General features: G+C 36.6%; 1 long non-coding RNA gene across 2 annotated transcripts; it reads left to right on the forward strand.

Moving 5' to 3' along the window:
• Positions 1-24,610: 24,610 nt before the first annotated feature.
• Positions 24,611-39,574, forward strand: LOC309612602. 2 transcript variants are annotated; one of them, XR_014235314.1, is made up of 3 exons: positions 24,611-25,407; positions 29,741-29,850; positions 33,554-39,574. It is a non-coding gene; the product is annotated as an uncharacterized lncRNA (long non-coding RNA). The 2 variants fall into 2 exon arrangements; XR_014235313.1 differs by having other exon boundaries at positions 24,611-29,850.
• Positions 39,575-72,089: the final 32,515 nt, after the last annotated feature.

The raw sequence follows: 72,089 nt of genomic DNA on the forward strand, positions 1-72,089 counted from the left end.
TAAATTATGATTTCAGCCAAGCAAGAAATAAAGGTATTTTAGCTGACGTTCAGGAAAGGTACAGTTTTCCTGTGTTGAAAATGAGATTTAATATAGGCCTTTGATCTGATAAGCATTCTGCCTTAATGGCTTCTTTTCCAACGCCTAATATGGCCATTTCCATTGTTCATTTTAGGTGCTTAAAGACAATGACAATTCATTCTCTGTGTCTTATTCAAAACATTGATGCTACAAACCTTCTAAAAGTCTGATTTTTTATTCTTTTAAAAATATTTTCATTTGCTGTGACATTTTTCTAATAACATTTACCTATTGATACCATTATCTGTATCTTGTCTTACATGAAAAGATCAGTCCTGGACAAGAAAGCAAGAGACTTAACTTTTAGTTGTGACTCTTCTAGTTTGTTGTCCATTGTCATATAGATGTGCTCCTCGCCATGCTGTTCCTCAATGTGCCCATCTGTTAAAGAGGGCTGTTTTATGACATACCTATCTCCTCGGACTGTTTCAAAGTTAACATGAGATAACATAGGTGAAAATACTTTAAATGTTACAAACGTCAGGGTTTATCAAATGAACATATTCAACTTTATTTGTGTGAGAAAAACAACTGTACTGCTTTTTATTTAAAGGTGCATGATGTAAATAATTTCGTGTACCTGAATTAACAGAAAGAAAAAGTGATTCAAACACATGTAACCTGACAGAATTTTTGGGGGACCAGTTTAGTCCATCTCTAAAAAGAGCTTTGCTAGGAGTTATCCATTACAGTTAAAGCTCTAGAGTGAATTATCTTAATTCCTAGTTTTGGTTTCTCATTGCTTCCAAGAAAAAACAAAAGAAGGTATAGACAGGTCAGCCTGAAAGACCAGAGAAAATTCTTTAAAAGTGGTAGTTTGATGTAAAAAAAAAGCTAAGAATATTTTTCCTACAATTGTTCCACCTGAATCTACAACGGAGGGAATAGTATACCCAGAAACAGAAAATACCCAGAGAAAAATATGCCCAGTTTTGACTTTGGTTGGAAGAGTCCAGATTCATATAGAAAATGAATATATACATTATATTTACAAGTTCACAAATACAAGCATGAACTTCACATATATTTGAGTTCAATATTGACCTCTCTAAGCCTCAATTTCCAGATTTCCTCATTCTTTCAAAGTAAGTGCATTCATTTCAAACTTACCATGTGCCAAGAACTGCCCTAAGAGCTAGAAATTCTTTGTTAAATCTTTATCAGATCAAGTCCTTGGACATGTGGAGATTGCATTTTAGTGGTGGACAACAGAAAATAGACCAATACATGGAAAAGGTAAATTTAGATAGTGCTTAGGACTGTGAACAAAACAAATGGAGGTGATGTAATCAACAGTGTCTGGCTAGAGGGTCTAGTTAAGATTGGGTGGCCATCAAGAAAGTCTAAGGAAGTGATATTTGACTCGAGATGTGCCTGAAAAGACAGAGCCAATCAAAGGAAGATTTGGAGGCAGAAGATTCCAGGCAGAGGATATGACCCCCTCCCCCTCCAAAAAGAGCATGAAAACCTGAAGGCAGGAGTAAACTTGGCACAGTTGGGGAAAGAAGACTAACGTGAATAAGGGGGAAGAGTATAGTACCGGAGATAAGAAAGGTAGGCAGGGGAAAGCCCATGGAAGGCCTTGTGAACCAAGGTAAGGGGTTAGCATATTATTATTATTTTTTTTTAACATCTTTATTGGAGTATAATTGCTTTACAATGGTGTGTTAGTTTCTGCTTTATAACAAAGTGAATCAGTTATACATATACATATGTCCCCATATCTCTTCCCTCTTGCATCTCCCTCCCTCCCACCCTCCCTATCCCATCCCTCTAGGTGGTCACAAACCACTGAGCTGATCTCCCTGTGCTATGCGGCTGCTTCCCATTAGCTATCTATTTTACATTTGGTAGTGCATATTATTTTAACTGCAAAGGTAAGCCGTTAAAATGTTTTAGGAGATAAATGGCATCCATTCATTTGTTAATTATATAGTGCCACTGGTATGCCAGGCATTGATCTAAGCTGAGGATTGTGCAGTTACCAACAAAAATTCCTGTGTCTGACCTATGGAGTGTCCCTCCAGTGGCCTTGGAGAGGATCATTTACATAGGAACAATGTCAAATTGTTGGGAGCCTAGAGTGGTAATTCAGGCAAAAGATACTTGGTTGTGGTTTGACTCAGGTAGGGATTGGAACAATAGTTTGCCTAAATCATACGGGCTTTTAGTCATTATATCATCTAACATTAAGTTGCCATGTCATAAGTGCTCAAAAATTATAAATATTAGTGTTACAGAGCAGCAGAGAGGATCATTCCAAATTCCACTGATTGTAGGAGTGAGAAACTATCAACCTTTGTTGGGTCAGGAAGAGAGGAACAGAAGCTGCAAATAACTGGCTACTTTTTAACAGTAACTGGCATGGCTAAGAAATGGGTAAGAATTGACAACAAGGAATATTTACACATGATCAGTGATCTCTGAGCACCATTTGTTATTCTCTGGATGAGGGAATATGATAGGATGGAGGAATGGAAAAAGATATAAATACTGGAGTGATGTGACTCATAATGGCATTCCAAAAGTGTATTATTTATTGTGGATACTGAAAAAAATTACTCAATCAATTCCAAGTTGTTTAGAAAAATGAAATAGCAGTTAGGAATTTTTTTGCTTTATATCTCTTTGACAGAGATATATATCTATGTATCATACACATACATACATACATAAATATATACACACACACGTATGTGTGTTGTGTGTGTGTTTATTTTACTGAACCATTTCAATTAAGTTGCAGATCCCACCCATCTATCCCCAAAATGCTTCAACTTGGGTATCCAAAGAATAAAGGCCATGCTCCCACATAACTACAATAACACCATTATCAAAACAAACATCACTAGTATCACTTACAGCCCATATTAAAATTTCTCCTATTACTCCAAAAGTTATTTTATAACGTTTTAAAAAAATACACGATCCAGTTAAATTTCCACATGGCATTTGGGGGTTAAATCTCTTTTAGCTTATGCTGATGATTATCTTTGAATAAATTATTACATTGAAGGTTACAAAATGCTGATTTTGAAAATATTTGTTTCTATGCTTGTTTTTGAAAATGACTTATTTTAAGCTATAGCAACATAGTAAAATATATTTTCAATGTCAAGAAAATATGAAGAAATGAATATGACTGATTTTTTTCATCAAGCAAGGAAGATCTGTGCTGAGCATCTGTTAGTTTTGTTTTCTTGGTATACCTTTTTTTTCCCCTTTTCCATTTCAGGTAGTAGAACCTAAGTTTTCTTTTATGGAAGCCACACAATGCTGTTCACGTAGTTTGGGGAGGAGGGGCATTCCCTCCCCTCAACCTAAGAATAGAAACATAGCCCATGCCTGAGGAATTAGAGAAGTCTAGTCCCTCAACCACAGAATAGGGATGGACAAGCCAGCATCAGTTCTGGGATCTTGCTGGAACTATTAGAAAGGAGATGTTTTCTTTCTCTGGCATTGTTATATGTAGGATAACTAAGGCAGGAAATTCATAATTACTTCATGTAAACAATTGGCCTAAAAAAGCAGCAAAGGAAAGCATTTACAAGGTAAGAGGACACAGAAAAATTGACTGTTGAGGTACTCATCAAGCCCTTGGACCCAACCACTGCTGGAAGTGGTCTACCTCCAGACCTTCCTCCAAGTTAACCCATAAATTAATTCCCTTTACAGTAAAAGCCACATTGAGTTGGGTTTTTATTTTTTGCAACTGAATCATCCTGGCTAATAATATACTTCTTAATCTTTATAAAGTTTAGACTAAAACAGGCCTCTGATGCAAGCTCCTCAGTCCATAGATCAAGAATCTAAGGTCCAAAGAAGTTTTGAAAATTGGGAGATGGTCCATCTAGTTATTTGCAGAACTACAGCTAAAAACCAGGTTTCTACACGTTTAGTCCTTTCTTCTACTTCTTGCAATTTGGCTCCAAGGTTTATTCTGTGTCAACCATAAAAGCTATACACTGATTAACTAGATTTTATTAAGCTTTGTGTGAGCAAATCAAAGAAACCAGGTAACAAAAGTTTTCTTCTGAAAATAGATCCAGTGTTTTATTTGAGCATAATACTTTCTATAATTATTAGAGCCTTTAATATCTTAGTAAAAACCAAGTTCAAAATCCTCCAACCAAGGAAAGCATAGACTACTACAACGCCATTCATGCAATTGGATTTTCTTAGAGATGAAATCACCTTATAATAGGTGACTATTCTACTACTATTTCCAGTGCTTGCTGTCTGCAAATATATTCTGTTCTACAGGGAACTGTAAATTCATGACACTTCATTTTATTAGCTATTAACTACATAGCTGATCCAGATATTTGCTGTTTTAAGGAGAAGAAAAAATAGAGTACATTTAAAAGTTTCATGTAATACTGTTTAAAAAAAAATCTGTGATGATTACAATTTTAATTCCCCAAATATACTGTATCTATCTCTTTCTTTCCCCTCAGGTCACTTATTTGAAACATAGATTTTGTACATCGTATAGTTATTTTTTGTTAATTTTCCTGAGAACATTGCGGAAAAACTGTAATAACCTGAAATACATGTATACAATCTAGCAATCTAGAAATCCAGCATTTACCTCAGACTCAAGAAATAACACTGTTCCGTTCCAGCTGCACTAGGGAGCAATATGAAAACAACCATTTGTTTTGTTTCATCGTTTTCTTGAGCAGGCTACCCACAGGGTACTTAAATAGCTGATTTTCTCTTTTGCCATCTCTCTAGGCTAATGACAAAAATATATTCAGCTACCAAGAAACTAAATAGGTTATTTATGTTTCACTTGTCAAATCTATATTTTTCAAATATCCCCTGAGCCAGATTTGAGAAAGCAGTAAAGCTAGGGTGGGGATATTTCACACATATTTAATTTGTAATTCTAAAGAGGTACAGTTCTTTTTTCTTTTTTTCTTTTTTCTCCTCTTAGTTCTGCTGGATCTCTATGATGTCAGCAATAATATCAGCACTGTTGTGCTTTGAATTGTTTCTGTGGAATCCCACAGGGTAAAATGGGCAAATTGAATGACTTTAATTTTCCAGTAGGAGACTGTGGCATGTTGGCTCATCCATATAATAAGAAGTCTCTGCCTTTCTGCCCGCTGCTCCCTCATTCCTAAATCACACTATGCATGCGGTGTCTACATGGATGACAGGTCCCTGGAAAAGGACTGACCAACTCTCCTTTTTCTTAGGTTTTTTGATTATTTCTTAAAGCTGACCACCAAGAACTTCTTTATCTAGCAGAAAAGTAATACCTTCAGGTATTCTATTATTAATAAATTCTAATATTAATACATTCAGCTTACTTGGATGCTTTTGTTATATGAGTACTCAATGAGCAGTAACTCCATGCCAGAGTTTATTTCCTCCTTACTTTCAATATAAACCAGCTTTTCTACCTGTTATCATAGTGCTGCCTTCTCTCACTTATTTCTAGTCTCAGTTTGATGTCACAGTATTCATCAACGACAGGAAAGGAGAGGGAGGTACCTGTTAAATTCTTTCTGATGAGTAAAATTTCAATCGTATGTTGATGCATTTAAGAAAATGGGAACTCTGACAATGCCAGCTCTACCAAAGCAAAAACCTCCATCAGCTACCACAGTTAAAAAGGCATGGGGTTCTACTGATGACAATATATTGGGCTAGGTACCCTGACAATGTTGCCACTGAGAACTTAAAATGTCTTGATTACAGTATTTTAAAACATCTTTTAAAGTGCATTTACTCATCTACAAGAATAAAAAGACTCCTCTGAGACCAAAATCTTGGTAAAAACAGAACCCAAAGAGGTAAACAGAGCACTGACGTTGGCTTTTGCTTTACAGTCTTTGCCAGCTCCAACTGATTTTTAGCTTTTATGTTCTATGAGTGCAGGTGGAGAGGTGGCAGTGGAAAGAGACATAGTTGAGGAATCTACTAAAGTGAAGCGTCTAACAGAAGACCCCCACAGTTAACTGGTACCCCACAACACCTATCAGTTTAGTAATGATGGCCAGAAATAAATCTCTGTCCCTTCTCAAGGGGAAAGCATGGAAAGCACCTGTCTCAAATCTTGGCACTGGGCTGGGAAAAAAGAAACCTCCCCTGAAAATGCATACCACAGCTGGTCCTCATGATGGTAGGTAGCAGTAACCCTTAATCCCAGAATTTAGTTCAAGCTGATCCCAGGAAGGTAATACTCTGAGGTACTTATCAAAGGCAGTAGAAAATACACTGTGAAGCACCATCTTTTAACCCAGATGTCGAAAGATCCCAATCAATAAACTTGCCAGGGATATACATACAGTCAATAATCACAAAACTCATAATGAAATGAGGTGGCATGAGAAAAGCCAGCAGAAACCACAGCCATTATAATCAAAACTGTAAAGGCACAGATGTTAGATTTATTGCAAAATTAAAAATTAATGTTTAATATGCTTCAAGAAATAAAATAGGGGCCTGAAAATAAGAATGAGCATGTAAGATTGCCAAAACAGTTTTGAAAAGGAACCAAAGAACATTTCATAATAAAAATTATAATAATTGAAATTAAAACTCAATGAGCATTTTATATAAGAGATGGGAGAAAAAGTATTAGAAAACTGGAAAACTCATCTAAAGAAACTATGCAGAAGTCAGCATAGAAAAACAAGACAGAAAATATGAACAAACATGGATGGAGGAAAGAGGCCTACCAAATACCTAAGTTTTAGAATGTAATAAGATAATGGCTGATAAAGTTCCTGGAACTAATTTTAAAGCCACAATTTATACTCAGTTTAGCAAAGAGGAATAAATTTGAAAACCACCCACATCTAGACATAATATAATGAAATTTCAAAGCAACAACCAAAAAAATTATCACAAATATCAACATTATATACAACATTATAACTGCAGTGAATTAAAAGGCTATTAACAACTTTACATCAATATAAAACTTAGCTGAAACAGAAAAATTGTAAGAAAAAAACATTAAAAAATTAACAAAAGAAATATAAAGCTCAAATGACCAATGTTCGTATCTATCATACCGTGACAAAGAACCCAAGGCAAAAACTGCCAAAAGGAACCCCTTATAAGCAGACTCAATTGTGCTTTTCTTCCACAAATACCCCACAATATGAACACGAATGTAATGTGTTTTTTGTAAAATGGCCCAGCCTCATCTCATTACACCCAAGACTAGACTTAGACTGTTCTTCACAAATTTAACTACTTACAGTTTGAAAACTCCAGGCCATCCTTTGTCTCTGGTCTTCGCCCGAGCTGTTACTCCTGTCTGAAACCTCCCCCTCCTCTTATCCACTTCCTGCTTCCTTCAGGGAACTTCTGCTCATCATTCATGATGTAACTCAGGTGTTGCCTACTCTAGGCGTCCTCTGTAGCTTCCCCCACCTGACCCGCATCTTGAATAATGGTCTCTCCAGTTGTATCCATAATTGAATGAATTACTACCTCTGCAAGCTTTTATCAGTTGTTTTATAGCCATCTATTTCTTTGTGTCTCTCCCAGCCGACTGAGAGCTGCTGAGGACAGTGATTTTGACTTTTGATCTTTTGATTCCGTGCTGTTCTTCAAGGTCTAACACAGTGTTTAAATATAATAGTTCATATCAATTTGTTCCGTAATTCTATAATAAATGAACGCAATTTATCTTGATATTATTAGCCATTTAATTCATCCATCTGCTAGCTCCTGTCAACAAGAACTTTCTGCTTGATTTCCCTGTAATTTTTTTGTGCGAGAAAAGAATGTATCTACATCAGAAGTGAACATCTCATCTGATTAATGGTCTGCCATAAATTTCACATTTGTCATTTTGGCTTTTACATCATGTCTCCTGAGTATGCTAAGAGTGAATCAGTTTTCTTGAGCCAGTTTCGAAGAGCCAGGACCATAGTATACTGACCAAGATAAATGCCACCTGTTGAGGGTTTGGGCAGGCAGCCAGTTAGCTTTTCTTTACACAAATCTCTGCAGCTGGAGTCCCCTGCCGTCCAGAAACTTCCTCACAGCATTCTTCAAACTATACTAGAAGGAATATAAGAAAAATTAGGTTTCTTCTTTTTATTGCAGATATTTACATTCTACTTGATTTGAGGCAGCTCACATTAGGGGATAAAGGCAGGTTTTGGTATCAAGTAGACTTCAGCTCATTTTGGCTCTGAAACTTAGTAACTGCATGTTCTGAGAAATTTTATAGCCTTTTAAAGCATGCTTTTCATTTCTAAATAGGACAATAATCTCTACTTCACTTGCTGTGGAAATTCCATGCGAACCTTTGGCCCATTGCCTTGTACCTGCTAGGCCCTCAGTTGGTTCACTTCCCTTCCCCACTGAGTTATGAGCATGCTATGGCTTCCTACAATAACTGAAGTGCATGATTTTTTTCCTGCTAGATTATAAGCTTCTTGTGGGCAAATGCTTCCTCATAACAATTTTGCATAGTATCATACCTTGCACACAATAAAAGCTCAATAAATTTGGTGAATTCCCATAGTTGTATCATCTTTCCAAGTAGATATATGCAGGAAACTGCTTTTTTTCTTCTTTTTTTGGCCGCGCTGTGCAGCATGCGGGGATCTTAGTTCCCCAAACAGGGATCAAACCCTCACCCTCTGCAGTGGAAGCTCAGAGTCCTAACCACTGAACCACCAGGGAAGTCCTGGAAACCGCTTTCTAACAACATGGATTTGGTTTCTACTTTAACAGTAAACATCTAAGAAGCATTTGATGGCCCGAAGCTGTGTTTCAGAACCAAGTTTACCTCACAGACTTCACACAGCTGTTGTTGGTTTTTGACTTTCTGGCATGTTCAGCCACATTCGTCCACCACTTCTGCCTATGCTTGTGTAGTGCAGAATTCCAGACCTCTCTTGCCTTCCTGGATATCTGCTAGTCAGCCTCATCTTCTTCCCTATCTTTCCCACAACCCATCTCTGCTTTATTTCTCCTTATAAATGAAATATTTAATGTTATCTAAACAAAATACTCTCTTCCACAATACAATTACAAAATATCTAACTATCTGAAGGTCTGTTCTGCCAATTTTTCCCAGAGCACAGAGGGCCTCATTCCTGATCTGCACTCTGAACTCCTTTCAGGATGTGCTGAAGGTCAGCGACTGCAGTGGCTAATGACTTAATCCTTGTAGAGGCAGATGGCAAGTGTCAATTTTTAGTTGTCAGCAGTATTAAACTGGATCCATTTTAGGTTAAAAAAAATCAAGTTGCAGAAGTCTTCAAAATATAGAAGCATCAAATTTGAAATATGGATAGTTGTTTCATGATTTTAAAACTCCATATTCTTGGAATTAATATTTTAGTTTTTCATGTTTTCCAAAATAATGAATAAAAAAGTAGTAATAACTGCTTGGGATCTAAAACAGATGATTAAAGAATTATCATAAAATCGTCTGACCCAAAATTAGAGAGACACTGTTAGGAAAAGTTACAATTATGTCCACTTTTAAGCACAGTTTGATCACTTTGATTTAATGGAAACTTTTGATATAAGCTGTTGTGACAATTATAACATTATTTATTATCTGCAGCTCAAGGTAGTTCATCCAACTGATTATCCTTTGTCTTGAGGACTGCAGGCTTCACATATCTTCTGCCCACTCCTTCCTTAAATTTTCACTGCCTACTATAAGTCATCATTGCCTCAGAGAACCCATTTTGTGTACTGTTACCGTATGTCATTGACTTACTCAAATCCATTGCTCGGAAATCTTCAATAACTATCTAAATATTACTTGAGAAAAACTCAAAACCAATAACCAAACCAACAAACAAAACCTCTTAGCTTTGGTTTCAAATCCAGTCAGGAAAAACAAACAAAAAACACCTCTATTACAGAGATCAATACAAATGACCTATTATAATGCTAATGAAGAGTTGTGTACTTAAAGGAATGCCCTAAAATGAGTCCTGGTAAGCCAATGAAGAGGCAGAAGAGCCAATTTACATTACAGTGCCAGCCATGCTAAATATTCATGAGGGTTCATTTTGAGAGGGCACTTCCATCAATAATACTAAAGATGACACCTAAATTAAAAGAAACTACTCAGCATGTGGAAAGAGTATACAGGGTTGAGCCCGAAAATAGGCAAATTTCTGAAAACTTGTAGAGATTTCAAGTAGAAAGTAAGTCAACAAGCTTTTCCAATTCAACCTCCGGTGTTAAGAGTGTACCCTTATATTTCTAAAAACAAAACTTAGGTTGTAATATATTATCCTTCATCTACAGAGATTAGAGTTTGGACACATCCTTAGGAATATAGACACTTTAGTAGGGCTCAAACAAACTGATTTAAAAATATTTTCAAGCATAACATGTTTTATTACAGAGAGGAAAAAAGGAATGACCAATCATGGAGGAAAACAAGCAGTGGGAGTTATTCTGCTGAGCTTACTTGTGTATGCAAATGCCATCAGGTAGCAGGGTCATCTTGAATTTACATGATCAATTCTCTCTCTTATGATCTGAGAGGAGAATTAGGTAAGTACCTCCACTGGCAGTGAGAGGGCAAACTTAGGCTATTTCTTGAAAATAGAAAGACAGCTGAGAAAACAGTGCTCATATCAAAAAAAAAAAAAAAAAAAAAAGACAAATAGACATGTTCCCAGATTTCATTTAGATTAAATATTGTAAAGATGTAAACTGCATCCAAATTAACCCATTTTTAATGAATTTCAATAAATAAATAGGGATTTTTGTTATGTCAGGTTTTTAAAAAGTATGTAATAGAATGATAATTCAACCACAAAATGATGAGAAAATATTACTCACCATTGGTGAGGATGAAGAGAATATGGAAATCTTTTATAATATTGTTCTTAACTTTCTGGAATTAAATTTGACAACTGGTATCAATAGGTTCAAAATCATGACTATCCTTTCTTCTAGTAATTACACTTCTAAAACATTATTCTAAGAAAAATAATCGGAGATGCTCATGAAGATTAAATACAAGATAGAGCTTCACACCAATAATGATAAAAAAAGAAATTGGAAACAAAGCTCCCACAGGAGTTTGGCTAATCTCTAAAATTCATCTATATAATACAATACTAAGAATTGCTAAGAGTTATGTTTTAGTGTTTAGAGGAATATAAGGAAAATGTTAAATATAAGGTTAAAAAAATAAGTCATAAGACAGCATCTATAGTATGATTTATCAATATGATTTCTCTCTCATTGTGTGTGTATATATATATGAGACGAGAGAGGGAGAGAGAGGAAAGAGACTAAATTGAAAGAATGTTATCATTGGCAATTACAGGTTGTAGATTTTGATTTTATCAGACAAGAATGAGTACAGAAACCTACATTTTGTGGAAAATGACATGTATCACCTAGAAATGCTCTCAGCTACAGGTAACAGAGGTTTAAACAGAATAAATATGACTTAAAGAGACGTCTGCTTAAAGAAAAAATCTGAATGTTGTCAGTTGTTTCTGGCATTGATTTAGCTACTGAACAATGCTATCGGGGCCCCTGATTCTATTTTTCTGCTTTGCTAAGCTTAGATTGTCAGTTTTTATCCTTGTGCTTGTCTCATCACAGTAGCCAGATGGCTACAACAGCTTCAGCCATTACATCTGCATTTAAGGCAGAAGAAAGAGACAAAGGAACAATGCCAACCATGTCTGGTATCCTCAAAGAGAGAAGTAAAAGCTTTCCCATAATCATTCTCTTAAAAAAATTGACTTTATGTCTCATTGACCAGAAATGGATCATGTGGTCAACTCTAGATTCAAAGCTATTTGATAAAAGGAGGAACTTGAGTACCACAAATGACTTAGACCAATGGTTCTTAAACTTGGCTGCACACTTAGGTCAGTGGTTATCAACCAGAATTTTAAAATATGAAAAGTATGTGTCTGTCTTCTGCGTAGGTAAGAAATGGGAAACAGTCATTGACAAAATCATAAATTCTTTTAGTGGTTCCAGATGAAAAAATAGTCTTTCTCACCTTATTCTAACCCTTTCATATTAGTTGCTGGCAAGGCATTTAATTGCTTAACCCAACTACTTCCTTCATAAAATACACTGAAGGAGAACATTCATTTCATTTATCATCATGCTAGTCTAGGAAAATGAGAAAAGATGTTTATATACGAGAAAATTGTGAAACAATTTGAAACAGGCCAAAATTATTAGTTTTCTTCTATGAAAATTCAGTGTTGTCTAGGAACACTCTTCCAGGTTATCTGATTTTACAAATCTCTATGCCTTTCATTATCTTTGAGCAATTTTACAACTCCATAAGTTGCAAATAACTGATATGAATACAAACAATTCTTGTTGATAGACATATAAATAAATTTTGTTTGGTGGAATTATAATTAACACGTCTCCTTCTACTATGTAATATATCAGTTTACCATCTATTTTAGATTCATTCTTATCTGCTAATATATTGTGGTACTTTGAATTCATCTTTGAATCAGTTGTAACATTTTATTGGTTCACTCCTTAATTAATGAGGTAAATAAACTATTTGATGTTGTATGAGAATCATGATTATACTCTAAGTTGTTCTTTAACAGTTGAAAAATGCAGAGGTTGATAGGGAAAATGGAAATTTTGACTTGACTGTGTGTCTGAATTGGTCTCACAAAAGTCTGCTTTATTATTATAAATAAAATCAATGGTTGATTCTACTGTTATGAGTAGGAGATATTTCACTGACAGTTTGAAATCTGGATTTAAACAAATAGAAACAATAACAACAACTCAACACAAACCTGCAGAAAAAAGTAGTTACAGAAAAATAATATCAAATTTATCAAAAGTTCATTTACATTTTGTGCTTTGCAGTCCTAAATTCAGATGAACATCATCTTCTTTCTGTCACTGTTTCCTTCACTCTGTCTCTCTTTCCTAGGTTAATAAGAACAACAACAAAGATAGTATAATACTTAAGGATTCTCAATGTGACTCAAATTTCGGCATACTTGTTTTAAGAATTGGCATTAGTTTTTCATAAAAAAATAAGGAAAAATAGGTGAAAGTCTTTAATTTTTCTGAATTTAGAAGAAAAGTTTATAGAATTTTAAATTTTATCCAAGACTAGTGTTTAGGACTTTGGTAGGAACTTTTTAAATGTGCCTGTATTGCCAAAACAAACAATTAACCTGTTTTTTAAACTCTGTTCCATGATATCAAGTATTTGATAAATGGAAAATAAAAACAAAACTAATGTATTCATTCACTCTGAATTGTTCGTGACTAAAGGTATTGTCCCTTCTAGGAAAGGAGCTTTTTAATCATTAATGGTGGGGTTTCAAGTACCCTAGCAGTTCAGTGTCAGCTGTTTTGAGGGGGGTCAACATACACATTTCATTAACTTCCAAGTTACATCATATAAACTTCATTTTATTTTGTGTAGTATACACTCTCTGGTCTGTGTACTCACAATATTCACTCTCTGGTCTATACAAAGCTTTAAATACTCTTTGGTCTGTACAAGGTACATTTAAATAATCTATTTTTACAACAGGGACATTCAACATGGGTCTAATAATGTGAATAAACTCCAGACAAAATTGGTCAAACTACTAAATACTTTTGACCCTTCTGGTTTAGCCAGTCAGTGTGAAACTTAATTTATACCAATATGCCTGGAGATTTGGTGAAGTGGAAAACAGACTCGCCATAGGGACTAACTTACACTATAAATTTTTCCCAACTGTAAAACCGGGAGTGATGGAATATTTCAATTGTAACAAAAGAAAAAGTCATTACAGAACAGTAACCACAAAGAAAAGATATGTTCCCTCTAGAATTCTTATAACGTGTAGACTAAGATTGGGACCAGCTGAGCCAAGGATCCATCTTGCTGTTAATGAAATCTGAGCCAGATCAATTGCATGCTGGGAGCATCACTGTTGGAGATAGCTCTGTGGCAAATGAGTTTCTTGAATCACCCAAGTGGATCTAACAGCCATTTACCTGAACAGTTGGAGTCATTTTGCTGGTCTGAATGAGGTTTTTAAAACAAAAACAAAAACAAAAACAAAAAACCTGATAATAGCTCACCTTATCTACCTTGCCAAAAGGACAACTGGCACATCTATGTTTAATGAGATGAAGGATACATAGAATGTTTTGTAGACCATGTTTGGCAATGTCTCAAGAGAAAGATATAAGTTCTATTTGAGCAGCTGTTTCTACACAGTCATGTTGGAATCCTAGGATTGATGTAGACGTCTCAGGAAGTTGATGAAGGGAGGGAAGGACAAAGTCATGTGGGTAGAGTTCTATCTCCTAGGGAACCTCCCTCATTTTATCCAATTTTTAAAAATCAGTGTTCTACAAAATATTTCTTTGTTCAAAGAGTTCCACTGCTAAAAATATTATACAAGAACATTCCTCCAAATCAGTGATTCCCAACAGGGGTTATTTTGCCCCCAGGGGACATTTGATAATGTCAATGATGTATTTTGGTTGTCACAACTTGGGAGTGCTATAGGCATCTAGTTGGTAGAGGTCAGTGATCCTGTTAAACATCCTACAGCGCACAGGACAGGACAACTCCAAAACTAAGAATTATCTGACCCAAAATGTCAATAGCACCATGGCTGAGAAACCCAGCTCTAAACCAGATGTATGATTTCCATAACAGCTCTAAATTCTCCTTAGAATAGTCAAAAAATATTGATTTTACAAAACCATGAGTATTATTTTCCTTTGTTTTCTAGAAGAACCCAAGGGTTTTTTTTGTTTTGCTTTGTTTGTTTTGTTTTTTTTTGTTTGTTTTGTTCTGTTTCTTTGAGAAACAGCCTGGTATAGTGAAGAGAGAAGATATATAATTAGACCTGGGTTAGAATTTTGATTCTTCCACTTGTTACCTCTGTAGCCTCGGGATGTTCCCAGATCTTTCTCAGTTTCTTCTTTTGGAAAATGGAGATGATCATACCAACTTACTGGATTATTGTCAGAAATAAATGTGAAATTTATTTGTCAAACTTTTGTTTATATAAATAAGAAACAAATACAAAATCTCACCATTGGCAGTTATGTATATATTAAAAATCTTTAATAACTCCCTCTGTGGTAATGGAGATTTAAATATACAGGTGGTATTGATTGGCTCCGGCCAAGACAGGATTAAGGTTCCCTTTAGCGTAACTAAACTTTAGGCAGGGTTCTTCCTAAGTCTAGGCCCTTATCTCCTTTTTCTTAGAGCATTTACTTTAAAAAACTTGTAATTGCAAATTCTTTCCTGCACCCCTTTGAAATGTATATAAATCTCCCAGACTTATATCAGTTTTATAACCCAGGAATGTCTTTCTGAACAACCTGGCAGCTGTCCCTTTGAAGTAGAAACATCAAGAAAAATAGGGCCCTAACTCCTAGTGTGTGTAGGAGAGTAGGCATCTAAATTCAGTGGGCACCAGTTAGCAAACACAGATGGATTAATCATAGAGAAAAACATTTGCAAATTTAGGAATAACCCAATGTGCTCAACCCATCCCACTGATCATCCTTCCCACTAAGGTCCTTCAGTACTTTCCTACTAGCTCACCCCAGCACTTAAAAATCATTCTACCTTTTATTTCAGTGGTGTTGAGTTCAATCTCTCTCCTCTGTTGCAATGGTCTTGAATAAAGTCTTCCTTGCCTATTTAACACTGTCCAATGAAATTTTTCTTTGATAGCTCCCAGCATCTGCCCAGCCTCCACTTTAAACCAGGGTGAGCTAAAGGTATATTCCACAGAGAATGGGAACAGGTCTTGGAATGGAAGACTTCTCTGGTCAAGAAACGGTAGATAGTCTTATCTAGGGAAGTGAAGACTTGCCCATTTCACCCATATTATCAGATCCAATATTCTTAGAGTAAATGCTAGCAAGAGAGATTTCTGGAATTATTAACACTGTCCTGGAAATGTCAGCCCTCCTAGACCCAATATTGTCCTATAAACAGAGCAGACAGCAAACTATCTCATGGACTTGGACCTCTCAGCTAGATCCACAACTATTTATAAGAGAGCTTTACAGCCTTAATCAGGTTATTTCACTTTTCTTGAAGTGAAAGGACCTTGCACATTATGGAATATAATTTCTTAGACCTCATATATCACATTTCACTCAGCTACTTCATTAAAAATAATATAACTTAAAAAAAGAAAACTGAAAATTCAGGGATAGAGTAACAGTTTTATTTAAGAATCTGCAGCCAAATCTGGAGGCCACCCACTTATATAAATTTTTATTGGAACATAGCAACATCCACTGATTTAAATATTGTCTATGACTGCTTTCTCACTAAAAAGACAGAGGTGAGTAGTTGTGACAAAGACTCTATAGCTTAAAAAGTCTAAAATATACTAAACTATACCGTTTGGCTCTTTATAGAAACACTTTACCAACTCCTATATAAAGAAGGAGAGCAGGGTTAATTATAAAGTTCTGGGCTGTTATGACCAGCTTTTACATTTTTATGTTACTTTTTAATGGTCTCTATTATTATAAAAATTAGAAGAGTTCAGGTCTCTTAATAGACCAAATAAATGGCACCCCTATAGTCTTCCAGGGCTCTGAACAAGTTGAGAAACAAACCTGGGAGCAGTCGATGGCAGCTCTTTCTGTGTTGACAATGATCCAGTGGGAGGGTGTGGCTTAGTGTCAGAGTCCTTGGACCTGTGAACTGAACCCCATGATTAAGCAGATTTACTCACTAGAGTGGGAAGCATCATTATCCACCCCCAAGATGGGCAGCAATACCTGGAGGTGGGAAGATCTGAGGCAAACATACAAACTTATTCTTCCTATATTTACCAATCATTCTACTTCAGAGATGGAGTGCAGGAAGGTCTAGAGAGAGGACAGAAGAGTGTGCTGGGTAAATCATTCCTCTAGAAAACCAGGAGAAGGAGAAAAGCTTCCCTTTTAACTGAGAGTTCAAGCATAAATCTTAATAATTAAAGTGGATGACGGTATTAGAGATGGTGTATAGTTTATATATTACTTATTTTTAATATTTTTTCAAAATGAACAAAATTTATTGTACTTCAGTAAAAAAATAAAGAAAAGCTTAAAACTATGTAAACCAGTGTTATATATTAAAGTTTTTTTAGAAGTTTTATGAAGATGAAACCTTAAGAACAGAATGCTTAGTTATATTTGTATCTGCAAAACCTTGAATGAGGAAAAAATATAGGCAAATTTAAGTTCCTTTTTGTTCTTGTTGTTGTGCTGTTGCCTATATTTTTCTTCTTTTTTCTCCTTCATTTTAGTGAGCATTCACTCACCCTGAATGCTTTAACATTATCAAGTGACAGAGAAGGAGAAGATATACAACTAAGGAGAGCATTAATGCATGTAAAATATTATAACCTTATAAATTGTCAAATCATCCCCTTAAGTTTTTTTTAATCGGTTTTGAAAAATTCTGATCTTGCTCCTTGCTTTTTTCAGTAACATTGCTAAAATTTTTTAAAATATGTAATTACATTCTGAATATTTCTGTGGCTAACACCTTGGTATTACAGCATACTGACATATATTGATATATTTCTCCAGAATGAAATGTAGTTTTCCTTATATGTAATCTTTGGTGTGCTATGCCTCATCTTGAGGTGTAACTTTTTACCCACATCCTCACTTAATAAGAACACAACTCAGTGTTTTGGGGGGAAGTGATCAATTCTCAGTACCCAGTGGATGCAAAATCTTAGTAAAAATGGTTTTGCTTAATAGTATATTACTTATGGAAAAATATATATGATGGGTGATTTTCTATTACTTGAAGGAGAGTCATGTTTGCTCTTGCATAAGATGAACATCTCATCCAAGATTACAAAAAACAAAACACAATAAAAACACTCAAAACTGAGTAGTAATGCTAGTTCAAGTTCATATGGGATGTGTACTTCTCTGTAGTAAGTTAAGAATCTACATAGAATCACAATCTAATAACTTTGTACCAGTGTTGCTGGAAGTACATCAATGTAATTTGGTTTCCTCCTAAATGAATATTTTACCTGGATCCATGATGTAAGTTAGATGAAAGGGATTTCCAGAGAAAGCTTTATTGTATTGTATTGTATTGTATTTTTAAAATTTTATTCACTGAAATATTGAACAAAAGGACAAGGCTTTTGGGTATTGACACACAATATATGACAATATCAATGTTTTTTTGAAATGCTGAATCTAGAAAACTTAAAATGTATATTCTCAGGATACTCACAGAGAGGAACCATTCCGTGGATGTGAATAATGTAAAGAACCAATTGAGCCATCCATCTTCATTTCAATAACAATTAATTCCCAAACATCATAATAATTACTACTATTATTATTACTACTATATTAGACAAAAATAGACTCCTGGCTGAAGGTATGAAACAATTTCAAACCTGTAAGGCTTCAGGAAGTTAGTTACAGCTGAATTTCTGGCTCACTATCTCTAAGTAATAAGAACACAAAGTATTCCTAAAGAAATTACTACATCTATTCAGGATATCTTGTTACTAAAGACCCTTGACATTATATGCTTCTTTGGAACTTTGGATTTTAAAAGTTTCCTATATATATATTGAGAGATTTCCTATCTCATTTGTGTTGTCTGAACTTATTCTTACTCTCCTGTCCTTGGATGGTATGGCTGAAAGAATGTTTCCTTTTGGCAAATTGACACCTCTGTTAGTCTGAAACGGAGCCTTGACTAGTAGCATAGCTGACATTCTGATCTGATCCGAGCAGGCAGACAGACAAGCTGTCATCCTTCCTGTAAAAAGCCTGCTGTGCAGAACAATCCTGTCTGGTGGGAATATGCTAGATTTCCCTGGAGAGAGACTACTGCATGTGGGTTTATATTTATTGCAGATTCACCTGATTTGGTAGATGGATTTGGATGGAAATTCTTATTATTAGTCAGCTTGATGTTTCTTTAATGTTCCTCACTGGTATTCCCCCCATAGCTATGTCTTGGCTCTGCAAACACAAAATCTCAGTTTAATGACTGGTATCCTCCCTGGAGATTTTCATTCTTCTCTCTACTCTGTTCCTGGAATTCTCCATAACCTTGTGGAGCAAAACAAGTCGAGAGTTTCAGATAGTTTACAATAATCTTGACAACTGGAGTCAAAAGAATATTTCACTATTCAAAAGAATATGTGTGGGACTTCCCTGGTGGTCCAGTGGTTAAGAATCCGCCTGCCAATGCAAGGGACACGGGTTCGAGCCCTGGTCTGGGAAGATCCACATGCCGCGGAGCAATTAAGCCTGTGCGCCACAACTACTAAGCCTGTGCTCTACAGTCCGTGAGCCACAACTACTGAGCCCGTGCACCACAACTACTGAAGCCCACTCGCCTAGAGCCCATGCTCTGCAACAAGAGAAGCCACTGCAGTGAGAGGCCCATGCACCGCTCTAGCCCCCGCTCGCCACAACTACAGAAAGCCCACGCACAGCAACGAAGACCCAACGCAGCCAAAAATAAAATAATAAATAATAAAAATAAATTAATTATATAAAAAGAATATGTGTATCTCAGTTATTTGTTTTCATAGGTGGATTCACTTTGCTAGAAGCACCAAAGTACATATGTATTTGAGTAACTAGTTATGTCGTCTTTGTGTCCTGCTGGTAGTCCAATTATCCTATCAGATCTTTGGCCCAAAGTTTATGTTGTCTGGATTAGAGAGGATATGTTATAAAAAGCACTCTAATAAAAAAACTTTAAAATTTAATAGTTCAAACAAAAGTTTATTTCCCTCTCGCACAGTGGTCCCGTATGGAACACTGTGGGTGTTACAAGTCAGCTCTGCACAGTCATTTAGACTACAGGTTGATGTGCCATCAACACATGATTAAGGTTCATGTGTTCATGGTCACTGCCATACTGCCATCAGAGAGGGGGACAAATCGAGGACTAGTCTCAGAAATTTCCTCTTAAGGAAGTGAGGCAGAAGTGCACATCACTTTGGCTTACATTTATTGACATGACCTTAGTTATCTGGCTACCTTCAAAGGGAGTTAGTAAATTCAATCACTATCTGACAACCATATTCAAGCCTCAACTCATGGTATGGACTAAAGGGAGGCATATTTTGTTGGACATCCAACAGTGCCTACCATATTACCTTCATCTCCCCAAACTCAGTGCTCCTTTACATGGAACCATGGGAGTCACTAAATTCCTCTTCTATGCTCTCCAAGGGAAATGGGGAACACTTTTCCCTGGGTCCACTATATTATAGTCCCTTATTGGCCCTAGGCAGAAGTCTACGCCCTCAAGCCTCCCATTCTTATAAATCTCCAGGTGAGTAAAAGATTCCACCCTCTGTCTTCATATATGACCCTAAATTTCTGGGAACACCTGTCAAGTTCTTCCAATGCATTATCACTGTTTATCACTGTACTCCCATGGCTGTGCCAAGAGCAACTCCAAGGTGGGCCTGTAAATCTACCCTCAGTGACCTGCCCCCTAGGTGTGGAAAGTGTGCCTTCTCATTTTGCAGGTACTCCCAATTAGGATGGGGGGGATTCTCTTAATCAAGAAGATCATATGTCTTAAAACTCCATCCATTCTTCTCTTTCTGCTTTCCAGTATTTTTGGAGAAACTAGGCAAGAATTGGCTAGGCAGTGATTGGGGTTACCAGATCTGTTGAGCAACTTACTAATGAGCTCTGAGAGAAACATTTAGACCCAACTGCAGATTGTTGGGAATTTATCCCCTCTTGTTACTTACTACTAGTTGCCAGTTCCGGAATAAGAACAGTCATACTCAAAATACTTTCTTCAAAATCTTATCTATACCCATACACTATTTTATGGAGTTGTCATCATAGCACAGATCCAACTTTTAGGCAATAATTGGTAATCATTCAGTAACTGAACAATACTCCATTGTGTTCTTGTTTAATAAGTTTTAAAAATCTTATTATCCATGTTGGAGTCCTTCCTTGTAGGAAGTTTAGAAACTACAAAGAAAGAAGGTCTACTTTGTAATTACTCATTATACAAACTGGTGCCTTTTGAGATTTAATTAAAAAAACGATTTAAACAATGAAAAAAATTAAAAACCAAAACTTATGAGCAATGGCCACACCAAAACAACAACAACAAAAACAGATCCATTTTGACCTAACCTCTGTTGGTGACATATTAAATTTTTTAATTAAATAGAAAATGTTGTTAAGTGTAGAACAAACATTAATAGGAAGAAAATGAAGTTCAGGTTAGAAGAAAAGCAATTAAGTCAGCTTATCTAAGTTCATGTCTCTAGACCAGAAAAATTATATCCCACAATACTGGAGTCCCTTACAGTGATGGCAAATTTATAAAGCATAAAGAAGAAAATAGTATAAATATTGTGATTGGCAAAATGTAGGGGAAAGATGTATTCTTAAAATACTTGAAAAATAAATTCTACATTGAATTTGTCAAAAGTTCAAAATACATTCTTGATTTTATTAAATATCTGCATTTACATAATTCTTACATTTTGCACTTTAAAAATTCTTAACTCTAATACAAAAAGCTACCTGTGTTTCCTTTACATTATTTTGTGATACTCCACTTATCATATATCACATTGTATTTTTATATGGAATCTCTTTATAACTTTCTATTAAAATTCCTTCTTCCAATCCATACCATCTGTGAAATTTTTGTTTTATAATAGAGTTTAATATCCTTAATATTTTAAATTTTATGCTACTGCAATAAATGAGAAACAGTGCCTTTTAAGAGGTGAACATAACAGTGCTCCAGTGTGGAGAAAAGGGAACCCTCCTACACGGTTGGTGGGAATGTAAATTGGTACAACCACTATCGAGAACAGTATGGAAGTTCCTTTAAAAACTAAAAATAGAACTACCATATGACACTGCAATCCCACTCCTGGGCATATATCCAGAGAAAAACATGGTTCAAAAGGATACATGCACCCCAATGTTCATTGCAGCACTGTTTACAATAGCCAAGACAAGGAAGCAACTTAAATGTCCACTGACAGATGAATGGATAAAGAAAATGTGGTACGTATATGTAATGGAATATTACTCAGCCATTAAAAAGAATATAATAATGCCATTTGCAGCAACATGGATGGACCTGGAGATTATCACACTAAGTGAAGTCAGACAGAGAAAGACAAATATATGATATCACTTATATGCAGAATCTAAAAAAAAAAATGATACAAATGAACTTATTTACAAAACAAAAACTGACTCACAGACTTAGAGAACAAACTTATGTTTACTGGGGGGAAGGGTTGGGGGGAGGGATATATTGGGAGCTTGGGATTGACATGTGCACACTGCTATATATAAAATAGATGACCAACAAGGACCTACTGTATAGCACAGGGAACTCTGCTCAATACTCTGTAATAACCTAAATGGGAAAAGAATTTGAAAAAGAATAGATACCTGTATATGTATAACTGAATCACTTTGCTGTACACCTGAAATGAACAACATTGTTAATCAACTATACCCTAATATAAAATAAAAATTAAAAATTAATAAGAAAAACAATCAAAAAAAGTGTTCCTTCATACCCACCATATTCATTGTGTATACATTTTACCTTATAAATATGATTATAACATATTTTAATAAAAAAGCAAGTTAAGTCCCTTGCTGCCTGTATTTTATGATCCTTTCCAATCTATTTTCCCATAGATTTAAAAACTTTCCATAATCAATGAATATAAAAATTCATATTCCATCTTTTTTAAACTTACCAAACATAGCTAATTTTCATAGAATTTCTTAGGTTTACAGCCATAATTTTAAAATGGCTACCTAAAATGTTTTTGAATGGATGTAGTTTAATTAATATTTGGGTTATTCCTAATATTTTACTCTTGAAATAGCATGATTAATACTTGGTTTCATGTGTTTTTTAATTGAAATATCCTCATTAGCATTATTGGCCTTGAAAGTGCCTCATTCAGTCAGTATCCTCAAACTTTTTTTATCAGCAAGTAAAGGATAATTTAAAGAAAATAACCCAGATCACATGATCAGTTTATAGAGGAGGAATTTTACTTGGCATCTTTTTTATTTAAAAGCTGGGCATTTAGATTAAGTATAAACCCATCATTTTCCCATATCAGTTTGTGATAGCAAATTAAGTAGATAATTAATTCACTTTTCTATTCTCTATGCATAGTGAAATAGTTATGTACTGATGGAAAAATGTTTCATGGAAAAATGTTTCATGTGGCTACATGGAAGATAGAAAATGTACCTAATAAGCTCTGGATCTAGTGAAGAAGATTTTGAAGCAGAATGTTAAAAGTCCTAACTGATTTCTTTTAGCTATTTATGATAAGAACAGGAAGACAGATAAAGGAAAGAATTATATAATTTTCAGTCAGAATGTAATGGAAAGATAGAGATTCCAGGACAGTATCTCTAGCCAGCAAGTTCCTCAAAAAAATCCTCAGCACAAACATCCAATCCAGGGCAGTGCCAGTAAAATATGGCCACGAGATCAAGATCAAACCCAGGGTGGGTCTGTAAGACTTTGGCAATGTTTAAGGCAGAGCCTCATGGGCCCTCTCAGCTAAAGTGCCTCTAAGACTCAGATGGATGTTGTCTCACAGCACCCCGACTTACAGTCCCTAAAGAGAGGAGGCTGTCTCAAAGCGGATTTTTTGTAGAAACGGCTTTGCCTCAAGGAGTGGGTCATAAGTTCGTTTATAGAAAACCCACAGTCTTTTTAAAGGGATTGTATCGGCTTACATTAAAACTGACAGAGAAAATTCAAGATGAAAGGGAAAACGCTGAGAATCTTACTCAGCTGCAAACATGACAGAGGATGGAGCCAAGAACCAGTGAAAAATACCCTTAGTGAACAAAACACACCCCAACTGAGGAACATATCCTGTCCCCAAAGCAGGAGAGAATGATGGCAAATGCCCAGTTAATTTCACAATTGATGTGAACTAGTGACTACTCTGGGCATCCCATTTTCATTTTTTTTTTTTTTTTTGTTTGCCCCACACAGCTTGTGGGATCTTTGTTCCCTGACCAGGGATAGAACTGCCAGACCCTTGGCAACAAAAGCACGGAGTCCTAACCACTGGACCGCCAGGGAATTTCCTTCCCTTATTTGAACAGGAGTGTCTGTTGTGGTTATCCTTTCCCCATCTTCTTACTGTGTACTGAATATGTTAGGAATGTGTGGGTGGAATAACATATCCATTTAGTTTCCAGGTCTTCAGAATGAGTAGAACCATATTGGTGGAATGGCACCTAAGGACACAAACCACAGGAATCTGGACCTGATATATATAATCCTCTATGTTGAGCTTGAGTCTGATGTTGAAATGGAATCAGACATTGGAGGCAATGTTTTATTATACGCAGGGGTGTGTTATGGGTTGTATTGTGTCCTCCCAAAGATATGTTGAAGTCCTAACCACCAGTACCTCAGAAATATAACCTTGTTTGGAAATAAGTTTGTTGTAAATGAAATTAGTTAAGATGAGTTCACAGTGGAGTAGGGTGGGTGGGTCCTTATCCAATGTAACTGGTATGAAGAGGGTGGGTGGGCCCTTATCCAATGTAACTGGCATGAAGAGACACAACAGGGAGAAAATGTCCATGTGATGATTGAGACAGAGATTATAGTGAAGCATCTGCAAGCCAAGGAACACCAAGGATTTCTAGCAAACTCCAAGAGCTAGAAGAGGCAATAAAGGGTACTCCTCCTAAGGTTTCAGAGGCGGCATGGTCCTGCTGACACCTTGACTTTTTGCTTCTCGTCTCCAGAACTACTGTGAGACAATAAATTCCTGCTGTGTTAAGCCACCCAGTTTGTGGTATTTTTTATGGCAGGCCTAGGCAATTAATATGGGGCGTATGTATTTTTGCCTGTGGGAAAGATGTAAATAATTTGTAGCCAGAGGGAGAACTATGGTAAATTAAAAGTGACTATAAATTGTTTGCCACACCTCTCAGTAGGAGGTATAGTTTATTCTTTCCTCCTGTTGAATCTGGCTGATCTTATTACTTTATTTGACCAATAAAATGTGAATGAAATGATTTTGTTTAACTTCAGATATCTTCAGCCTCTGCTTTTGTACACCCTGAATATTTTCTCTCTCAACATGTAGAGAGAAGCCCAGATCACACAGAGAGATCACATGGAGGGGAGCCGAGGTGATCTGGTTGATGGTCCCAGAACAGCTCCGAGCTAACACACCAACATTACCTGCCAGTCAAGCGAGCAAGCAATCTTGGACTTTCCAACCAGCCAAAGCTTGGGGAGACTGACGCAGAAGCACCCAGGTGATCACAGTCAACCTACAGACTCCTGAGGAATAAAAAGTGATTTTTGTTATTGTAAGTTACTGGATTTGGGGTATTCTGTTATGCAGTAACAGCAAACCAAAATATCTTCATAAACTGAGGGATCATTAGGTGCCTGATACTGTGCTGGAAACTTTGAATTCCTTATTTCATTAAATCTTCACCAAAATTTATATGTTAGGTATTATTCCCACTTTAGATATGAAGAAACTGAGATTTGGTGAGGTTAAGTTAGAACATTTCCTGGCTAGAAAGGGACTGAGAAAGTAATCCTACAGAGATATGTTAAAATTCACAGTCTGGTGTGCTTACTTGTCTTCATATAATTTTATTAAATGACTGCATGACCTTGGTGAGTCATTGAGTCTCTTTGTGAATGTTTTTCTCATTCATAAATGAAAGCTGATGAAATCTTCACTGTAACCCATAGGTCTATTTTGCTGATTTTAGGCATATAGAAAATAACCTGTGTAGACTATTTAAAAATCTATATTTTATCTACAAGTGCAAAGCATAAGAACTTTTGTTTTGAACTGTAAATGAAATGTCTCTTATTATAATATTTTCATTAGTGCACTTGCTGTTCCTTTAATTTTGTGTATATATTTTGCTGTCAGTACTGGTGAGAGGAACTGCATGTAAGAAAAAAATAATTGTCCTCCAATCTGAAGGCAAAGACAAACTCAGAGGCAATGGAAATGCTTTAGTTTTTTTCATTGTCTGTTTGTTTGTTCACAATATCCATTAACTTTCAGGTTGTGTTTTCAACCACTTTGAGTGTTAGCTTGATTCTTACTGAGTTCATTTCTTTGAGCCATGTTCCTTACTTTTCTGGAGCCAAACCACCAGAGCTGAAGGCATTTTTGTGGTATTAAAGCCCACACTCACATACCCACACAACTGCAACAGCATTAGGAAGATGGCGAGGGGCATAAATTCAGAGGATTCGAGTGTGTCAGGTAGCCAATTGAAACCTGGTACTAAGGATATGGTTTTTCTGCTTGTTCCCAGGAGACAGGTGTTCACTGAAATGTATTCACTGGAGAAGTATTTGTTTTCTTCAGGAAAGCAGTCAGCTTAAGAAGGCATTGTTTTTACAGTTTTCAACTGCAGCAATATTACACAATACACAAACACACTGAAGGCTAATGTTTTATTTTATTACCTCATTGTTGCCATGGTTCAGCTTCATAAAAACAAAACAGCGTCGTCCTTTGGACCAAATGGGCTATTATTTAATGTGGGAAATAGGTAAAATTATACAAATACATGTCTGTTTGTAGGTACAGACACAGGTATAGATATAGAAGTAGAGATAGAGATAATGATACGGATACTGATATAATCAGAGACACAGCACTAAATAATACTCTATCACTCATGCATTCTGCTAGTTTTTTCCTGAACTGGTTCTTCACACTGATATCCCTTTAATGAAAACTCTCTCCTCTTGCCTAAGCTTAAGGATCAACCTAATCACCTTGATACAGAGCTTTGTGCAGTCCAGGTTCAAGTACTTCCTTCTATTCTCTACACATATCACCTATGCCAGTCAAGATAGATTTCTCACTGTCCCTCAGAAAAGTTATGTATGATTTTACCTATGCAACTTTGCTCCTATAACTGTATCCTCCTTGTCTGGAATGATCTATTTGCTTCTCTATACTTGCATAAGACAAACTGAATTCAAGCTCCATAAAGCCTGCAATAAATGTTCTCTCTTTCAGTTATTCTTTTCCTTCTCTGAAATTCTGTAGCACTCATTGCCTCAACCACTCTCTTGGCATTTTGCCCTGAGTTTTTACCTGCCGTTTTATGCATGGATCTGGTCACCCCAAAGAGCTTGTCAGGCCTTTAAGAGCAGAAACCATATCTCATAACTATTTGTCTTCATTGCCTAATATAGACAGCCCTGTGGGTAGTGTGCTCATGATTAATATTTGATGCTGATGATTTTAATAAATTTTAGTTATTCATAGACCATATGTTACACTTAAGTTCCTGGTCTGTCACAGTTTGTCATTAGAGAATTTTTTATTTGTCATGACTACATGTTAACATAGGCAAAGCAACTGTAGATATTTTGGTCCAAAATAATTTTCTTTCAATGAACTATTAAATAAAAGCCAGCAGAAAGAATTCTTGACGAAATAAGATATTTACAAAAACAAAAGAGCTTGACTGAGTTCAAGCGAGAGGGCAATTGTCTAAAAGAATCTTGTACTGAAAATGCTGTAAAAATAAACCTCTCATTGGTGGAATCCAGGTTTTTCTATTCTCACTTTATATGTCCTTTCTTAGGAGGGCCTAAGCACTAGAAGGTTTGTGCTATTCTTTTATAGATTGAGCTGGAACCCATGGGCACCTGTTTCCTTTTCGCCTTGAGACACAGTCTTTCCTTGTGTGAATGTGTCAGACTTACAACAAATATTCTCTTGCCTTAAGCACCAAAACTCTAGCTACACTCACTCCCACTTTAAAACCCTCAGTATGTTATCTATGATTGCCTAGTTAAGAATTCCTTAATAAACCATTCTAGGGTGGTGTGACATGCAGAATAATGGTCCCCCAAAGATATCTATGTCCTTATCCCAAAAACTGCAAATAGATTACAGGGCAAGGAGGAATTAGTATTGGAGCTAGAATTAAGGTTGCTAATCAGCTGATCTTGAGATGGAAAGTTGATCCTGGATTATCTGGGTGGGTCAAATGTCCTCACAAGAACAGTTATAAATAGAAGAGAGGATACCAGAGAGATGGTAGCGTGGGAAAGACTCAGCCCAATGTTGCTTGCTTTGAAGATGGAGGAATAGCCCCATGAGTCAAGGAAGGCAGGCAGCCTCTGCGAGCTGGAAAAGGAAGAGAAATAACTTCCCCCTTAGGGCCTCCAGAAGGAATGCAGCCCTGTCAATGCAGTGATTTTAGCTTGGTGAGATTCCTTTCTGACTTCTAACCTCCAGAATTATTAGAAAATAAATTGGTGTTGCGTTGTTTTAAGCCACCAAGCTTGTGGTAATCTGTTGTGGCAGCAATAGGAAACTAATACATGTGGTGACTTCACTGATAGCTTGAACAGTCTCCTAACAGTGGGAAAGGGAAAGAACCTTAGTTCCTGTTTTGCTGGTCTTTTATAGATTAGCGTTTTCCACTTAAATTCCATTTCCTCACTCTAGTCTTAGTGCTTCCTGCTCTTTAAAGTTCTTTCACATCCATTATCTCACTAAAATCTCTCACACCATGGCTGTCCAGTTGCTATTACAGGGATTACTATCTACGTTTAACTGATGAGGAAATTGAAGGTATAGAAGTTCAAAAACTCACATTCATGATCCAGTAGAGTGCAGTCTAAAACTGAGAGTGGAGAGAAATGAAACAAACATATGGAATCTCAAATATCTTTGCTCTTTATTTCTAAGTCACCTTAGAATTAATATAACCCTTTGTCGTTTTTTGTACCATTGTATAATTATTCCCAGAATTAGCGTTATGTTTATGTTTAGAAAGTGTGAGAGAGATCACTTCCTTAAAGAATCTTAAAAGCTAGAAAGGGAAATGAGAGATTTGTCATGATCTGTAGCAATTTCAGAATTCATTTGGGGGCCACCCTTGTCTGACTCTTAAACCACATTTCATCCTGTTCTTTCCTGTCCTTTATCTTTTAAAACCTCACCAGCCTTTCTGTGTCTTGAAACACTGAGCTCTTTCCCACCTCAGTGCCTATGTACTTAATGTTTCTTTCATCTATGATACCCTCACCCAGATTTTTCCATGCTTGAATCTTTTCATTGAGCTTAAATTTCACCACATATGCCTTTCCTGATCACCCCGTCTTGAGTGGACAGTACTTTCTGGCAAGTGTTTAATTTTCTTTTTAGCACTTACAGCGCACTGCCATTTACTCCTTTGCTTATTTTCTAGCTCCCCCTTTTTACTAGAATGGTAACTGTGGAAGCAAGAGTCTTGTCTATGCTGTTCACTAGTATATCCACGATGCTTAGAATATTGCCAGGAAATTATTAACTCCTTGTTGAAGGAATGAATAGTTGCCACATGTTTTTGTTGCTTCTGATACTACCATTAGATCCAACAGACTGAACTGATGAGAAGGGCTCTAAGGAATAAAGAACAATCTGTTTAGAAAAGTCAGACATTAGTAAATGAGCATTGTGGTTTTTCCTACTGGAAGTCCCTTTGCCTCAGGGATGTATAAAATTGGATACATTTATTGATAAATATGTAGTGAAACTGAGCTTGGGCATTAGAAACAGATACTTCCTTTCATTCTGTTTTTGTCATATGCTGAACATTTAATTTACTATGGATATAATGGTATAAAGCTAAAATAAAACTATTGTGTAATCTCCAGCACAAACATGATGGATGTTGCTCCTGATGACACTGAACTAGGGACTAAAGAGACTATGCATTCGCACATGGCAATTTGCCAGGCTCTTACCATATGAACTGCTGTCACAGGTGAGTATTGTTAAGATTCACAGGCTGTATTATCTTCATCTCAGAATAATTTAAAAATAATAACTTTCTTCAAGTTGTAAAGAATTAAGACATCCTTTGAATAGAATTCACAACATACAATTATTTAGAGAAGAAAATAAGCCATCCCCAATCATACTACCTAGTGATAGCTATTGTTATCCTTTTGATGCACATTCTGCCAATCTTTTCTCTATGTGTATGTATATGAATGTGCAAATACATTTATTTATTCCTAAAATGTAGTAAGTATCTGATAGATTTTTCTTGAGGAAATAAATGAAGGAAGGAAGGAATGACTGACTGACTATTGGTGACTTCAATTGACATTGAAAATATAGGTTGTTTCAAAGATTAGTCATTTGTTCCATTTAAACTGTCAATATTTCACTACTTTGCTTTCTCATTCTAATTTTCTTTGGCTACTCCAAATCTTAAGCTTTTAATTTATCCAACCAGTTCCATTTAAATGCAAGAGGTCCCAAAACCCAATTTAGAAAAAAATAAAATCTACCAAAATATGGCAGACAAATAACAAAGCTGAATTTCTTTTCCTCACATCTATTCTAAGGGAAGTATTTATTTAACATAAAATAAAGATTATCTCAGTAGATGCACTTTATGATACAAACTCTCAACAAACTACAAATGTAAGTGAATTTCCACAAAATGAAATAAGGCATCTATGGAAAACTTAGAGTTAACATCAAATTTAATGGTGAAAAATGTAAAGTTTTTACTTTAAAATTGGAAAATTTGGAAACAAGAAAGACTGGCCACTGTCACTTTTATTCATCATTGTACTGGTGGTACAAGGCAGGTAAAATAAATGGAAGGCATAGAGATGAGAAAGGGAGAAATAAAACCAATTCTATATGCTGACAACATGATTGTCTCTGTAGAAAATCTTAAGTAATCTACCAAAAAAAAAAAAAAAAAAGAGAGAGAGAGAGAAAACTACTAGAACTAATAAATGAATTTAACAAGTTTAAGGAATAAATGTCAATATGCAAAGATCAGTTGGCTTTTTATATATGAGTCACAAACAGTTAAAATGATGAATCAATATGATTTATAGCAGCATGGAAAATCATAAAATATGCAAGGATAAATTTAATCTAAGTTGTGCAAACTTCACTGAAAACTGAAAAACATTGCTTCTAAGAGATATTAAATAAAATGTAAATAAATGGAAAGTTTTACCACATTTATGGTTTGCAAGACTCAAAACTGATAAAATGTTAATATTCTCCAAATTGATTTACAGATATTATTAAATCTCAATCAGAAACCCAGACCATTTTTTTTTCTTTTGGTAGAAATGGACAAGCTAATTCTGAAAATATATATTGAAATGTAAAAGACTTGTATAATCAAAAAAAAGCTTGAAAATAAAGATCAAAGTTAGAGGATCTGCATTACCTGATTTCAAGAATTATTATAAAACTATGCTAATTAAGATAGCATATTATTGATGTAAAAATAAAGAGATAAATGGAACAGAATGGGGAAGCAAAAAATAAATTTACATGAATCCAATAATTGATTTTAGGCAAAGGTGTGAAAATGATTTAATGGGGAAAGGGAAGGAAAGCCTCTTCAACAAATGATACTTGAACAATTACATATCTATATCCTTGTGATGTCTACCTTACACCATACAAAAACACTAATTTGGGATGGATCAGTGACCCAAATGAATAAGTTAAAAGTATTAATCTTCAGGGAGCAAACATAAGAGAATACTTTCATGGCATGTGGTTAAGAAAGGTTTCTTAAATAAAGCAGAGAGTAATAACTAGGAAAAGAAAAAAAAATTGATGAAATGTTAACAATCAAAATGAAAGCTTCTGTTCATCAAAACAATGGCTGGCTTAATTTTATAAAGCTGTGCAGGCCTTCAGCAAGGACACAAAAGGTCCTGACAAAAGCAAGAGAATCCCAGCAGAGGTACATGGCGCACATGGGTATCCTCAGCAAAGGTACATGGGAATCACAAAGCTGACTGGGCAAAGCTTCTCAGCTATGCTACAAGTGGCCTGGATGGGCTTCTAATAGCTGTGTGTGACCACAGTTTAATTCGTAGGCTGGGCTGTTCATAATAGAAAAGATTATATTATAGGAAAAACAGAATCTTTACATGTTTCCTTGGTATTGGTGGGTATAAAATATTTGCTGCATTTAAACATTAAGGAAGACAAGTTTCTAGAGTTCTATGATTTGCAGTTCACAGAAGCTAGTTTAAAGTCTTAGTGCCAGCCGGATAGGCATTGCCAGATGACTGCTCCAAATTTTATCATCTATTCAGGGCCAAGGAGATGCTGTTGGAGGAATTAATTTTATATTTAATGCAGCTTTTTCATATACATAAGAATGAATAATTCTCAAGGAGTTAGTGGATATATTTCAAGATGATGCAATTGTTATGCATGGCATGCCTGTGCCCTGAGAGAACATGTTTCACAAGTATATGGAATTGAAAAGTAGAAGAAAGATAGTGTCTTGAGGGACACAAGGCAGAAGTCTTGATCTTTTCTAATCCTCTAGGGCAGGGTTATCACACTATACCCAACCGGCCAAATCATGCTGCCAGCTAATTTTATAAATAAAGTTTTATTGGGACACAGCCACACCCATTAGTCCAAGATGCCTTTCTCTCCACATTGCCAGAGTTAAGTAGCATGGTGAGATCATATGGCCCACTGGCTTTTTATAGAAAAGTTTGCCAACCCCACCGAGAAGAGGGCAGTGATTCTCAAACCTGAGCGTGCGCCAGAATTACCTGTAGGACTTGTTAGCATACAGATTGTTAGGCTTCACCTTCAAAATTTCTGATTCAGATGTTCCTGTTAGCCCAATAATTTGCATTTCTAGAAAATTCCCAGTGATACTGATGCTGGTGGTCTGGGGACTGTACTTTGATAACCACTTTCCTACACACAAGCTTCTATAATTTCTATACAGAGTAATTTGCTTAGAGTGATTTGCAGTTAAGCCAAATGTGAAGATATGGTGAAAGTCTTAGGTTTAAGTGTCAATCCCAAGAGGTAGTGACAATAACTGCAAAGGAAAAAAAAAGAACAGAAAAAACAATAGTAATAAATTAAAAAACAGTATGTCAATAGATTTAGTTCACACTTACTCAAGTACCAGAATTCAAAAATCATGTGGCTCTAAGAGGACATTAAGAAATTTAAGAAATGTATACTGCATATTTTTAGGGAAAGATGGGCTCCTCCTTCCCCCAAATATGGTATATAGAGAGAGGCAAAATAAATCACATTCTGGGAGATTTTTCTACATTCACTGGGGAGGCAGGAGTGGTATTAAATTATTTCATTTGAAGGAATGGTACAAATGACAGAACATAAGTAGATGTTCTTACAACTTACAGAAAGGGAGAATGTAAACCTGAAAAACACGCACTGCATTGGTGACCACAGAGGGTCACCCCATGGCTATGGGGAAGCCACTCTAGGCTTAGCTCTAGACATCACTGTCTTTCAGGGTGCCCTTGTCATGGACACAGCCAAGCCACGTTCCAGGGTGGAGGCAGGGGCTGGGCCGGGGGCGGGGGGGACCAGCCGGGACAGGAGAGTGGCAGGGAGGGGGAGCTCCTGTCTCGCGCAGGTTGGTTACAAGGCCACCCAATTCTTTAATGGCTTTCACCTACCTGCTCTTTCAGGTCATGAATCTCCAACAAGTCACACGTGTAGGCGTCGTTTTTGTCGGTGGCCAGTTTATGCAGTTCCAGTAGTGACCGATTCGCACTAGTTTCTAAGTGTGAGGCGGACTTCGTCCCAGTCTCCGTGCTCTGGCTCCTCCCTAGCCTGAAGGAAGATTCGGCCACCTTCTTGATCTACAGTTTCAACCGTTTTTCAGCAAGTTCTCTCACCTCCTAGGGCTGGTGAAGAAAATGCTGGCAAAGTTCTTCAAAGCCACAGCGTCGCGGTCCAAGTAGTAGGTCATGGACAGGCACAGTGACGGTAGGGCTCCTGCTGACGGGCGGGGGGTGGCGCGTCGGAGCCCCGGCGGGGATGTGCATTCATGGTGGCAGCAGTGGTCCACTCCCGAGGACAGCTGTCTGCGGGGACCTTTGGCCTCTCCAATCATTTTTATGTTCCCCGGTTTGGGATTCTAGACATTTTGGCATCGACCAGTGACTGGCATCTCAGCGAGGCAGAAAGTGTCAAGCCCTCCACTTCCTTTCACTTTGGCCTTTTCAACACTAAGTACTGGGTTCTGGGAACATCGTTTTGCCGGACCTAAAGGCTCTAGGGCCTGGGTGTGGCTTCCTTTCTCAATATGGCGATTGTGGGGTCAGTGCTTAATAGTCATATATGCCTGTTCATTCATTGGGATGTTTAAAATTGAAATATATCAGCGAATTGACATTGCAATGTGTGATCCCAAAGGAATAACGCTCCTTTTCTAAGAATGCTTAAAGAACCTCAATTCCACATGGCCAAGATTTTGCTGAAAAAGATGAGGTTTGGACTTTATACTCAAATAGGCAAAATAATTTGAGTCCAGATATTAAGGGATATTAATATTTGGTGATTTTAACTTGCAAGAGGATTTAACCATTCTCCCTTGGAATTTGATAATGGGAGAGTGTTTGTTATTCACATTGAGATGTCCCTATATTGTGGATATTTTAATTATTTGAATGTGTTTAATGCCCCTGAAGAATTTCTGGAATACTGTGTGGGTAGAGTAGTTGGTTGTAATTTGGGATGGCAAACTGAATAGGAAACAGATTTTTACTCTTGGGTACAGAGTGGCCTTGGAGCTGATTTGGATAATGCATTGTTCCCATTAATTTTAGCAAAATCTAAAACGACTACCAGTGGTCCCAGGATGATTCCCAAAGAGCAGTGGTTGGTAATGGAGAGGCAGCCTAATGAAGGTCGGGTCAGCGTTTTCCTTATAGACCACTGGCCCCCTTTCCCTAAAAGGATGCACTCCTGCTTGACTACAGGCTTTCTGAAAAAGTTTAAAGGGTTTTGAAGAAAAAAGGGAGGGAATTTTACGGGGAGCACTTAATCCTCCCTCTTCATGTTTCCTGACTGTGAAAGAAACTCAGAATCTAACTGCCCCTTTATTGACCTCAACCCTGGGGCAGTGGAGTGACATATCTGATTGGTAAAATTGGGAAGAAAAAATAGGCTGATCTGCTGTTTATTTGCTCAGCTCAGATCTACTACCTCCTCCTCTTAGAATTAACGGAAGTTAGCTACTCTCTAGAAACACAGGTTGTTTGTTTTTTTTCAGAGGTAGTTTCTCTTCCCTCTGACCATGACAGACACTGGATGGATAAGTCTGCCTAATTTGGGGGTTTGGTGTTAGGAGTCCATTTAGTTCTTAGAACAAAGCTATGACCTTTAACTTAGCATTAAAGTAAAAGAAGTAGTATTTTGGTCTCAACATGCCACTCTGTTTTACTTCTCAATGTGTTTAGAAACTAAATGGTAAAGAAGGGGACTATTTTTTGGTGGGGAGGAGGTCCTTCCTCAGAAATTCTTAACCGTTTTTACCCCTTATTCTTATTACATTACTTCTTAAAAAATTTTACATACAAGGAATATTATATTATGTTACTTTTTTATAGTAAGCTGATGGATGAAGAGATTTTGTCAGTTAAGAAAACAATAAAAAAGTCTATGGTCTATAGATACCCGTGGAGATTTATTTTATAAACCTTTTTTCCCCAAATAAATGAAAGTGTCAGCATCCCTCTAAGAACAGGTGTGTACATTTACAATACATAAATTATTCATTTGCTAATATTGTGAAATTGTTCTGTAGTGCACGAGAGTAAAAGAAACCTGAAATAATCTCCATCCCTTGCATTATGCATTGTAGCATTAGAAAACAGGGTTTGTTTGTTTCTGTTTTTCCAGGAAATACTAAAAAAAAGACTCTCTTTTCAGTCCCTGAGGTACTAAAGTAAGTAACAGAATAAAATCTAATAAAAAATTTTTGAATTTATTTTGGCTCTTTGTCATCACCTTTAGTTAATGGTATGTGTGTTTCAATTTCTAAGCACAGGGAATATGGTTTAGTTGGATTGAATGTCATTTTGATTCCCTTTGCTAAACTAAAGGTGAGCTACCTTTCCTTTTCTTTCATTTTGGGAAACTCTGTATGCTCACTCATAGTCATAGTTGTTCCCAGAGCTTGAAAACTCCCTATGTAGTCTTTGGTACTTGGTCTGTATACACATACCTCCATGGAGCTTTCTGGTTCTGCCATTCTGAACCCACTGATTGTTGATTTTTTTCTTCCTAAACTAGGGGTCCCCAACCTTTTTGGCACCAGGGACTGGTTTCATGAAAGACAATTTTTCCACGGACCGGGGTTGGGGGATGGTTTCGGGATGATTCAAGCGCATTTCATTTATTGTGCACTTTATTTCTATTATTATTACACTGTAATATATAATAAAATTATTATACAACTCACCATAATGCAGAATCAGTGGGAGCCCTGAGCTTGTTTTTGCTTGCCACTCACTGATAGGGTTTTGATATGAGTCTGCAAGCAATTGATTTATTATGGTCTCTGTGCAGTCAAACCTCTCTGCTAATGATAACCTGTATTTGCAGCTACTCCCCAGCGCTAGCACCACCGCCTCAGCTCCACCTCAGATCATCAGGCATTAGATTCTCATAAGGAGCACGCAACCTAGATCCCTGGCATGCACAGTTCATAGGAGGGATCACGCTCCTATGAGAATCTAATGCCACCACTGATCTGACAGGAGGCGGAGCTCAGGTGGTAATGGGAGTGATGGGGAGCGGCTGTAAATACAGGTGAAGCTTCACTCGGACACCCACCACTCAGCTCCTGCTGTGTGGCCCAGTTCCTAACAGGCCACAGACCGGTACCAGTCCGTGGCCCAGGGGTTGGGGACCACTGTCCTAAACAACACTATTGTATACTTACTGCCTATACCACTCAGTTCATTTGTTATTTAATATTTTAATTGTTATTTTTATGTCTAATGTGCATATATCATGACTCTCAAGTTAATTGCAGGCTTCTTAAGGTAAGCACCAATTTTAATACTTTGTAGATCGCTCAAAACATTGTGTTTTGCGACTCATAGACACTCAAACACTTTTGAATGTACCTAACGTTCCTAACTAGAAGAAATCATACTCAAGGAAGATAAAGAACAATTTTGGAGCTTCTACTGAGGGTACAAAACAATTTATTATGTGTTTTTTTTTCTAAAATCTATAACATATTTATAGTTGAAATTATGCCTAAAATTTGAGTAACCTAATAATTCACAAATGATAATTTTAGGTGTTATTTTTCATGTGGCTGAAATTAATAAGTGCTGTTTAGAGCCACAGCTATCTTTTTCTTGGTGTGTACTCTTGCTTTTATTTGTAAAATCAACTTTATTGAGGTATAATTAGTATACGATAAAATGCATCCATTTAAGAGTACAGTTCAATGAGTTTTGAATAATAACCCATATAACCATCATTATATTCAAGATATAGAACTTTTCCTCAACCTAAAATTCTTGTGGCGCACAAAGGTCTGTGCATGTGTGTACTTATTTACTTTTAAATGACAGTAATGTGCCATAAAAGTAACATTGTTTGGTGTATTGTTTATTGGGTTTTTTTCTTTTTTGGACAATATCTTTGTGTAATTTAGGGGGCAGCTGCTCTAGGGATTACAATATGCATTAAACTTTTCAGAATCTATTTAGAATTAATAATTTACCACTTCAAGTGGAATGTAGATAACCTAAAACCATATGTCTCTTTACTCTTTTAAATTCTAGTTGTAAAGAATTACATATATGTAATTCATACACATTCTGCCACACAATGATACTATTTTTGTTTTCTGCTGATATGTATATTTTAAAGAATTTAAGATGGGGGCGGGTAATCTATTATATCTACCCAGATATTTAGAATTTCTGTTACTTTTCCTGCATTCTAAAATTTCCAAGTTTCCTTTTGGTATCACTTCCTTTTTCTGAAGGACTTGCTTTAGCATTTCTTTCATATTAGATATGCTGGTGAAAACTTTTCTTAGTTTTCCTTCATGCGAAGATAAGGATGCCTTCATTTTGTCTTTAATCCTAAGGAATGTTTACACAGTATATATTATGTTGCTCATTCTTTTGTCATAGCACTTTAAAAATGTTCCATTACCTTCTGGTCTCTATAGCTGCCTCTAAGAAATCAGTAATAATTCAAAAACTTGTTCTCCTTTATACTATGTCATTTTTTAGCCTGTTTTTAAGGTTTTCTTTAGCTTTGATTTTCAGCAGTTTAATTACAGTACATCTGGATATACAGTTCTTTGAGTGTTTTCTGGTTGGGTTTTGCTGAGCCTCTCAAATCTCTAAATTTACACCTTTTACCAATTTGGGATGTTTTCCACCTTTATTTCTTCAATATTTTTCTACCCCACACTCTTTCTCCTGCCTTTCTGGCACCTGTAGGACACCAAATTTTGACCTTGTTATATTGTTCCACAGGTATCTGAAGGGCTGTTCATCTTTTGTTTTTCAATTTTTTTCTCTGTTGATCAGATTAGATTATTTTTATGGTTCTACCTTCAAGGACACTGACTGGTTAGTTTCAACACTGAGCCCATCCAGTGAATGTTCTTATTTTGTTTATTGTGTTTTTTCACTTATATAATTTCCAGTTCTAAAAATGATTGTTTAAAAAATATCTCTCATGTCTCTACAGAGACGTTCTGTCTTTCCATTTGTTTCAGAAGTGTTTGCCCTTAGTTTTTATAGAATGATTAGGAGAGATGCTTTAAAGTCTTTGTCTCTTAAGTCTAACATCATGGCAGATTTGGGGCTGGCTTCTGTCGATTGTCTTTTCCCTTGAGAGTTTGTCAGACTTCTGGTTCTTTGCACCTTGATTACTTTTTGATTGTATACTGAATATTGTTAATATTATGCTATGAGATGCAGATCTTGTTTAAAGCCTGTGGAGAATATAGTTGTTATTTTTACGGTAAGTACTTAACCAAGTTAGGTTTTAGCCAGAAGTTTCAAACTGAATTATGTGGATATTGGTTTCAATGTTGTTTTCAAAGCCTTTGCAGTGCTATTTGTATCTGTCCCAACATATACGCAGCCCAGGGGCCAATCTTAGACCTAGGTTGTGATCTACCCTGTAGGTTTTTCTCCAGTGCTTCAGTATACTTGTTTAAGGTCAGATCCATGCATACATGGCCTCAGGAGAGAGCCCATGAGTTCATACACAATTTTTTGGGACCCTTTTCTCAAGCCTTCTCTTCTTTGCTCCTTTGTGAACATGTTCCAAGTCCAAGTCCTCCTCTCCCTTCTTGGTCCTTTGGCTAGAACACTGGAGATTTAGTATCCCCACTCTGCTGTGTACTTCCCATAAGAGGAACTGAAGAGAAAAGGAAAAAACAATAACAGGGAATTTCCCCTACTCTTTGTGGTCTCCCCTCTCCCATAGACCAGAGAGAGAAGGGATTACCTCGGAGGTCTTTCTGTCTGCACTCTGTGCAAAGTTCTGAGATGTGCACTGCCTTTGAATATAGGCTGAGAAATATAGGAGGAAAAGAGAAATACAGATTAGCTGCCAGATTTTCTGTACTTTGAATTCTCAATTCCTTCCTCAATTTCCCTTCCTCATTTGCATTTCAGAGTCGGCAGACAGTTGCATTCACTGGGAGGGAAAGGGTGGCATGTGTCTATTCTATCTTAGAACTGGAACATTCACAGTTATGAAATAAGATTTATGTGTCTTCTTATTACCTGGTTACTATGAAATCTCCCTTTTATGTCCAAATTAATTTATTTAAAAAGGAAATATAAAGGGAATTTCATTTCTTGTTCTTGTTTCTCACTAGCCATCAAACCCTTTTTCTCTCTTTGAAGGGAAAAGGTGGCATGTTTAAACAGAATCTCATCACACTCTCTCTAGAATAATAATTCTATTTCTAATGGATAAATTCTTTTCTCTCCTAGAAATCCTTTTTCTGTAGAAGAAATAAAGGAAGCGTCCACGCTTGGTACCTCACTTCATCTTGTTTTTCTTCACATTTTCAGAATCAGAGAAGCCAAAGAGAAGAAAAGAGAGATTACTACAAATATTAATGATATTCATAGAGGGATTCAATATGCAATTCCTGGAAATTAATCCCCAATACCATCTTCTTTAGGGTTAGTGCAAGTGAATGTTTACTGCTGTTCAAAGAAAGAAGAAACCAAGCCAACATAAATAAAACATTTGAGACACTATACTGGCAAATATTAAAAAAAAAAAAAAATTAGAAGCTTGGCCCAGAGTAGATTCTGACAGTAAGAATCACACAATGCACAAAAAAACTTGGGTGAGCACAAACTAGACTCAACACCATCCACCTACCATCCCCTTCTTTTCCGTGACCCAAATGCAAGTGAGTGGATGCTGCTTAATTCTAAAGCCCAAACTCTAGGAATTGGCTGTCTGAATATTATCTTTTCTAGAACCTTCCAGTGCTTCATCCAATGCCCGGCACAACATTTGTTTCCTATATCCTGCTTTAGTTGTTGGTTTATGAAAGGAAATGAAATGTATTTTTCTTTCTCGTCTTTTACCTTTCCTGGAAAAGTTTGTTGCAAAGCTGAAACTTGAATGCAGAATTCCTATTTCCAAAGCCAGTTCACTTTCCATCATGTTAAAATTGAGGAAATACTAGAAACTGTTCCTTTAAGCATCTCTGCATGCCTAAATCCAAATTTATGCTTTATAGTATAGCTCTAATTCCATTAAGCAGCTCCCTATTCTTCTTTAGGAATGCAGACTGTGGAAACAGATAAAAGCAAATTGTGTTCTGATTATTCCTCTGAGCAGCTGTGCAGCTGTGGATAAGTCACTTGATATCTCTGAGCCTCACTGTCCTCATCTGTCAAATAAGGATAAGATGACCCTCTCACAAGGTTTTTGCAGCAAATCCACTAATAGCTCTGTGAATGTTAGCTGCTTCTGCACTTCTCGCAGTCAGCCTTTTATTATGATTGAACAAATATGTTTCCCTTACATGATTAGAGAGCTCTAGGACACTGAGACATTATCTACATCATTTTTTCAGGTAAAATCCCTAAAGGTCAGAGGCTCAGAGTGATTTTTCTAAAGGGTGCAGATATAGCTAGTATGATAAGAATTAGCTAGGCCTTAATGAAACATCACTTTTAAAGGATGATATTTCATAATATTAGATATCTCATAATATTCTAAGTGGATAATAGGAGAAGCTCAGCAGCCCAGATGGCAAGGAAGTCTTAGTTGCCTGCTTGATTTTAGTTTACACATTTTTTACCTGCCTGAAGACAGGGCAGGGGAAGGCGAATCAGAGCTTTAACGAATGCAAGGGCATCTGGGCTGATCCAAGCAAAATGATCAGGTGATTCTCCTTAATCCTTATTAGTAGGCTGCTGAGAACTTTTCGCAAGAAGTGAATTATTTTAGTGTTAATAAGAAATCAGGCACAAAATACATTAAATTCTCACTTTTCATCTGTGTTTTTTATGTCATTCCATTTGCTGATTTGCTTTACCTTAGTGACCTATTTTTCAAGTACTAAATACATTGATGCTAATGCAGAGGCTTTTGTGAATATCTTCTGGTCATTGGCTTGAGACGGAATGTTCGCTTCTTTCAATCTATGAAGTGCAGACAGAAACGAGTGGGCTGTGGAATGGACCTGCCACGCACTGCTGCTACTCTGCATTATTGAACAGGCTCTCAGTCTCTTGGCTTTCTTGGGTGTCCGTTTTCAGAGACAGGGCCCCATCTTACCTCTGTTTTTTGCTCTTAATAAATAAACTGCAAATAAAACTGTTGAAACTTGATTTGTCCCCAGACCACTTCTTTCTTCGGATGCTTCAGATTCAGAGGCACTAGAGTCTTCAGTAAGGACTGTTTTGACTTTTTTAAAAGGGAACTGTAGTTTTGATCCTGAAAATAAATTAACGTTCCAAAGTAGGTCTATAAACAAAGCATCAGCTACAAAAACTTCTTTGCAATTGATTTTAAAGAATACATCAGGAGGGTCAGGACTGGGAGAAGATGAAGCTGAGGATATTGGGGGATGGAATCCCCCAGTAACAATGAATTGTGTAGCCTGGCATGGTAGAAAGAGTTGGGCCAAGCAGATTCCTCTCTGGGGAGGACCCTTCATTTCTTCTCTCACTCCCCTCAGCAATACTGAGTCATGTTCTAGAGAGGTCGGACGCTGGGGCAAGTCAAGTTTGCTATCATTGTTCTCACTCTTATTTTTAACTCATTGATTTCTCTTGCTGAGATCTGTTCCCATGGCAACAACACAGGCCACTTTGGGTAAGAAGCTCAGATAGAGCAGTGAAACTTGAGGGAATCCATTTTGTTTTTGTGTCCACTTGGCATGCTTTTCAGATGCTACTGACTGTCTCATAGGTCACACCATCCTTGAGTCCCCAGGATACGTTTGATGAATTTAAGATCATTTTTATTTCCTTCCCCGTTAAGAGAAGGCACTTTGTTTTTCCTGACACAGAAAGTACTTTTACTTTCTCAGAAGCTTTTTTTTTTTGGTTTAGCTCTATATTGGAGTATAACTGCTTCACAATACTGTGTTAGTTTCTGTTGCACAACAAAGCGAACCAGCCATATGCATACACATGTCCTTGTATCCCCTCCCTCTTGAGCCTCCCTCCCATCCTCCCTATCCCACCCCTCTAGGTCGTCGCAAAGCACCGAGACAATCTCCCTGTGCTATGCTGCTGCTTCCCACCAGCCAACTATTTTACATTCGGTAGTGTAGATATGTCAATTTCACATACTTCGATTCACAATACTCAGTTATAAAATCCATGAAGATGAGCAATGACAGAACAGCCTCAGATGCATCACTCCCTCCGAGGGGCCTTTGCATGGGCCATTTCCCCAGCTTAGCCAGCTCTCGCTTTGCCCCAGCCCTCTCTTGCCTTTCTCTCTTTCTTCAGCCACATCAACTCACACTGACTGTTTCCCTCTCAGCTCAGATGTCACTTCTTCAGAGAAGCCTGCCCTGGCCACTCAGACTGGATTAGGCCCGACTGCTTTTCCTGCCCATAGCTCCTCTCACTTCTTCTTCAAAGCATTTATCAAAGTTGGTAATTACATATTTTTGTGACTTTTAAAATAATATCTTTTTCCCCAACTAGGCTCTGTGCTTCCAAAGATAGGGTACCTGGCTTTTTGGTTTATCAGTGAAACCCTAGCACCTAGCACAATGACTAACAATACATAGGCTTGATAAAGATTTATTTATTGAAGGATGGATGGAAGCATCTTTGATTTCTCCCTTCTTATGGCTAGCAGCAAGTTGACAATTTATCTGGATGCATTGGTCAGCTCGGAATGCCAAAACAGAGTACCATAGACTGGGTGGCTTAAACAACAGAAATTTATTTCTCATAGTTCTGGGGGCTGGGAAGTCCAATATCAGGGTGCCAGCCAATTTGGTGAGAGCTCTCTTCCTGGCTTGCAGATGGCCACATTTTCCTTGTGTCCTCACATAGTGGAAGAGAAAAAGGAAGAGGGAGGGAGGGAGGGAAGGAGAGAAAGAGACAGACAACAGAGAGAGGGAGACAGAGAAAGAGAGAGGAGGGAGGGAGACCATCTTCTTCTTATAAGGCCACCAATCCTACTGGATAAGGGCCCCATGTTTAAAGACCTCATTTACCTTTTATCACCTCATCACAGACCTTACCTCCAAATACAGTCACATTGGGGGTTAGGGCTTCAACATATGAACTGTGGGGCGGGGGCACGATTTTGTCCATCCACCTGGGTTAAGTTTATTTGGCCTGAAGTTCTCTCAGTCCTTCCAGCAGATAACTTACTACTTTGCAGTTTCTTGCTTCTCTGTTTTGCAAGCAAACCATTATTTTTTTGGCAAAAGAGCATTTGGGTTCCTGCTAGAGTTTACAGTCTCTCTTCCCACCCACCCCCCACCCCTCTCTCTTTCTTTCTTGTCTCTTGGTTGCTGCTTGGCTTTCAAGATAATAAAAATCATTTTCAAAGTTTATGATTTTCTCTGATTTGAAAGTTCTGGTGCAGGATGCCAACACAGAGGTGTATGAATATAAGCAAGACTCAGAGATTATTATTGATTCATTAATATAATAAACATACTTCCAGTTAAAGTTTCAGTGTTTGCCACTGAATATCACTGGCCTTTATGTTCTTTCTATGGCTTTTATTTTCCTCTAGCTCATATCCTTGACTGAAGGTGAACTCTCGTTCCTGATAGTCTGGCTTCACAGAAAAGTCTTATATTTATCTGCAAGGGTTCTGTTTAATTTTTAAAATCATATTTATTAGTCTGTACAAGGGAGTCATCTGAAATGATATTCCTTAATAAACTGTCCTTGACAAATATTATTTTTTTCTTGTTAAAAAGCTCCTTTTCCTGTTTTTCTTCTTCAAACAGCCATTGGCAGTTCTCTGACTGAGAATGCAATGCTACCGGAGGAACAGCTCTTGCCAAGTGAGAAGAGTTTATTTTTTAAAATTCCTCCTACTTTTATGTTATATTTAATCAAAAGTGCACCATTTTATATTCTTCCCTTTTCTCTCAATTTTGGTTTAAATTCCTTTTCTGTAATTGATTTTTCAGTTTTCATTGAACTTGCAAATGAATGCAAAAATCTGTTAAAAGAAACTTTCAGTTTATTAATTCACTGCTGCGTTGGCTGGTCATTTCTGAGGGAGTAAGAAAGTTGCATCAGGTGTGAACCAGGTGTGTGAACAGACTACCTGAATACTGATTTGGAAGGTCTACAGTGAATAACACTGCACTTGAAAAAGCAGTTTCAGGCTAACTTAATGCATCAATGAGGCTGTCATATTGACTAGACTTATGAAACAAGAAATAAGCCTTCTTCCTTGCCACCTTACCGTATTTGAATCTTATGCCGCTCCAGACCCCTTTTAATGTCCCTTTTCAAAGGAGGGATTTTACATCTTTCTGATCCATTCGGAGTAGAGCCAGGAGAATTTATGACAAAGGTGACTAGGTAAACGGCAATGATGTAAAATAGGGTAAGAATCCCATCATTTGAATATGCTAATTAATTCCCTTCCCATATGGATCTATTTATTACTTAGACAGCATCAATGACCAATTTATCTATTAAAGTGTTATGTAACTAGGCGATTCCCTGGTGGCGCAGTGGTTAAGAATCCGCCTGCCAATGCAGAGGACACAGGTTCGAGCTCTGGTCCGGGAAGATCCCAGATGCCGCGGAGCAACTAAGCCCATGCGCCACAGCAAGAGAAGCCACTGCAATGAGAAGCCTGCACACCACGACCAAGAGTAGCCCCCGCTCACTGCAACTAGAGAAAGCTTGCGCACAGCAGCAAAGACCCAACACAGCCAAAAATAAATAAATAAATAAACAAATAAATTTATTTTTAAAAAAATGTTATGTAACTAAAATGTTACTTTTTTTTTTTTTTTACCTAAATGTATTGAATATCTATTTACATTCCAGAAGATGATGGAAAAAATGAAGTCAAATTGATCATTGTTTCTACCTTGAAGGATATTATATTCTACTAGGAAAATAATAGATAACAGGTGAAGAGAGAGGGGTGGTAGAGAATGAGAGAGAGAGAGAGAGAGAATGAAAGAGAACATAATTAAGTGCTTAGGAATTCAGAGGAGGGAGTGATGATTATCATTTCATTTGTGGAAATAGAAGCCTTTCCAGCATAGAGGCATTTGTATACTGCCATCTCGGGGATGAATGAGGGCTGGACAAATGGAAAAAGATAGAGGTAGGTATTCAGGCAGAAGGAAAAGCAAAGGGCCAGATGAAAGAAATTTGCTCTCTAAATAGGCTGGAAAGGCAGGACTGACATAACAAAAATATTATATGTCAGTTAGATTTTACACATTATTCTGAAGATCTTGGGGGTTCTGAAATAGTGTATTACAAATAGAGAGGAGGAGATAGCATAAAGTCATATTATATAGGTAGACTTGATTAGACTTGACAACTTATTCAGGGGCAAATAAGTTGCAAATCTGAGCAGTCCAATATGAGTCTGTAGCTTTAATCCTGGGCGACTGGGAGAAGGATGTTCTTCTCTGAAAAAGAAGCTATGAGGTTAAGAGCAAGGTGTTTTGGAAAAGGAAATATTTGATTTCAGAAGTAAAACGATGTTCCTGTAGAACATCCCAAACCCACTTATTTAAAGGAATATATAGCTTTTACCCAGGGTGTAGACTTAAGGCTTCTGGATTTTAATCCAGATACAATTCCCAGAATTTCGTGTTTGAGAGTGATTTATAAAATCATCTCTGTGCCAGTTGATATCCTTCATTGCCTTCTACTATTCTGTTAAATGAGGTAACATGATAACTTGCTATTTGCATTTATTTTGTTTTCACCTAATGTGCAATCAAGAAAGAAAAGAGGTGTATAAAGAAAATATAACGGAAAGCCAAAAATAGGCCATATATTGAATACAAGGAGGCAGAAGCTTAATAAAAAGCAAAAAAGACATATTGAGGGAGCAAACAGGAACATGGGTGAGGACAGCAGGTGATGATGACAGAAAACATTAATATTTAAACTGGATCCATCTGATAGCTCTGGGCTCTATGATATAAATACACATACCATTTCAAAGGAGTCTCCACAGGGCCACTTTTACAAGCCTAGAGAGTTCGAATTGGTGTCAGAGCCCCTACTTATTCTGACGATTCTGGCCAATGGTCTATAGTGGTATGAAAGTTCTGTGGTATGTGGAAACCATGGGAAAAGGCTGGGCCTAGAGTGTGGGTGTTAAGTGTAAGAGTGGTTACATGGAAGAATCTCCAGGTTTGTCTTATTATGAAAGGAAAGGTGTGTTTGTGTATCTGTGTGTGTCTGTGTGCTTAACAATTATTTTGTTTAAAGAAGAAGAAAAATACTTTGTTCTAATTTCTCTTCAAGTGTTCTTCAGCTTTTGACCCAAACCCTAGTGAGATTTTCTTTCTTTTTAAGCACAAAGACTTTAAAGAGTACTTGAGTTCTTTTCAGCAAGATTTTTTTTTATAAGTCTCAATTTCAATTGCCTTTGAGAAAATCATAACAAAAGAGAATTAAGTAACTCTCTAATTTGCTCATGTCATCTGATTGATAGACTAGATATTTATGGTATTAGGAAGATGTAAAAGCTATAGGCTGTCTTAGGAATTTTTTGATCTCTTATTATCTTCAAATTCCAAGGTTCACTTGAAACATATCAGCAAAATCTAAGCTCATGTTCTCCCACCCAAGTCTATTTAAAAATCTCCATTCTTTTTTGAGTTTTGCAGCAAGTGCATGGAAATCTCATGGAAAGCAATAATGGGAAGGTGCTGTTGATAAGCCTCCTTTTCCCATTCTTTCATCTAGTAAGTAAATCTTAAATTTCCTTCAAAGTAAAAGCAAAGTTAAGAAGACTAGATTGAAAAATTCAGACAAATTATCAAGAAATAGCCTAGGTGAGTAGGGATCTAAATCCCAGGGAAGCAAATTGAGGAATAATGGGTTAGAAATATGAGCCAGAAGACTGGTTAACGATAAGTTATAAGAAAGTCAAGTAAGGACTGAACACAACAAAGGAGCTTGATAGCTGCTGGGGCTAGGAACTCCTTATATAATTTATGTCAAAGGAAGTATACATTATTCAGAATAGGGGACTGTGATTTGAAGATCGTGAAATGAGGAATAAGAGAAGTGAGATATAACCCTGTCTAAATTTTTTAAAATAAAAATTGTATATATTTTAGATCTACAACATGAGGATTTGATATACATATACAGAGTGAAATGATTACTATAGTTACAGTCAATCTCATTAACATATCTTCTAACATAGTAACCATTTTGTGTGTGTATGTAAAATCAAATCTTAGCATATTTCCAGTATTCAATACAGTAATATTAACTATAGTCATCATGCCGTATATCAGATGTCTAGACTTATTCATCCTATGTAACTGCAACTTTGTTCCCCTTGACCAATATCTCCAATTGCCACCCCCACCCCTGGTAACCACCTTTCTACTTTCTGCTTCTATGTATTCAACTTTTTCAGATTCCGCATACGAAGTGGGATCCTGCAGATTTTTTCTTTATGTGTCTGGTTTATTTCACTTAGCATGTCTTCCAGGTTCATCCATATTGTTGCAAATGGCAAGATCTCTTTTTTAAAGGCTGAATTACATTTTATATATATATGAAAATCATAATTTCTTTATCCATTCATCTGTCGATGAATACTTAGGTGGTTTCCATATCTTGGCTACTGTGAATATTGCTTTAATGAACACGAGAGCACAGCTATCTCCTATAATTTTATTTCCTTTGAGTATATACCCAAAAGAGGGACTGTTGAGGTAGTTCTATTTTCGTTTTTTTGAGGAACCTCCATACTGTTTTTCATAATGGCTATATCAGTTTACATTCTCCCCAGCTGCGCACAAGAGCTCTCTTTTCTCCACATCTTCAGCAATAGTCATCTTTTATTTTTTTGATTATAGTCATCTTAACAGATGTGAGGTGATATCTCATTATCCTTTTGATTTATATTTCCTTGATGATTAGTGATGTTGAATACTTTTTCATATACCTGTTGGCCATTTGTATGTCTCTGGAAAAATGTCTACTCAGGTCCTTTGCCCATTTTTTAATTGGGTTGTTTGATATATATAATATTTCTATGCATTTTTATATCCATCCAGATTAATTTCATCTGTGATCAAATTATCAAAGGGTCATGTCATCTGAAACATTGGTAATTCATACTATAGCTGATTGATCAACTTGAATTCTGATAATTATTCAAATTTGGCAATCACAGCTTTTCATGATCTCTTTCAAACAATTAGCTCACACATAAAGCTTCAGAAACAGATCTTCTCATCTGCTCATTCTAAGTGGCTAGGGAGATATATCCATTAGAAAATAAATGGTTCTGGTTCTTGGTGTAAATGTCTCAGCAAAAAGGATTTTTTGTTGTTACTAAACCATTCTATTTGTGGTTATTCTATCTATATTGGTTGGTCCCTAATATCAGCTGATGTGGCAAATGGCAGCAGCAGCCAATCCCAGATTTTCCCTGCTGCCTGTGATACAACCAGTAGCTGACTTCAAAACTCCATTACTTGGTAACATCAGGCAAAACGGTAATCACATGCTTGCAGTGAATAGTAAAGAATCTGGCTCAGGGAGTTGAAGGTAGGGGATTCCTTCCATCCCATAAAAATTAAAACACTGTTGCAAACAAATAAATTATGGAAATTGCCAGGGTCAGGTTTTCAGATCTCAAGAAAGCAACACCTGTCTTGACTCTTCAGGGTACTGGACCATTCCCACTGACTCAATGGTGCTAAGATCTTTTGACTCCATCTTTGAGCCTGCTCCTGTCTTGTGTCTTCCTCCTATGGAATCTGCCAGTCTTCACTCACACTGATGCTGCTTGCACAGTCAACGGCTTCTCAAGCTGGCTAGACCTTTAAGCCCATTTTCTTGTCCTTCCTTCTATCTATAGTTATTATAGATAAAGGGACATTATTAGAAGTGGTGGATAGTATTAGAAGTGGAGTTAACTCAGTTAAACCTAATCTGAATTCCTAACAATTTAGATGCTATGAATAAGTCTAATGATCTCAAGTAAAACAAGTTAGGGCTGAATATTCTAAATTCACATTAGGAAAAGTTTTAGAATATACTGTTGCTTTGGTTATGTAACTTTTCTATGTCTAAACTCCCTTATTTATCTATTAGATATTAACAAGCACTCAAACTCTTCCTGAATCATTAAATTCACAACATGCTTCAAAATTCTTCTGTAACACTTGGGAAGAGGTTTTAATATAGAAGTCAAATTCATAAAATAAAAATGCTATTATTTAGCCACTATTTTATGCTATTATTTAGCCACAACTACATGGCAGCATCTTGCAGATTGATCTCTTAGATGAAAGAATTGAGAACTTGCACCTTAAGTTGTTAGCAGTCTTCAAATACCGAAGCTGTTTTTCACACCCTGCAATTACTCAGAATACATTTTTCACACAACTGGCAATCATATCCCTGCAGTATGAGCAAATCCAAATGCCAAAATGTCAGGAGATCAGGTGAGACCACCTCTACTAAGGTAAACCAGAGATTTTTGTTTTCAAAAAACTGCACCTCTTTCTCTCTTAAGAAGAATTCTTGAAACTAAGAGCGGAGCTTACAGAGGAGTTTGGCTAATGCTCATTACGCCTCTCCTGTCTGTTCAGTCATCTGTCTCTCTTCTGTTAAAGCTGTAGAGACAGTGCTTGTTAGTGCCTTTTTGTCCTATGAACCGGTCCCATTGTGGATCAGAATGAGAAAGTAAAAGGGTGAAAACAATTTATTGGACTAGTTGAGCAAATGATTCCTCAGGATTGGCCCCTGACCTTTTCAGGGGCAATATTTCCATAAATAAATAGGGGCTTTGTTTCTTTCCACGCAGATAGCTAACCCAAACTTTAAAGACATTTGAAAACTAGAATCACTTTACTGTTCTTTTGCTTTAATGATTTAGATTGAATGTCATTGTGCACTCAAGCTTACCAGGTAATTGAGCAAATATGTGCTTTATTTGATGATATAGTCATGGCTCTTTAAATATCAATGACTACGGTTTTAGAGTATAAAATAATAGTTGGCAAATATGCAGTCATTAGGAATAAGAAACACAACACTATAAAAAGTCATCATTTTAAAATTAATGGGTTTGAACATTATTAACTTAGAATAAATTGTATCTTTTTAAAAAATTACAATTATGTAATTATGAATCTTACATTTCTCTTGGAGAGAAAAGTACTTTATTGGAAGTATAGGCTTTTAAAATTCCTTTCCTGCTAAGTGGGAAGAGTAGCTATTTTAAAAATAATTGTTTTATTTCTTCAGTGAAGTTTCTATTTGGGGTTTTCTGGTAGTCATGGCACATTCCATCATAGTCTCTTTATATTTCATTATTTTTCATATTTTCATTATTTGCATTATTAAGGTATGGATTGTTCTTCAGTAAGATACATGTGGGGTTTTTTGTTTGTTTTGTTATGTTTTGGGGGGGGAGGTGGGTGGAAATTGGTTTACCTGATTAATTCTCATCTTGTCGTTCAGGTTTTCTAGTGGGTCCTGCACTCATGCAGTGACTGGCCAGGTAAGTAAGGTACCTTTGATCATGAGCCAGTGAGAAAAAGTAAAAGGGAAGTAAATTGATATTGAATGGCTACAGCTCTGTGTAAGGCAGTGGGGTGGGAAATTTGACTACTTGCCACCAACACTCTCAAGATGGTTGAGCACTGACTATGTGCACCACCCTTAGTGCTTTAATGCATTACACCATTAAATTTTTACAACTACTTTTTGAAGTAGGCATTAAAAATCTCCACCTTGCCAAGTGAGGAACTTAAAGAATGGACAGGTCATTAAATGGCAGAGCGGCAATTTGAACAAAACCTGTATTTCTCCAAGTGTGTTTTAGACAACAGAATCAAAGTAGATGAATCCTAGAACAATGATAAGTAAGCACACAAAATTATTTATTGAGTAAATTAATAGAATCATGAGAACTCATTTTTATTCAAACTCAACTAATATTTATCATGCACTTATTTTTTAGGACTATACTGATTTCACATATGATTCATTTAATCTTTTTTTTTTTTTTTGGAATTTCAGATAAGGAATTGTATACCTGTATTAATGTTATAATCAGAGAAGAATACACTATAAAAATATACTTAGAAAAAGAAGTGGAATCTGGCCCCCTAAGTCTGAATGATTACAGTGCCTCCTTTGATGGTGCTGGCGTGTCAGCTGATAGGCAGATGGGTATGGGAAAATGAATTCCTCTGAGGAGGCTTTTTTTTTTCCCTCCTGTATCTGCAGGTTGCAAAAGTGATATAAAAGCTTTTAGTTTCTAATGAAATATTACTTAGGGCAAGTTAAATCAGCTTTTGACAGCTGTCTTATATTGGTTTGAAATTGAGGGAGGAAGAGTGTTAATTAAGCATGGGCTATTAAAAAGAAGACGGTTTGAGTGATTTCGGAAAACTTTCCTCTGCCTACTGACATGTCAACAAACTGTCTCCTGGGAAGAAAGTAGTTTTGCAGGCTCTTCCCCAGTCTGACTGCGCTTAGCTAGGTGGGGGGTTAATAAGAAACATCTGATAGTGGCAAAAATATCCTGCCACATACCGGACCATTCATTTCAAGACTGCTAAGCATCTGTTTTTTACTTGGATCATTTTGGTAATCTCCTTTTCAAAACAGGCCTAGGTCTATAAACAGAAATCCCCTTTTCACATTTAGGAATATAGGCTAGATATTTCTAGGTGGAATGATTTTTACATTGCAGGCCTCACATTCCAAGATGAACCTAAGTGGTTAATCAGGCTCAAACTACCCCTCAATCTTGTGGAAACAAAATTGAACAAAATGTTTCTCTTTGTTTTGTTGCTTCACTACTTTAAGGCATTTCTTTCCACACACTTTAACCTTTTCTTGTTTCTTGTGGAATAGGTGGAATAAAGCAGAGAAAAATATAAAAATATCAAGATCACCCACAATTTCCACTCAGAATTTTTGTGTGTATCCATCTATCCTTTGGTATTTGTGTGTGTGTGTCTAACAGTTAGATAAATGTATATGTATACTGCTCTAAACACATTGCATATATTAACACATTCGATCTTCCCAATAGCCCCAAAAAGTTGGTATTAATATTACACCTACTTTATAAATGATGAACATGTAAATATTGATGTCTGCTGTATATAACTATACATAGTATTTTACAATCATTCCTTACATTTAAGACTATGGTCTCTTCAATTTTCTATAACATTATTTTTTTGAAAACTCCCATTTATTTTGTATAGCTGTATAATATTCCATAGTATTGATGTACCATAATTTAACAAGTCCACAGCTATTATACAGTAAGTTATGCTCAAATTTTCACTTCAATAAATGATGCAATAAATAATTGATGTATATTAACATTTCTGTATCTGATTATTCCCTTCTGAATAATTTCTGGAAGTAGAATTATTGGTCCACCTATGATAAACATGCTTAGGTGATAGAGAATAGAGTTACAGACTGCAAGCTCTACAGACAGACAGTGTGCAATGAAATCTAAGGAGCTCCATTTACTAATCCAATATGATGTAATAAGTTACCACAATTTTCCTGTGATTGAAATGGGTAAACCTCTTAGGATTCTATATAGAATTAAAGGAAACAACATTCAAAAATATTTAGCCACAGGTGAATGTGTAAACAAAATGCAGTATACCCATACAGTGGAATATTATCCAGGCATACAAAGGAATGAAGTACTGATACATGCTACAAATGGGTGAACCTTGAAAACATTATGCTACGTGAAAGAAGCCAATCACAAAAGACCATATACTACATGATTCCAATCATATAAAAGTCCAGAATAGGGAAATTTATAAAGACAGGAAAAAGATTAAGGGTTGCTTATGTCTTGGGGATGGGAATAGCAGATATGTGGGTATAGTTAAAAGGTACTAGACGTGATGAAAATGTTCTAAAACTGACTGTGGTGATGGTTGCACATATCTCTGAATATACTAGAAACTATTTAATTGCATGCTTTAAATGGGTGAATTGTATGGAATGTGAATTATATTTCAATAAAGCTGTTAAAAAATTTAGCCCGTAACTACTTTCTCACACCATTTTTAATTATATGAATTTTCATTTAAAAATATATCTTTGCTAATTGTACAGCAGATTTCATTTCAGTTTAAGACTTTGTTATTGATCAGTTTAAATATTTTATGTATTAACCATTTGTATTTTATTTCTGTGACTTCTTTATCCATTTTCTATAATTGATTATTTGATTATTATTATTAATTGATTCATAAAAGCTCAGTACATTTGCAATATTAACCCATTTTCTGTGACATATGTTGGAAATAATTTTCTGCATATCTGTATTTGCCTAGTAATTTTTATGGGGTATTTTTTAAATTATAGAAGTTTCTATAAGCGTGCTTGAAGATATTGTGGGTTCAGTTCCAGACCACTGCAATAAAGCAAGTCACACAAATTTTTGGTTTCCCAGTGCATATAAAAGTCATGTTTACACTGTACTGTAGTCTATTAAATGTTCAATAGCATTATGCCTAAAAAACAATGTGCATACTTTAATTAAAAATTAGTTTATTGCTAAAAACTTCTAGCCATCATCTGAGCCTTCAGTGAGTCAGAGTAGAACCATCAAAAATCACTGATCACAGATCACCATAACAAATATAATAATAATAAAAGGGTTTGAAATATTTTGAGAATTACTAAAATGTGACACAGAGATACAAAATGAACAAATGCTGTTGGAAAGATGGCACCAATAGAGTTGCTTGATGCATGGTTCCCCCAAACCTTCATTTTGTAAAAAATACAGTATCTGTGAAGCACAACAAAATGAAGTATGCCCTGTAGAGTGTAATTTTTGTTTTTTAAAGTGATTTTTCCCTTTGTTTTCCTGCTTAAAATTTTTCTACCTTTATATCAAGTAATATTTATCTATATTTTATTCTAAATATATAACCCTACAGTATGATCTGGCGCTTCATTTTGATGATATAAGGGTTTCTATTTTTATCAAATATCATTTGACATTTTCCTCAGCAAAAATGTACTTGAAAATTTTATAAAAAGGGAAATAATTTGTACCTTTGAATTTGTTTCATAATTTTTTCTTTGATTGTTAAATTTTCTTAAATTAAATTTATAAATTTATAAATTATGGCTTTATAAAGCCTTCCTTCTATAATGAAGATATTGACACTTCTTATTTAATAAAAATATACACAAGTATGAGGCATCATGTTATTTTGAGTTGTTCTATTTAATACTAACCTTGACTTTGAAATTAACTTTTATCGAGGTTCATGCTCTCTAACCACAGATTTTCCTTTTATAACTCAGCTGACATTCAAAGTGGCACCCAAAGGATTGGATAGAGTTTAAATCTCTTGAAAGATTAAAGGAACTCTTTGCCATGTCATCTTTTTGAACCTCCGATGGAGGTTCATCTACCCTTTGGCCAATATCTTTATGAATATTGCAAGCCTTGCCTTTTCATATTAATCTCACACTATTAAGAGAATCTTTATTACTCTAGCTGGATGTCATAACTCTGCTGTTGGCATGAAGAGAAAAGCAAACACTGGTCTCAATACTGTTAGCATAACTTGAATGGAGGCTCTGCTCATTTTAGCGACCATTATATAGGGTTTAATGTTCACTATGTAGTTTTATCTGGCAGTTTATCAGATGCTTTTAAGGTAAATAATAATACTAATCCAGTTTTGCAGGTGAAGAACAGGTAAAAATTAAATACTTTGTCCAAGGTCATATAGGCAAAAATTGATATTCAAATCCTGTGGTTTTAGTTTTGCATCTCTGTCTTTTTTTAAGTATAAAGCTTACTACCTCTCAACAATTACATGTATTTATTTCATTCAATCCAATAGAAAAATATATTTTGACTGTTTCTAACTTTCAAATTCATGCTGAGCAAGGGTATTCATGGGTTTTAAATATTTAGAAAACAACCTGCAATATAATTGTTGTCTTTGTTGTTTCAACCTATAACTATATATTTTCTGAAAGGATTGTGGTGACCATTCTTCCTTTAGAAATGCTAATGAAGTCTAATACTCCAGTTATTTAAAGTAAATTGTCAATAAGCCGTAGATATGTCAGTCACTTTTATTCCTGGATGGAAATGTGGCTATCTTTTCACAAATAGCGCTTGGACTTTATGTTGCAAATTTGTAGCCTTGGAGATGGTCTAAAGGTTATAATGAAACAAATTAACCAGACATCTAAAAAAATAACTCTATTCTCCTTATTGTTTTTTATTTCTTTGAGGACTTTGGGAGGAAAAATCTCCAAATCTTATGAGATATATATAATGTCAGATTCTGAAGTTAGGCTGGAACCAAAAATCCATGTAAAATTTCCCCCCCACCCCCCGCAAAAAGGCATGTTACTTTCCTATGATAAAAGCGATCTAGTCACTGGAATATACCAAACTACCCATGCAATCTTTCAGTTTTCTTTTCCATTCTGTCTTCAGGATGCTAAATATCTTAATTTCTGGGACAATCTAGGTAGCTGATAAAATTATTTTGATTTTTAATCCCAGGTGTTATGCTATTAACTTGAGATAATATGAAGAAAATGTAACTGTCAGTTTAAAGAGTCTCTGATTTCAGTGATGTAGTTAATGACTTCTGAGTTCATTGTTTTCCCATAAAGTTAAAACATGTGGAAGAAGTGGGCATTTACTTTGATAACATCAACTACTTTTTTAAAAGCTTTATGAGATATAATTTACATACCACAGAATTCATCCATTTAAAATGTGCAGTTCAGTGGTTTTTCATATATTCAGAGTTGTACAATCATCACCACAATCAATTTTAGTGCTCAGAAGAAACCCTATACCCATTAGCTATCACTTCTTTTTTTCCTCTAAGCCCTCCAGGCCTACACAAACACTAATCTATTATCTGTCTCTATAGAATTTCCTATTCTGGATATTTCATATAAATTGATTCATATAATATGTGTTCTTTTGTAACTGAATTCTTTCACTTAGCATAGTGTTTTAAAAAGTCATTCGTGTTGTAGCACATATCAGTACTTCATCTCTTTTTATGGCTGAATAATATTCTACTGTATGGATATTCCACTTCAGTTGATATATAGTTGGACTGTATTTTACTTTTATGGATATTATGAGTAATGATGCTGTGAACATTTGTGTATAAGATTTTTTAAAAATATGTTTTTATTTCTCCTGAGTATATATCTCAGAATGGAATTATTGAGTCCTCTGGTAACACTGTTTTACATTTAGAGGAACTATCAAATTATTTTCTAAAGCAGTTGCGCCATTTTATGTTCCCACCAGCAGTGTATGAGAGTTCAAATTTCTCCACATCCTTGCCAACAATACTTATTATCTGTTATTTTGATCACAGTCATTCTACTGAGCATGATTACCAGTAACTAATTTTTTATATTTTTAAAAAATTTCCAAAAATAATCAGAATTTTTTAATATTAAATATACATTATTAGAAAGAGAAATGGTTTTTCATTGACATTAGGAGCCAGCTGCTTTTGAATATATAGCTTTCTTTTTCTTTTTTTTTAACATCTTTATTGGAGTATAATTACTTTACAATGGTGTGTTAGTTTCTGCTGTATAACAAAGTGAATCAGCTATACATATACATATATCCCCATGTCCCCTATCTCTTGTTTCTCTCTCCCACCCTCCCTATTCCACCCTTCTAGGTGAACACAAAGTACAGAGATGATCTCCCTGTACTATGCGGCTGCTTCCCACTAGCTATCTATTTTACATTTGGTAGTGTACATATGTCCATGCTACTCTCTCACTTCATCCCAGCTTACCCTCCCCCTCCCCATGTCCTCGAGTCCATTCTCTACATTTGCATCTTTATTCCTGTCCTGCCCATAGGTTCTTCAGAACCATTTTTTTTTTTTTAGATTCCATATATATGTGTTGGCATATGGTATTTGTTTTTCTCTTTCTGACTTACTTCACTCTGTATGACAGACTCTAGGTCCATCTACCTCACTACAAATAACTTAATTTTGTCTCTTTTTATGGCTGAGTAATATTCCATTATATATATGTGACACATCTTCTTTATCCATTCATCTGTCGATGGACACTTAGGTTGCTTCCATGTCCTGGCTATTGTAAATAGTGCTGCAATGAACATTGTGGTATATGACTCTTTTTGAATTATGGTTTTCTCAGGGTATATGCCCAGTAGTGGGATTAGTGGGTTGTATGGTAGTTCTATTTTTAGTTTTTTAAGGAACCTCCATACTGTTCCCCATAGCGGCTGTATCAATTTACATTTCCACCAACAGTGCGAGAGAGTTCCCTTTTCTCCACATGCTCTCCAGCATTATTGTTTGTAGAGTGTTGATGATGGCCATTCTGACTGGTGTGAGGTGATACTTCATTGTAGTTTTGATTTGCATTTCTTTAATGATTAGTGATGTTGAGCATCCTTTCATGTGTTTGTTGGCAATCTGTATATCTTCTTTGGAGAAATGTCTATTTAGGTCTTCTGCCTATTTTTGGATTGGGTTGTTTCTTTTTTTGATATTGAGCTGCATGAGCTGTTTGTATATTCTGGAGACTAATCCTTTGTCAGTTGCTTCGTTTGCAAATATTTTCTCCCATTCTGAGGGTTGTCTTTTGGTCTTGTTTATGGTTTCCTTTGCTGGGCAAAAGCTTTTAAGTTTCATTAGGTACCATTTGTTTATTTTTGTTTTTAGTTCCCATTCTCTAGGAGGTGGGTCAAAAAGGATCTTGCTGTGATTTATGTCATAGAGTGTTCTGCCTATGTTTTTCTCTAAGAGTTTTATAGTGTCTGGCATTACATTTAGGTCTGTAATCCATTTTGAGTTTATTTTTGTGTGTGGTGTTAGGGAGTGTTCTAATTTCATTCTTTTACATGTAGCTGTCCAGTTTCCCAGCACCACTTATTGAAGAGGCTGTCTTTTCTCCATTGTACATTCTTGCCTCCTTTGTCAAAGATAAGGTGACCATATGTGTGTGGGTTTATCTCTGGGCTTTCTATCCTGTTCCATTGATCTATATTTCTGTTTTTGTGCCAGTACCATACTGTCTTGATTACTGTAGCTTTGTAGTATAGTCTGAAGTCCGGGCACCTGATTCCTCCATGCTTATTTCCTCTTCATGTGTTTGGTCTGGTGGGTTTTTACCTTGCTCCTTCATCTGCTGTGTATTTCTCTCATGTGTCTTCTCATTTTGCTTAACTTACTGTGTTTGGGGTCTCCTTTTCGCAGGCTGCATGTTCGTAGTTCCTGTTGTTTTTGGTGTCTGCCCCCAGTGGCTAAGGTTGGTTCAGTGAGTTGTGAAGGCTTCCTGGTGGAGGGGACTGGTGCCTGTGTTCTGGTGGTGGATGAGGCTGGATCTTGTCTTTCTGGTGGGCAGGACTGCATCCGGTGGTGTGCTTTGGGGTTTCTGTGAACTTATTATGATTTTAGGCAGCCTCTCTGCTAATGGGTGGGGTAGTGTTCCTGTCTTGCTAGTTGTTTGGCATGGGGTGTCCAGCACTGGAGCTTGCTGGTTGTTGAGTGAAGCTGGGTCTTAGCGTTGAGATGGTGATCTCTGGGAGAGCTCTCGCCAGTTGATATTACGTGGGGCCAGGAGGTCTCTGGTGGACCAATGTCCTGAACTCGGCTCTCCCACCTCATAGGCTCAGGCCTGACACCTGGCCAGAGCACCAAGACCCTGTCAGCCACACAGCTCAGAACAAAAGTGAGAAAAAAAAGAAATAATATTAAAGTAAAATAAAATAATGTTATTAAAATTTTAAAAAATTATTAAAATAAAAAAGTAATTAAAAAAAAGTAGAGAACAGCCAAACCAATAAACAAATCCACCAATAATAACAAGCACTAAAAGCTATACTAAGATACACATAAAAATCAGAAACTAGTAAGTCACATACAGCAAACCCCAAGTCTACAGTTGCTCCCAAAGTCCACTGCCTCAATTTTGGAATGATTCGTTGTCTATTCAGGTTTCCATGGATGCAGGGTACATCAAGTTGATTGTGGGGATTTAATCCCCTGCTCCTGAGGCTACACGGAGAGATTTCCCTTTCTCTTCTTTGTTCGCACAGCTCCCGGGGTTCAGCTTTGGATTTAGCCCTGCCTCTGCATGTAGGTCGCCCTCTGGCATCTGTTCTTCACCCAGACAGGAGACAGCCATTAAAGGACCGGCTGATTAGGGGGCTCTGGCTCTCTCAGGCCGAGGGTAGGGAGGGGTATGGAATGCAGGGCAAGCCTGCGGCGGCAGAGGCCAGCATGACATTACAACAGCCTGAGGCGCGCCATGTGTTCTACAGGGGAAGTTGTCCCTGGATCACAGGACCCTGGCAGTGGTGGGCTGCACAGGCTCCCAGAAGGGGAGGTGTGGATAGCGACCTGTGCTTGCACACAGGCTTCTTGGTGGCTGCAGCAGCAGCCTTAGCATCTCATGCTCATCTCTGGTGTCCGTGCTGATAGCAATGACTCATGCCCGTCTCTGCTCGTTTAGGTAGCGTTCTGAATCTCCTCTCCTTGTGCACCCCGAAACAATGGTCTCTTGACTCTTAGGCAGTTCCAAACTTTTTCCTGGACTCCCTCCTGGTTAGCTGTGGTGCACTAGCCCCCTTCAGGCTGTGTTCACGCAGCCAACCCCAGTCCTCTCCCTGGGATCCGACCTCCAAAGCCTGAGCCTCAGCTCCCAGCCCCCGCCCGCCCCGGCGGGTGAGCAGACAAGCCTCTCAGGCTGATGAGTGCTGGTTGGCACCAATCCTCTGTGCAGGAATCTCTCTGCTTTGCCCTCTGCACCCCTGTTGCTGCACTCTCATCTGTGGCTTTGAAGCTTCCCCCCTGCCTACCGCCCATTTCCACCAGTGAAGGGGCTTCCTAGTGCATGGAAACTTTTCCTCCTTCACAGCTCCCTCCCTGAGGTGCGGGTCCCATCTCTATTCTTTTGTCTCTTTTTTTTCTTTTTTCTTTTGCTCTGCCCAGGTACCCGGGGAGTTTCTTGCCTTTTGGGAAGTCTGAGGTCTTCTGCCAGCGTTCAGTAGGTGTTCAGTAGTTGTTCCACATGTAGATGTATTGTTGATGTATTTGCGGGGAGGAAAGTTATCTCCACGTCTTACTCCTCCGCCATCTTGAAGGTCCTCGTAGATTGCTTTCTTTAGATTCAATATGTTTAGATGGCTTTGGTGGTATGAAGAAATATGGAGAATGAATTGGGATTCAAAATCTATGGTTTATATTCTAGAGTCTTCTCAGGGACTAGTTTCTTTATCTGATAGGCATCTTTCCTCTCTGGTCTAGTTCTATGTTTGAGATAAAGTTAGCCAAGTGTTTACTTTTCCAGGAGAAAGTCATAATATATGTATATAGGATGTGTCAGCCACAGAACCTTTACAGAACACAATTGTTCCCCTTTATTTCCTAATCTAAATGCTACATGAAAATATCTGTTTTGATCGTGAGATACGGATACTCTTTGGTTGACCTAAACTGAGTGATCGGTTCCTTGGTTACATATTTCTACTTACCTCTCAAATCTATAGAATATATATTCCTAATAGAGTTGTTTGTTGATTTTAATTTTTACATATTATCAGTCTTATTAGTTTTAATTTGATTAATGTCCATGAGAATGCAGGAATTTGGTGGTCTAAATTTGTAATATTGCTTCCCTTTTAATTACATGTGGATTTAATAATATTTATCAGGCATTGGTGGTTCATGGGAAAGATGTTAAAGTAACAATTAGACATGGGAGCAAGAGGGCAAGCTTTAACTACTGTTTAAAATAACTTTTTATTAGTTTCTGCAAACATTCTAAATAATCCTATGGAAGGCAGAGTCTGTCCATTAAAAGCAGTTGGTTTAAGATATAATGAATCAAGAGTATAATTTAAAATTTTGTCCCATGATACATTTTAGGGCCACATCTTTTCAAGATCAGGCAGAAGTGAGTGTGAAATGTTGCATTTTGTTTTATTTGTCTTATTGGAATGTCATGGCAAAATAAGATAAAATTATGGAATTTGCCAGCTTTGATCTAAGAAGGATTTGCTTTCACAGACTCTATTTTTTTTCTGTCCTGTAACTGTCACACACCCTGCGGGAGAAACTGCCTCATTATCCTTGACAACAGAAAGTTGTCTGTGGTTACAAGCCAAGCTTGGTTTTAGCATCACCTTTCCATGCAAAGCAGGGATAGTGAAAGAATGGAACTTTTATAAAAAGGGCCAGAAAAGGACTGAAAGCGTCACCAACATGCATCAACTGGAGATGTCCCGCTCTGTAGTAATGGTTTTTAAATCAAATTCCCAGAGCCCTAGAGTCAGTCAGATGTTTTTGAAGCCCAGTGTGAGAAGGAACAATGGGTGAAGGTCAAGCCTTCCCATTCCTGCTCAGATTATTTGGGGCTTCCACATAAGAAAAAGTTACATGGCTTAATATAATTTGAATATTCTTAAATAATATTTCTGTAAAATAACTTTAGGTTCATCAAAATAAGCCAAAGTCTTTCTCCTGCATTCAACTTTGTCACAGTCAAGACAATCCACATCACGCAATCAAGAAGACTCAACTTGACAAAACACTAAACTATAATTATGTAATATGCATATATTTATATAAGGAAAATACCAGAGCAATATAGACCAAAAATGTTGTATCTGAAAGATGTGATTATCTCCAATTTATGATTTATTTTATTTCTCAAAATATTTTAAAATCTCTAAATTGTAAATAATATGTTTTATAATATGAGAGAAATATCATTATTAGAAGACGACAGAGTTCTATATTAGCCATAAATATTAAGAAGGTTGAGGTACTAATTCTGGATCTTCAGCTAACATTTGCAATCTTGGTCAAATCACTAAATATCTGATTTGTAGACTCTTCATATAAAAAAAAGAGAAGACTGAGCTAACTAGACTACAATTTGTAAGATGCCCTCTGGATCTAAAATTCTGAAAACTATCATATTAGGAAAAGCATCTGGATATTTTTAGATTTAGTTGCATCAAATATTTTGTTCTTCACATTAGCAGCACTTAGAATGAGAGAAATATCAACTCTCTGTAAAGCAGACAAGTGTGATCCCTTACCTTCAGATTGTTGAACACATATCACATAATCAACCTACACCTTTTTTAATAGGCTTTTTATGGGCTCAGCTGATACATGCCCTGTATATGTGGTGGTACAACAGAAATGTAAACTAAATTAATAGAAAGAATTAATAATAAATTTGGATAGAAATCATATTGCCATATCAATGAGGAACCACTCATGAAATAATAGAATTTGAAATGGTATTTTGTGTTATGATATAGATGAGAGAATAGGATAAGATACAAGGTTATTACAATCAGTAGGCGGAAAAGGGAGCTAGAAACATATGCTGGTATGCCCAGGGGCAGATGCCCACTGAGCCTTAGGAGTAAATCATGAAGATAAAGACAAATGAGTACTGTTTATGTTTGTTATCCCTATTATAAGTCTTGCAGGGCTGAGGGCTATATAACCAGAGCTTGCAAGAATCTACCAGAGATAATCTGTCTTCTATTAAGAAGGCTGAGAGTAGAGAATTCTGTCATAGAAAGGAAAGCCCCATAGAATGGAAAAAAAAAAAAAAAACCCTCAAAATTAGTCTTTTCTTTAAATATTTCTCTTTCTCCTGTGGCTTCTTTTTTGGCTTCATTACTTTTTCCCTTGCTTGCTTTCCTCATAAACATGGTTTAGTCTTTCATAACTTCATAGAATGACTTGGCTTGCCTGCTGCATTTCCTCAAGTATGAACCATAATCCTTTTAGAAGCAGGAATGTCAACCTCTCCTTATTCACTGAGGTTTTTCAGTGTTATCCTTGTAGAAAACTTTATTAAAAGAATGTACAAGCTGAAATTAAGAATGCGTCAAGGAAATTTCTTATATAGTATGCCTGCTGCCTTGCCACATTGTTTATAATGATGAGGGATGAAATTCAGAAAGTGTCTATTGTAACAATTTAGTGGTTTGTGTTTGGGTAGAGTAATAAACTGACTTACGTTTCATTACATGACTGACTTCATTATAGCAAAACCATGCACACTGTTTCTGTCAATTAAATCCTCGTTTACTTTCTCAGGCACTAATTAAGAAGTTCTTATCATTCAGGTAAGGATAAATAATAGAAACAATTACTGTCAGATATAGACATATTTAATAAGCTTGGACAAGCCACCTGTCTACTCTTGGTGACAACCTTTTACTTTCGGCCTCAGAGTCAAAGGCTTAAGCCTTCATGCGAGTGAAGACTGGCATCAAGAGTTAGGAGATCTGCTGCTTTCTGTCAAACTCTTCCTTAGCTAAGCAACTTTGTTCTCCCCATTCTTCTGTATATTGAAGAGGACTATATAGAAACTGTTGGAAATGTCATAGGAAAAGTGAAGTTTCTCACATGCACAGGTATATAAACTGGCAAAAAAATCACACCAGATCTAGAGTAAATCATGTACAGTTTGTCAAGGTCTCCTCAGAGATAGGTCAAGCAACTAGATTGGACAGCTGGGTTGCTGTTGAATATCTCTACTTTTTAAACTGAGTTTACCATATTGTCTGTATATGGTTCCCTGTGGTCCCTCAGAGTCATCTTCAGATTCAAGTAGACCTATGTTTTCTTTCAGCCTCACCTAGATTTTTTTCCTGAGTGCTGGATGACAAAATTGCTGCCTTCATTCAGCCTTCCATAATTCTCTTTCTTGCCTCTACAGTCCAATAGTTTGAAAGAAAGTAAATTGGACCAATCCATTCTTTGTGAATTAGGACTGGATACAGTGAGTTTATAGTGAGAGAATTACCTCTGTGGTAAGACTATTTTCCATAATCCTATGCCATTTCCCTTCATTTAAAACTATTTTTGGGCTTAAAACATACCACTGTACTGGAAACAATATTCCACCAAAAAGTAAGACTGGATAGAAAAATGTTCTGATTCCCAAGGAATCTGACCCAAATGGGGGCTTTGAGTATACAGAGAAAATTCAATAAATGAATTTACCAAGACATATTAAATTACTTAACAGTTTCTTTGTGGTTGTTGTTTAAAAAAATAGCAATGCTATACTTGCAATGTTCCAACTATGAATAATACCTTTCAATATACCTAAGATTTTTCTCAAACTGATGGAAGAGAGGAGGGGTAAGGATATTTGTTTTAAGAATGGAAACTTTTTACAAATATCTGAATGACAGTTTAGATATAACTAGTAACAGCCTTAATGTGAGCAATTTTTAAAACATGTTTGTGGCTATTTGATTGTATACAGATACTAAGAAAGGACAATATTGATTAAAGGTCATGCAAGGAAGATTGATACAATGTGAAACAGCGGACATTTATGGAAAATTTCATGAAAAAATAAGATAGAGGAAGGGATCTTGTCTTCCTCCTCCCCTTTTTCTTTTAAGTCATAGAGTTCTATCTTAATAAATATCCCTTCTGGGAAAAAATGCAAAGGCTGGAACCAAGGCACTACAGTTAGCTAGATCTGGTTTCAAATCCTAGCTCTTCCGTTTGCCAACTGTGAGCACTTCCTGAGAAACACATTTAACTTTTCTGAGTCTTAGTTCCTGCATCTATAAAATTAAGACAAATTAAATAGCTGCTTTGCTGGGTTGTAGTAAGGAATGTTAGTTAACTATCATTAGGCATGTATTATGTGCTGGGCCTTTTTCTAAGCTTATGACATGTAATCCATTGAATTTTCACAATAATCCTGTGAAGTAAGAGCTAGTATAATTCCTAATTTTTAGATGAGAAAAATGAGGAAAAAGAGATTATGTAATATTTCCAAATTATAGAACACAAGATGTATGAGATTTGAACCCAGCTTTTCTGTTTCCAGAGTCTGAGTGGTTAGCCACTAAGCTAAATACTGAGTATTCAGTATGGTATCCAGAACTCAGTGAATGGCCTATAAATATTAGTTTTGGATGCTCTCACTGATAAGTTTATAGATGCCCATAAGTAATATCCTTGTTCCTTTCCTTAGGCCAGAATCAATTAAAAGGTAAGCACAGATTCAGATGGAGATATGAATATTACTGATAAAGTGATTGGAAAACGTGCCTTTAGATCCACAGCTAAGAAAGTATGATAATATTTTGTTCCTGAATTATTTTGAGTCCCTCTTGGAACAGTGGACAGCCAGTGGCTCCCCAAAAAGGGCAGTCTCCTCCCACACAGCAGAGTCAGAACCAGAATGTATTCATTCTGTGAATAGGTTGGCTCTGAAAAAGAGAGCCCACATGCTGCCCAGTCATACCTACTCAGCTCCTTCTTCCAAAGTCTCCATTCAGATAAAACTGTCCTGTTTTCCTGAGGAGTGTGTGTGTGAGTCAGGGAGAAAGGCCTCCAGTATCAGCTAATGTCCCTCCAGTGGAAATGGAAGGCCAGGGTTACTCAGGTCCCAAGCCCACAAATGCTATTTCTACTACTACCACTGTTATTGCTGTTGTTATCATTATTATTGTTTCCCCAAAAATGACAGACATAGTGACTTAAGAGTACCTCCTTGCTCCTCAGGGTGGGCCAAGAGCTGCTGAAAAGGAGATAACATGGGCCTTGTCTTAAGCATAGACCACCCTGGATTTGCTGACATGCTGGCCCAGCTGAAGAAAAGACTGTGCTCCATGGCGTGGCTGCCCTTGGTTGCCTCTAGTAAGGAAGGAGCACTCCCTTTATAGGACCGTGGGTGTCACGGGGGAAGTCTTGCCCCACCTGGACAGAAAGGCGGAAGAACAGCAGTGATAATCTTCTTTCTAGATGCCATCTTTAGACTTCTACCTTTTAGCTCAAGTAAAAGCATATCTATCAGAATGCACTTTTAGAAGTCATCCTCTTTATTAACAGAAGAATTGCTTTGTTGGTGATGTTAGCACAGTTGTCACTGGAAATGCCATAAGCACAGAGTGACATGTTTTTTTCCTTAGAGTTGATTCTTATCTGTTTCCTTAAAAGCCACTTATACAAGAGTCTCAAGATGAATATATTCATAACTGCCCCACTTCCAAAAGAAATGGAATTTTTAACAGAAATTCCCGCAGTGAATAGAGAAAGAGAAACCCAGGAAATTAGCCATGGTAGGGCTAGATGATGCCATTATAATGAGGGTATAAACCAAGAGGTGATCTAATCCCTGTGTCTACAGTAGTTGAAATAATAAGCCACTTAGCAAGAGAGCATATCAGTCATAGACTTGAATACTATAGGCACTTTCAAAGCCTAACTCTGGTAGCTTTACAAACCCCACATTTAATGATGCTCTATCTGTTGAAAGCCTGGTCCAACAGTTGTCAATACAACTGGTTATCCTTTAAAACAATTATTTGCAGATGCATTTAGTTAAAGGCAACTGAGATGGAACTAATAGTGCATTAAACCCCTGGGAAAAAAAATCATTGCAATGCCACTAATATGTTGCTTCAAACTCATGAAAGCAAAGGAATTTAGGCTGGTGAGTCCTCAAGGAAAGAACACAGCATGGATTGTGGACTCTGTTAAGAGCCAGAGGCTAAAAGTCTAGCCAATCCACCCCTACCTCTCAATCCCATCCTTACAGGAAGTCTCAACAGTAAACTTGCTTGGCTCCACTCCAGAGAAGTAAAACAGCCCCTGAAAGGATGCAGTTACTTGTTTGGAACAATAAACTCTACCGGGGTGCTAAGGGTTTGAATTTTCCATTTAGTCGGAGGGTACTAAATGGTTTCCTAATAAGTAACAGCTTTAAATTAAGTGAAAGGAAAATAACGAAAGCACTAGAAACTGTAAGTTTTTTTTTTTTTTCTTTTTCACCTTTATACTTTTCATGGATTGCAGAACAATATTCATCTTCCTTGTTTCCTCTGACAGGACTTCAGGAAGTCTCTATGTGCTTCTGTGATGGAGGAAGAATGTGAAGCAGGACAACCAGCCCTTCCTCATCCCAACTGAGGTCATCCCAGAGCCACATGACTATTTTCAAACCATGTGATGCTTCTTCATTGTCAAGTATAGAAGCAGTCATTTACATTGGGTATACTTCTTGAGGAAAAATAAAAGTTATTTACATATCCTCTTTCCCCCATCCTCAACCAGAAGGGTCGCACATTTTCTGAAATCCATTTGCTCAGTTGAGCAGCTGAAATTTCCCTCTCTCTGTGTGTGTCTCTCTCCCTCCCTCCCTCTCTCACTCTTTCCCCTAATGATTTTGTAGCAAAATAGGAACAATTTTCCAATATATCCCTTTTTTAAAAAAAATACTTTAATTTTTAGAGCAGTTTTGGGTTTACGACAAAATTGAGATTCAGAGATTTCCCATATACCCCCTGCCCCTGCACATGCACAGCCTCTCTCGTTACCAACATCATTCACTAGAATGGTACATTTTTTATAAAGGATGATCCTACATTAACACATTATAATCACCCAAGGTCTATAGTTTCCTTTAGGGTTCACTTTTGCTGTTGTACATTCTACTGGTTTAGACAAATGTATAATGACATATCCATCATTATAATATCATACAGAGTACTATCACTGCCCTAAAAATCCTCTTTGCTCTGCCTATTTATTTCTCCACCCAACCCCTCCAAAACCACTGATCTTTTTATTGTATCCATAGGTTTGCCTTTTTCAGGATGTCATATTGTCAGAATAATACAGTGTTCAATTTTCATTACATTCCTGTTTTGCCTGTGGGCTTTTTAACATGTCACCTCTCTTCACGTGGTATTTCCAACGAACTTCCCCTAGAACACTTCTGCTGACAACACTCAAGTGAAAGTCTACCCCTTCGATGTAAGTAGGTCTCCCTCCTTGTCTACCCTTATCTCCCCTGAGCACTCCTGCTTATATTCCTTCTGGTTTTATGTTATACACTAGAGTTTATTTGCTATCATTCAGTGCACTCCAATAATTTTATAACACCATTTTTGACTCCCCAGCTAGACTATTCGCTACTCAAAGGCAGCAGTTGGTATCTCACAGTTCTCTCTTACTTTTTGTATTATTTATCTTGGCACTAGGCACATAAACAATGTTTTCAAAATAATTGTTGGTTGACTGAGACTCCCCCTGAATAATGTAGAAGAGTTTACCAATGAGAACTTAAATTACTTATGCTATCTGAAAAACATGTTGTAGACTAAAGAAGATGAAAATACTCATAATCTAAGCACCAAGAACTTGCTTTCTCTCTAATTATTATAAATCATAACCTGAACATTTTAACTATTCAAGATTTCATTTTTTCCCTAACTTCATCCAGCATGAAATCCAGTTAAGCATTTGCTTGCTGCTGTTTTCTACATCCACCTCCAAGCACCCGTTGTAACATATATGTTAATTGTGATTATTTTTAATGATTTCTTCAAGTGGTTTTTAATACAAAGTTGCTTCAGTACAAGTTGTCTTTAATACAAAGCTCTAGATCAGCATGGCATATCCCATTATTTACAATTGTATCAGTTATTTTGCCACCAGCTTCCAAAAATAAATACATTTTTCTTGATAGGTAATCAGACAGCATTGACTTATTGCAGCAATCTACAGAGAATGGTCCTCTCTTTAACCTTGTCCTGAATCCACCTGACCTCTTCCTTAACAACTGGGAAACTCCAAACTCTTTGTGATGTTTTTATCTCTGGCCTTCCGCTGAAATGTGAACTCCATGCTCCCCTTTTTTCATGGCTCTCCTATCTCCACATTAGGCAGTGAGATCACATACAGGTATATGCCAGGTATGTGAAACCTGACTACAGGGTTAATTTGTTTTATCTGGTGTGATATCTTACTTAATTCTGATGTTGTCTGGGTACCTGTCTTCAATTTCTTCCCCAAACTAATAAATTTCCAGTTTCCCAAGTTTTTGCTCAAAATACATATTTTGGAGGGCTTTAGCCTTTGAGTCTAGAATGAGCTTTAAATTCCTCTGATGCACTGTCCCTCTAGCTATGAATTTCTTGTCTGAAAGGCTTTCTGAAGGATTGAAATCATCTGCCATTAACTGAGACGCTTTGCCCACGACCTCTATTTTTTTCTCAGTTAACCTCATGTGCTAAAAAATATCACTTGCTCCTGGCTATCTCTTATTTCCCAGGTTGATCCACATTTTTATTAAAACTCAGGATTTCAGAATTCTTTTTTGGACTGTAATTATTTCTACATGATTGTTTCTCTATTCCCATTGTAGGTCACTTTTTACCTTGTACTGGAGTTACCCGAATAAAATATATTTTGCTATTTAGGCCTTTGAATGGAAATGGTTTTTCCTTATCAATTTCTAAACGTGTCATCAACATTAAGAAGGAAATTCAGAGTGACTCTATGTGGAGGTTAGATTTCTGGCAACTTAAAACTTCTGGACAGAGCTATGAGCCAAGATGTTGGAAAAATACCCTACAGAAATTTCAAACATCTTAGTGGCAATCCTCTTAGAACATGCAAGAAAGTGACCAAGAAAGTTGTTTCATCCAGCATATTTGGTTTAAGAAGGCAGTAAAATATTTAATACATTTTTAACTGTTTCCATTGTCAACAATTACAAAATCTTAAAGTTTGTATCTACCCTTCTTGAGCCCCTACTATTGGACAGGTACTTAATATATACTGTCTCATTGAATCCACCCAACAAAATAGATGTTCTTTTCCTGATTTTACAAATGAGGAAACAATAGCTCTGAGAAGAACATGTATTTGCCCTCCATATATCTTCAGAGATAGTCAAAGTCTTAGTTTAGGTATGCAAGCATGTTTGGAAAAGATTGCTCAGATAATGTTTAATGCGCTCTGATAGTTTTTCTCTTTAAACTTCTAGACTTATTCAATTCTGTTTCAGAATTCTTGAGCAGTTAGACCACTTTGCATAAACCCCATAAGACAGAGAACTCTGTCCTCTAAATAAAGATAAAAGGCCCTGGTCAGCTGGTGCTACCAGCTCTCCACATATTCTAAGAGCCTAATAGGCCAGGAAAGGTATGGTGCAGGAGGATCAGCTTTCTCTTAGTGTGGTTTCTCATTTGAGAACTTTCTAACTTCATTCTGGACCTTTGATCTTTATCTCATTTCTTGATGATATTGGGTAAATGAAGTGTCAGGAGCTCAAGTTTCCCATAGTTAATCAAACTTTGCTTATTGCAGGGAAGAAATATAATGTGTGTGTGTAAAAGAAAACAAGTCCGAGGCAGGGGGAGACCTACTCCTGACTTTTATAACTAATACATTGCTTATTAAAATCAACACCTTGATACTCCTATAGATACAGTATATATAGATATACTATAATAGAGAGATATAGAGTATTTCTCCTATAGAATCTGATTTGCTAGAAAATAATTCTGACATACGAATTCACAAATTGGAAGAAATACATAGTTGTAATTGTTAGGCATCCAGGCTCTTGAAATACTGGTTTGTCTCTCTATAGAAAAATTTTCTCTCTAATTTTAGTTTGAATGTCATATACTGATTTTAATTTCTTGCCAACATAAACTATAGAATTTATTTTTGAAGTATATTCTGAATTTAGACGAAAATCAAGAAAAGAGGGTGGGGAGGTAGGGAAAAGCCTAAGACAAAGCCTTTGAATATCAGTATTTTGGAATAGTGGGGGAATAAGCCAGAAAAGCTAGGAAATTGACCAACTGAATACACTGATTACATGAGGCTTAATTTTTTTTAAAAATCTGTTCTTTTTTTTCTTTATTGGAGTATAATTGCTTAACAGTGTTGTGTTAGTTTCTGCCGCATAGAGAAGTGAATCAGCCATACGCATACACGTATTCCCTCCCTCTTGGACCACCTTCCCCCCCACCATCCCACCAACTAGGCCACCACATAGCATGGAGCTGAGCTCCCCATGCTATACAGCAGGTTCTCACTAGCTATCTATTTTACACATGGTAGTGTATTTATGTCAAACCTAATCTCCCAATTCATCCCACCATCCCCTTCCCCCCCATGTCCACACATCCGCTCTCTACGTCTGCCTTTCTATTCCTGCCCTGCAAATAGGTTCATCTGTACCATTTTTCTAGATTCCACATATATGCATTAATATACGATATTTGTTTTTCTCTTTCTGACTTACTTCACTCTGTATGACAGACTCTAGGTCTATCCACATCTCTACTAATGACCCAATTTGATTTTTTTTTATGGCTGAGTAATATTCCATTATATATATTTATGGAGGTTCCTTAAGAAAACTAAAAATAGAACTACCATATTACCCAGAAATCCCACTACTGGGCATATACCCTGAGAAAACCATAATTCAAAAAGACACATGTACCCCAATATTCATTGCAGCACTATTTACAATAGCCCGGACATGGAAACAACCTAAATGTCCATCGACAGATGAATGGATAAAAATCTGTTCTTGGCCTGCCTTATGCAGGTGATTTCTGTAGAACTTTACCTCCTAAATTTCTTGAATAAAAGTAGACAGTAAGTTAGATCCCTCAAGCTATGCCTATGTCTGTCGTCTAGTG

The sequence above is a fragment of the Balaenoptera borealis genome, assembly GCF_965194805.1.
Source record: "Balaenoptera borealis genome assembly, chromosome: 15".
In the NCBI taxonomy this organism is placed as follows: domain Eukaryota; kingdom Metazoa; phylum Chordata; class Mammalia; order Artiodactyla; family Balaenopteridae; genus Balaenoptera; species Balaenoptera borealis.